Source organism: Malus domestica, chromosome 09 (genome assembly GCF_042453785.1).
Source record: "Malus domestica chromosome 09, GDT2T_hap1".
Lineage (NCBI taxonomy): Eukaryota > Viridiplantae > Streptophyta > Magnoliopsida > Rosales > Rosaceae > Malus > Malus domestica.
The window spans coordinates 14,250,011-14,322,099 of NC_091669.1; the positions used below are offsets into that span (position 1 = coordinate 14,250,011).

Consider the following 72,089-nt stretch of genomic DNA (forward strand, 5'->3'; position numbering starts at 1 on the left):
AGATTTATAATTGATCAGCGTGTGACTTTAAACAATAATAAAATATGTATAGCTTTGGTTTAGGTCTGATTCTGGTTTTGATCATCGGCTATGGTTTTGGTCTTGGTTTTGGTTTTGGTTTTGAGCTTTGTTTTAGCGTACCAAATACTTTGGACGCGAGAAAGAAAAAAGAAACGGACAAGTTGTAGTTTGTCATTCATCTAATAAGACTAATAATTCATCTCTTATTGAAATTGGTACCATGTGAAATATTCTGCAATTAAAATTTTAACTTTGCAAAGTAGATTAGTCAAATAAGCTAGTCAGCTAGTTACAAGTTTGTCAGTAACAGAAGGTACAGTTGCAAGAACTAAATTTAATTAACTAGTACGTCTAATTAGTTAGAGACTGCTTAGGTTTGTCTCACAACAACAAATTCCAAATTTGAACACATTTACATATCTGTTCATTATGCAAAGAACAATGAGAAAACAATTGTGAATTAAAGTATGTTGGATTGATTAGTCAAACTCATCAGTCAACTAAGTACAGATTCATTAGTTAACCAATCACAAATCTATCAATCAAACTTAGTTTCCTACAAGTTATTTGAATGAATAAGAATTCAGTTCATTACTCATAATATGCAGTGTAAATTTAGTCTTAAACACATATCAAATAACAATCCATATGATGCATGTAACACATGCAATAAATATGATATGTGGACAACTGTAAGTAACAAAGAACACAAAGAAATTAAACTCTGAAAGGTTGACTTGTTATAGAACCAGTCAACTAGATATGAGTTTCCCAGTTACGAGAAACACAACTCCAATAAAATGAACTTACTTGACTAGTACGTCTGACAGGTCAAAATCTACCCATATATCTCTCACAATACAAAATCTCAAGCAAATGCATTATCACACAACTGTTTAGTTATCAAACAACAATTGAAGCTTGTGATATAAAATACGAGATATGTAGGCAAGTTATAAAGAAGTGAACACAACAAGTTTTGACCGAAAAAAAAAAACCCATCTTTGGGTTACAAAACCGGGGGCCTCTCCACTAAGTCCAATCCACTAATGCAAATAAGGTTCTTACAAAGTACCAAGCAAAAATCAATTCTTAAACCTAGTCTACGAAGCAATTTTAACTTTGTCCAACCTTGCTTCGCATGAGATGAGAATCCCTTCGGTTTTCACGAGGTGACAACTCCTCTTGAACTCTTCACCTTGTGCATTGGAACCAAATCAACCCATGTAGAAGATGTTATGATGATGATGATATGCAAGTCTGGATCAATGGCCAGTCAGTTTCTCCAGTCAAACTGTTGAAAGAAGAAACTAACGAGAATCCAAAAAGGGGTCAATAAACAGATTTAAAACTTGAAGAACTTGACCACGAATTTAATGTAAAACCATGAAGACAATTCAACCCTATTATGAAATAATTAGGTGTTTAATGCATGAAGATGGTTTTGTGGCTAGGTTTTAATGAAGCACACAAGAGGCAGCTCAAAGCTATAAACACTCTTGAGAAAAATATAAACTTCCTAGCTAAAAACACATGAGCTTTTAATAAGATTTAAGCAACCATTTTCATGGATAGTTTTATAAATATTCAATGAAAAACATTACCCAGAAAATCCTTGATGCTCCTAGAGAGATCTGAGATAGAGAGGAAAAACAAAGACCCTCTAAATTATAAACCTTCTCTTTGCTCCAAAATGAACTCTAGAGCCACATTTTTATGGAAGGCTTGAATGTTTTAGACAAAAATGACCAACGGACACGTGCTAAGTGCAAAAGCAATCTACAAAGATCTCGGGTGAAAAATTCACTCTCAGGAAAAAGGTGTTAGTTGACCCATGTGAGCTGTCTTAAAGTGTGTGCCCATCAATTTGGAAAGCAGCGAGAAATTTTGACGAGACAAAACCACTAGACAGAATGAAATGCATATGCATGAACAAACCTTTGAGGTGAGAAGATAAACTCTTGAGAGATTATTTCCAGCAATATGATCTCGTAGTGACATTGCACCATAGATCTAACTACAACATGTGTGGTACCATTTACAATTTTTGACAAAGAAAGCCAAACACAAAATCTAGACGTCACACTTACCAATTTCTAAATCTACAAACTCCATAGGGCCTTGCTTTGACTTTGGACCGGTGACAACCTCTCTCCCAAATTTCAAGCCTTTTTCTTCATCTTCTCACGGATTGTTGCATATCAATTTTTCGTCTTAATATCTCCGTCAATTAGTGCTTGAAGTTATTTATCAGTCTTTTAAGTTTATTTTGGTTTGTTATCGACTCCTTCTGAGTCTACTTTGCTGAAATTGATACCTTTGTTGATTATGTTGCACACGAGTATGCAATTCTCTGTCTTCGTTTGTGATCATGTTGGGTGAAAGGTAGTTGTAGAGGAGTGGCTGTGAAACGGTAGCTCCCCCAAATGTTAGTAGGGACACTAGTTAGTTTGTTGTCAGTTTATATTCTGAGTGAGCATTGCTCATTCTCAAATAGTGTCCTCTTGTTTGTTATATTCATAGTTTAGTGCGTAGAAGTTCTCAAATTCTAATTCATGAAGTACTTGACTTTTTCATCAAGAATAAAGTTCCTTTGGTTTTGGAGTGTCATCTTAGTCATTTGAGTTTGTGTGTAAATGATATCAAGACTTGGATCGTTCCTTTGTTTATTCTAGGGGTATCTCGCCCTCAAATCCATTAGTATAGTACGGTGACAACTAGTTTTGCCAAGTTAGCCTTTTATATTTTGTTAAAGTTTGTTTGAACTGATGACCTCTTGGATGTTATAGTGAATGTTTTCTTTAATATTTGTATGAGTTATTAATTTTATCATAAAACCACTGACATTTTGTCTATAAAAAAAAGGGTAAATTACATAATACCCCCTCAAGTTTGAGGTCTATTACAATCTCATACAATATCTTTAAAACATTTCACTTACATACCTCACCTACTATTATATTTCAACATAGTACATCTGTTACATTTTCCATCCATTGATCCATTAAGAACTGACGTGGCTGCCACATTTGTACCACATAGCTACCACTTGTGTGCCACGTGGCAAAAAAAAAATTATTTTAAAAACTTGAATCTTTTGGAAAAAAAAAACCAAAAATCCCCTTATTCTTCCCCACTCGAGCCCATCCTCTTCTCCCAACCACATCACCCACCCTTACCCTGAGCCCACCCCCATCTCCCATCTCTCATCACCCATCACCCATCACCCATCACCCATCACCCATCACCCATCACCCACCCTTACCCGAGCCCACCCCCTTTTCCCATCTCCCATCACCCATCACCCATCTCTCATCCCCTATCACCCATCACCTATCACCCATCACCCATCATCCATCACCCACCCTTACCCGAGCCCACCCCCTTTTCCCATCTCCCATCACCCATCACCCACCTATTCACCTTACTGACACCAGCTGTAGTGGGCGTGAAGCCGCCGGAACCCACCTAGAGTGAGCACCACAGATCTTAACTGCTGGCTGCCGTAGCCGGTGTTAGTGGTGGTTGGGGTTTGAGGGTAACCACCTCAATCTCCTCATTCTTTTTCCATTTAAACCACCCATTCAAACTTCAAACAAATTTAAAAATGACCCCTAGCTAATTTGGGGATTCTAGGGATTTGGGGTTTTGGTGGTGGTTGGAAACCAATTTGCAGGAAGTGGGTTGGGGTCCTGCCATAGCCTCAAATTTCATCAACACCACTACTGGTTCGTCATTTTTTGGTTATGGGGGCGAAGGTAACCATATGGATGCGATGGGTGGGGGATGAAGGTGGTTGCAATGGGAAGATGAGATTGTTGGCTAGGATAGGGTGGAGGTAGTTGCTCAAAGATTGTTGGCTATGGTCAAAGTCTAGATCTTGGAGTTGGAGCTGCAAAGATGATGGTTTTGAATTTTGGGAAATAAAATTTCAAAATCCATGAAATTTTGGGGGTTTTTTTTTTCGAATTGAGAGCTCATTTTGATTTGTGGGTTCTGGAAGAAGTGCATAAATTTATGGGGGTTTGGAGGGAGAAGGAATGGGAGGTGAAGTGGGAGGAGATGGAGAAAAGTGGGTTGGGAGGGGGGGTTTCTGGGTATGTTTGGTTTTTTTTTTTTTTCCAGAAGATTCAGGTTAAAAAAAAAAATTGGCCATGTGGCACAAAGGTGGCAGCCACGTCTGCTCTTAACGGATCAATGGATGAAAAATGTAATGGATGTACTATATTAAAATAAAATAGTAGATGATGTATGAAAGTGAAATGTTTTAAAGATGTTATATGAGGTTGTAATAGACTTCAAACCTGAGAGGGTATTATGTAATTTACCCAAAAAAATAACTAATAATTCTTGAATTTATGTTAACTAAAGGCTCTGCGATGTTTATAGATTGAATTTAACAAGTTAGTTAATTTAATATATTCTTTTTGTCAATTTACTATAATCTTTGACACTGATGTACTGAGACCAAGAAATTGATTGATTTGTCCAAACTTAAGAATTAGAACATTATACTACTGGCTTATCAATATATTGTTAAAGCTTTATGACATAAAATGAAAAGTACTTATCAAATAAATTTTTAAATAAAAAAAAAAAAACAAACTGCACGTAATTGTGATTAAAAAAACAAACACTTCTGCAAATTGCTTCGTATCGGAGACAGCTAATAGGTTTATGGATAACTCTAATCCAAAAAATAGAAAACTAAAATTCTCTGATCAAAAAAATAAAATAAAAATAAAAAACTAAAATCCACTTGCCAACTTATTTAGAGTCTATCCATATACTATATGGAATTAATTTGGTTTCTCAATGGTTTTGGAGGAATTCCTCTTCAATTTATTTTGTAGCTTATGCATTAAACATCAGTTTTATGAATGGATCGTTAATATTATAAATCACTCTATAAAGAAATCTTTGCAAAAGATCGGTCTTATGATTGGATCGTTAATATTATAAATCACTCTATAAAGATCATCTCTGCAAAAGATCAATAACATATGAGATCTTTTAGTCACCAATTTATATAAAAGAAATCCCTAGAATACATCTTGCAATCGTTTTCATCCCTCTATCAATAAAAGAAAACCCTAGATCTGGAACCAAGCTGAACCGTTGACACCTTGCTCCAGCTTGGGGCCGGTATCAACCTTTGCCTGCATCCTCCTCGCCCTCATCATAAACCCTATCCACACATGTTCATCCTACACCTCGCTTCCTCTTTAACCTGACCAGTTCTCCAGTGACCCATCCTTTTCTTTTCTTTTTTCTTTATTTTTTCTTTCCATTTCTCCCCCTCAATGAGTGTTACCCAACACAGTCATTTTTTTTCGTGGCTTTATTGGAACTACTCTTCTTGTCAGAATCGTGGTGCCGTTACCTTACCTGGACATATCGTGGCGGCTCCCCTTACTTAGCTTGTGGTAGTGGCTGATCTCACAGAAGCGGTAAAGCCGCCAATGGAGACGAGCCAACCAGTGGAGATAAGTCAATAGGTGGATTTCATTTTCGAATTAGTATAAGTTTTGTTTGTATTGTGTCTAGCGGGTAATGTCTTGCTTAGCGAGTGATGTGGCCTCACTTATTAGTGAAGGTTTAATATGGTCTCTCGTTTTGGCGGTGACATTACGTGTGCCTAGTTTAGGTTCGTTATGGCATTATGGCAGATCTAAACCTATACGCTTGTGCTAGTACCGGTAATGTTTGTAGTAGCCAATTAGGGTTATATTTATACTTGTTTGCTTACAAAATTCATGTCAATATGGGCACTAGTTGTTTCGTTGACAGTTTCTGTTCAAAGTCAGCGTTGCTCGTTCTCAAACAATGTTATCTTGTTCGTTATATTTTGTGCATAGAAGTTTTCAAAGCTAACTCGGGAAGTGCTTGACCTTTTCATCATGAATAGAGCTCCTTGGTTAGATTGTCATCTTAGTCCTCTGAGTTTGTGTGTGAATAATTTCAAAACTTGGATGCGTTCCTTTGCTTATTCTTGGGCCCATCTCGCCCACAGATCCACCAGCATGGTATCAACTAGTTTTGGCAAGTTCGCCTTTGAAGTTTTGTTATAGTTACTCTTGATTGAGAACTTCTCGGATATTATCTCGAATGTTTTATTTGATATTTGTATGAGTTATCGATTCTTATTGTTTCATCTATTAAAAAAAAAGACTAGTGATTCTTGAGTTTATGTTAACTAAAAGGCTCTTCGATGTTATATATTAAGGGGTGGTTTGGGAATGAGGTGCTTAAAAAAAAAGCACCCATGAAAAAAAGCTGTGAGGGTTTTAGGTGTTTGGTAAACTAAAAAAAATGGCTTATTTTGGAAGCTGCTATGAGAATAAGCTGAAATCAAAGGAAAAAGCTGAAGCTGCTATTTGCAGCTTTGGAAAACTGGCTTTTTTTCAAAGCACACGGAGCTACAGTGCTCCTTTAAGGAAAAGACCCACTATCAAGCTGCTTTTTTTTTTTTCCAAAAGCACTTTTACAAACAAGTTTACCAAACACTCTGCTGATTTATTTCACAGCCGCTTATTCTCACAACAACTTTTTTTCAAAGCACAGCAATACCAAACCAGCCCTAAATATAAGGGTTAATCTTAATTTACTATTATCAAGTTTCGTGGTTTTCAACATTTAGTACATGAAGTTTTCTTTTCATCCCAAAGTCATACCTAAAGTGTTAATTTTGGGACAGTCTCATATATCTATTAGTATGGTCGTTAAGTCTCCCGTTAACTGATGACGTGGCGCCCACGTGGATAATGACTGAATGCCACGTGTCAATAAGGGTCCCATGTGGATATTAAAAATAAATTAATTAATTAAACATAAAAAAAATAATTAAAAATTTTGAGCAGATTAAACACAATAATGGTTGATCAGCTCGAGGCAACGACGGCGAGCCCATAATCCATGCCAAGAATGATAGCCTTCATGTCCTCCGTCCTCGAGCGGGTTTCCAAGTCCAACAACCTGAACCGGCGATTCCACCCGACCGATAAGCTATTAGTCTTCCACTCCCTGACCACGCCCACTATCTCAATCCACAGCTACTTCTAAAAGATCTTCAAGTACGCCGATTGCAGCCCATCTTGCTTCATCGTTGCCTATGTCTACCTCGACTGGTTCACTCATATGCAGCCATTACTGCCGATCGATTCCTTCAATGTTCATCGCTTGCTCATCACCAACGTCTTGGTCTTTGCAAAGTTCATGGAAGATGGTCGTCTCTAATCCGGTCATGAACCTCTTACACCTCTCAAATCCAGTTAAGGTCGAGCTCTATTGGCTTAAGAATGAAGTCAGAGATGCGAATGCCACTTGATCCCCTGTTTTTCTCCAGATTTATGGTCAATTTTTCGAGATTTGCCTTCAAATCTGGTAGGTGGGGCACACTCATTTGAGCTCATGGGGCTGTCGAAAAGGATGAGGGTTGAGTGGGTGGAGTCGAAACGGGAGGGGAAAGGACGGATGTGCAGAGGTTGGGTAGGTGCAGAGGAGAGAATGGAGGGGGGGTCAGGGGTCGAGGGTTTGAGGAAGAAGACACCTTTTTTTTTGTAATTTTGTAATGTTTAAATTTTAAATCCACGTGGGACCTTTATTGACACGTGGGCCCGTAGTCATTGTCCATGTGGATGCCACGTCATCAGTTAATTGGAGACTTAACACCCAGACTAACGGATATACAAGACTGTCCCAAAATTAACACTTTAGGTATGACTCTGGGATGAAAAAAAACTTCATGTACTAAATGTTGAAAACCACGAAAATTGAGGGTAGTAAACTGAGATTTACCCTAAATTTAATAAATTAGTTAATTTAATATAATCATTTTTGTAAATTTAATATTATCTTTAACACTGATGAGGAATGAGACTAAGAACAAGAAATGGATTGATTAGTCCAAACTTAAGAATTAGAACATTATATTGGCTTATCAATATGTTTTTTTCTTGAACAAACAATATTTATCTACACTAAGGGAGTGAGGGAGTGGGCTAAGCCTCAAAATGGACTAACAATAATGTGGTTCAAATTAGCCTTCGGGAGAATCGAACCTAATACCTCTCACTTACAAGTCAAGAGAAATATCATTAGACCATAATACCAAGTGGCGGCTTATCAAATATGTTATTATAGCTTTTTAACATAAAATAAAAAGTATCATTGGGTAACACAAGTTGGCCTTTGCCATGCTCCTATGAATTTAAGTCAAGTCAAATAACAAGTTTTCCAAGGTAAACTTTATTAACGTAAATTATTCAAGAACAAAAATTCCAAAAGATACAAAACATAACCATAAGGGCGTGTTTGTTTGGATTCCTGAAGTTTCATTGGATTAGACTACTTAGCTAGGATTATTAGTCCATGTTTGGTGCAAGTATGGACTAACTTTAGTGGGACTAAGTCGGACTCGTGTAGACTAAAACCATCGCTAGCTAGGCTTAGCGAGTCGCCCCAAAACAGATATGATTTTTAATCCCATCTCTCTGCTTTGCTACGCCCCACGCTTAAGTCTCCTAACGAAGATAACCCTCCCACTCTCTCTCTCTCTCTCTCTCGGCCTCCGTTTCTCCATTTCAAAAGAGTCTCCAAGTTTGCAAGATTGGGTTAGACCTCCCATATACATCGCAAATCAAGTTGGTTCAAAGGCGATACAGGGAGTCCCCTGATGAGGAGCAGTGTCGTGGGGTTGAGTAACAGATAAGACGACTTTGTCCGGTGCACTTCCAATGCCTGATTCCACCAACAACCTTCGGTTATGATTGCGGTCAACAACATCGTCAAGTGCACGACAAGTGCCTAATGATCAGTTCAACCACAGCAGAAGCAAAGATTCGGCTTATTCTTTGGTTCAGGATGACTGGCCTTATCATTGTTGTTCTTAGACTTCTTGCGAGGTTGGGACCCTTAGTTCGAACCTTGATTGCCTTTCCCCTTGTTTTTCATTGAACTTTGAGACGATTGACCCTTCTCATTAACACATTTCATTTTTCTTCTCTTGGAGCATTCACATTGACTTCTCGCAATAAAACAACATTAGAACCAGTGGGTTGAGAATGATGGTTTTGCATTAGCAAGTTATTGTCCTTCTCAACTAGAAAGATAATTGTTTTAAGGTCCGAGAACCTTTGATAGCTCCACTCTCTGCACTGCTGTTGTAGCACAATGTTTAAGTAGTTCAAGGTGGAATAGGTCATCTCTAGCAAGTTGAAATTAGTGAGTTTTGACCATATAACTTCATAATGGACCAAATTCAATAGACTTTGGAGACATACTCATCGACAGCTTAAATCCTAGAAGCAAAGATTGTGCCAATCGTTTCTTATTTAAGGCGAGAAAATTTGCTTCTGGGATCAAAGCGGTCTACTAGGGCTTCCTATAAAACCATCTCTAACCCATGGGATAAAACTTAAAATATAAGCTTAAACATCCCCCCTTCCAAACCATCTCCAACCATTGGGCTAAAGTAAGCCTTGGGAAGAAAATATATCTTTGGGCTATATTTCCTTCAGGATTTAAGTCTGGCTTAAATTATTCTGGACCCACCAAACTATCATATTTCAAACATTTTTTTTGTTTTTTTATCAAATCCAATGGTAAAAAAAAAAAAAAAAAGATTTGACGGCCCAAAATTAAATCTAACGTCTGAAATAATTTAATAAAACTATTTAAACCAAATTTCACTTAAAACTTTATACATACCTATGTGTTTGTATGATTTTTAATTACTTATCGGAATTTAAATATTTTTAGATTAAAATTTTCATAAAAATAAATTAGGATAATCTACATAAATTTTATTTTCAAAAAAGTTACCGAAAAAAAAATAAGGCTAAAATCATTATTTAATAACCTTGAGCTAAAATTTTAAGCTATAATAAGAATTGGAGGAGAAAAGCAGTTTCTGGGTTATGGCTTAAAAAAAATTTGCATAAATTTTTAAGCTTTATCCTCAAGGTTTGGAGATGGTCTAAGGACTTCTGGTGATCAAATGAAAACAACAACCTTAGCTTTTTATGACTCATTGGCAGCATTATCGATGATGGCGTCTAACAACTTCCACGCCCTTGAGATGCATCTTGACATCTTGGGCTCACTTGATTTAGTTGTTGCCAGAGATATCGAAAGCGGTGAAGTCCAACTTGTTCAAGTTTGACATCTTTTTTCAAAATACAAAGATGATCCTACATTCAAAATTCAGAGGAAATGCAATTTGTTGCCAAAAGGTTAGAAAATCCTAATTGTATGTTTTGATTCCGTTAAGAGTAAAAGAGCTGATAACATGTTGTAGAGGAAAATAATTTGAGATGGAATGAGAGAATTTTGTTAAAGAATTTCTTAGTGTGTTACAATATGAGACACAACCACTTTTATATAGTGTGTGGTTATCTTGTCAAATTACACAAATACCCTTAATTTAATAGAGAAAATCAATTACCTAATCAATTGAATAATGAATGACCTATTCATATGATGAATCAACGGTGTACAGACATATATGTCCTGCAACAAGAAGTTATATAATATTTTTATCCAAAAAAAATTAAATCTTTTCACTAGCAAAAGAAAAAACACTTCATCTTTTCAACAACAAAAATGTGACGATTAAAGGTTTTATTTTATTGGTTTTATTAAGTTGGTAAGAGTTAAAATCTAACGTCACTTAGGGCTGGTTTGGTATTGCTGTGCTTTAAAAAAAAACTGATGTGAGAATAAGCGGTTGTGCTGTGAGAATAAGCGGCTGTGAAATAAATCGGCAAAGTGTTTGGTAAATTTTTTTGTAAAAGTGCTTTTGGAAGAAAAAAAGCAGTCTGATAGTGGGTATTTTCATTAAAGGAGCACTGTAGCTTCGTGTGCTTTGAAAAAAAGCCAGTTTTCCAAAGTTGCAAATAGCAGCTTCAGCTTTTTCCTTTGATTTCAGCTTATTCTTACAGCAGCTTCCAAAATAAGCCTTTTTTTTTTAGTTTACCAAACACCTAAAACCCTGACAGCTTTTTTTCATAGGTGCTTTTTTTTTAAGCACCTCACTCCCAAATCACCCCTTAGTACTGCGGTCTAGTGATATTTCTCTTCACTTGTAAGTGAGAGGTCTTAGGTTTGATTCTTGCCAAATGTGAATTTGAATCATATTATTGTTAATTTATTGTGAGGTTAAGTTCACTCTCTCCTCTTAGCGTAAATATATTGTTTATTAAAAAAATAAAAAATAAAAAATAAATAAAAAAGCTAAAATCTAACAAACAACAATTACTTTAGAGAGACCCTTTCCCAAATTAACATGGGTCGGATCATATCATATGGTGGCAACTACAAGTCTATTTATGGAGTCCCTCCTTGTCATATGGATAAAGCCGAATAATTTCAATTCACTATTGTATTTAACAAATCGGAATAATATTGAAAGGACAATTCGAAATATATATAATAGTTCAACAAGTTGTCTTCAACTTCAAGTGGTGCCAATATGAAGAAATAAAATAAACAAATAAAAGGGATTATGCCAAGTTGGCCAAAAACTAATCATCTGATTATGTGTTAAATTTGTCATTTGATCAAAGTTGTGACTTTAAATTATAAAATAATCCGTATATAAGGGTTCGATTGGTTTTCATCATCGGTTTTGGTTTTGGTTTTGGTTTTGGTTTTGCGCTTTTGATTTTGGATTAGCATACCAAATAATTTGGACGCAAAAAGAAAAAGGAAACGTACAATTTGTAGTTTGTCATCAACTAATAAGACTAATAATTCATCTCGTATCAAATTCTAAATCTACAAACTCCATAGCCGTGGGACCCTTGTTCTGACTTTGGACCGTTGACAACCCCACTCCCAATTTTTGTAGCCTTCCTCCCTCATCTTCTCATGGATTGTTGCATATCATATCTATTTTTCATCTAAGTATTTCTGTCAATAGAAAACAAAAGTCCACTTGCCAACTTGATTTAGAGTATGTCCATATACCATACTGTATTAACTTGCTTCTTGATAGTTGGGAAGGAGTTCATTTTTTATTTATTTTGTGGCTGATTCACAGAATCAGGTTTATGATCAGAACAGTTAATATTGTAAATCACTCTATAGAGATATATCTATAAAAAAATGAATAAAATATGAGATTATATATAGTTTTAATTATTTATTTGTTATCATTGATTGAGCATAAGTTTTAATTATTTTTTTTGTAGAAACGAACTTTACAAAGTAATTCGTAATATAAATGATTTCGATTTTAAACACGAAATATATGTAAATCAAATATGAAATAAAATGAAGAGAAACTCTTTTTGAATCTTAAGCAGCCAATCTGCTCTCTATTTATATGATGAATGAATGACCTATTCATATGATGAATCAACGATGTACAGACATATATGTCTTGCAACAAGAAGTTAATTAATATTTTAATCTAAAAAAGTTAAATCTTTTCACTAGCAAAAGGAAAAACACTTTATCTTTTCAACAACAAAAATGTGACGATTAAAGGTTTTATTTTATTGGTTTTATTAAGTTGGTAAGAGTTAAAATCTAATGCCACTTAGTATTGCGGTCTAGTGATATTTCTCTTCACTTGTAAGTAAGAGATCTTAGGTTTGATTATTACCAAATGTGAATTTGAACCATATTATTGTTAGCCTATTATGAGGTTAAGTTCATTCTCTTCTCTTAGTGTAAATAATATCGTTTGTTAAAAAAATAAATAAATAAAATCTAACAAACAACAGTTACTTTAGAGAGACCCTTTCCCAAATTAACAAGAGTCGGATCATATCATATGGTGGCAACTACAAGTCTATTTATGGAGTCCCTCCTTGACATATGGATAAAGCCGAAGAATTTCAATTCACTATTGTATTTAACAAATCGGAATAATATTGAAAGGACAATTCGAAATATATATAATAATTCAACAAGTTGTCTTCAACTTCAAGTGGTGCCAATATGAAGAAATAAAATAAACAAATAAAAGGGATTATGCCAAGCTGGCCAAAAACTAATCATCTGATTATGTGTTAAATTTGTCATTTGATCAAAGTTGTGACTTTAAATTATAATATAATACATATATAAGGGTTCGATTGGTTTTCATCGGTTTTGGTTTTGCGATTTTGGTTTTGGATTAGCATACCAAATAATTTGGACGAAAAAAGAAAAAGGAAACGTACAATTTCTAGTTTGTCATTCAACTGATAAGACTAATAATTCATCTCGTATCAAATTCTAAATCTACAAACTCCATAGCCGTGGGGCCCTTGTTCTGAATTTGGACCGGTGACAACCCCACTCCCAATTTTCTAGGCTTTCACCCTCGTATTCTCATGGATTGTTGCATATCTATTTTTCATCTAAGTATTTCTGTCAATAGAAAACAAAAGTTCACTTGCCAACTTGATTTAGAGTGTCCATATACCATACTGTATATGGACACACTCTTTTCGAATCTTAAGCAGCCAAGCTGCTCTCTATTTATATGGTGTGGTGACTACCTAGTTCTGCCTAGTAATTATTTTATACGTGTCAAAGGATTATAAATAAAAAGAAGCAGCTATGCCAATGTCCATTGTGAAGCGTGTTGGAAGTGCACGAGCTCATCTACCTCCTCCAAGTTCCAACCCTGGGAGGCTAGCATTCAGTGTACCTTCAGGGATCCATCCTCCCACATATTAATATATTATTAAAATGAATTACGAATATGCATTTTGTTTCCATTCCACGTTGGAGGAATTTGCAGTTAAGTAATCTTGTAAATTAAATTTTGTGTTAATTTGATATAAGAGCAATAGTGACAAAACTGAAACATAATATTATGCTGCAATTGCGTTTGTCTAGTGACAGTTAGCATGTGACAAAACATACATTTGAGAGAACGGATAAAGAACATCCGAAGGGAAATACCTACTTTAAACTAAATTATTTTTCAAACGTTTTGTTGTTTGATCAAACTAAAAGCCAGTTGGATACATTGTGAAGTAAAATGAAAATAGATTTCTGTATTTGAACTAAGGAATATTTTGGATGCGGTCCCTAATTCTTAATATTCTTTGACTAAAATCTTAATGATATTCAAAGTTTGATCAAATTCTCTTGACTTTGTACACTTCATTATATTACAATTAATATTTATATTTTTATAGTTTTGACATTAATTGTTTGATAATTTATGAGATTTATAATCCTATAAATTTAAAATCCCTCATTATAATACTATTAGAAACGGTTACAATAAAAAAATTCAAACATTTTGATTGAATAAATGGATAAAAACTATGTAAAAATAAGAAATAATAAATGGCAAAAGAATGTATCCATAGTGTTAAAAAAACTGGTACATTTTACACAAAAATTGGTACATTTCATATATAACAAAGTGGTACATTAATAAAGAAGAATGGGTACATTATAAATAAATTAGGGTACAGATAAAAAATTTAAAAATTATGAGTACAAATGAATTTTTAAAAAAAATAGGCGCTAAAAGAAATTAATACATGGGTACAAAATAAAACTAAAAAGGAAATACTACAAATTTAAAAAAAATGTTGCAAATTAAAAGTGGGTACAAACTAAAAATATAAATATATGATACAAAGTTTAGGCATAAAACATAAATATACCATATGTAATTTTTCTATCATTGATTAAATATACAATGTCACGTGACGGTATACACATGGGTACAAATACAAATAAAACTTTAAAAGATATGGGTACAAAAAGAAACTAATATATGGGTACAAATTAAAAATGAAAAAAAAATTGGTACAAATTAAAAATAGGTACAAACTAAAAATAAAAATATATGATAAAAATTTAGCCATAAATATAAATATACTAATTGTAACATTTTTAACACTAAAGGAATATATTTAAAAATAAAAATATTTTATTATTCAAATAATTGATGATGTTATTAATACCAAGGACCTTGATCAAAAATTGAAAATAAATAGGATTTTAATCAATGAAGTAACAAAAAGAAGGATGTGAAACTTATTTCCCCTCGGACTAATTAGGGTGAGTTATGAGAGGTTTTTAATACAGGAAATGCTTTTTCTTGCACCGTTACATCTACATACGTTTATTTCTAAATTTTAAACTAATAAAATTATAATTAAAAGATGAAAATAAAAGAGTTGTGTAGAAAGAAAAACATTGATGTCCTTATCCTTTTGTAATGCTCATGTGGTTTTTCTAATTCTTTTTATTTAACTTTTTGTGATTTATTTTTCCATCATTTAACCAAAGTTCATTGGAATTTTGAAATTCCTCACCCGACATTTACTAATCTTAGAGAATTAAGGACCGAGTTAATAAAGAATGAGCCCTAAAATTATAGATAGATTAGATTACAAATGCACTCTATGTCCCATGAGCATTGAAAACCTGTAAATGTATTTGCAAATTCCTATTTTGAATAAGTCATTTAAAAATTTCAATGCTCATAGAGAACATTTTTATCTAACATCTTGTTATCTATTCCTTATTATTTGACTTCAATCACTAAAGAGAGTAATGCTTAGGAAACTTTTAAAAGTGAGATTTTCTATTAACTCTTTGTCATCTCATATTTTTTGCACAACGTTTTATAATGTTGGCATGAGAATTGACGTTAAACTGTGAAATAATAAAGTCATAAAGAATCCCGCTTTAAAAAAATCTTTTTAGCATTGCTCAGTTTAAGAAGTCCGACACTTAAACACAACATAATGATTGCCTGAACAAGGTGTTTCTTTCATGCCATGTGATATTTCTATTGAACCATAGTCATACGATAAGGTTACAAGTTCTATGAGTCAGATAATCAAATCTTAATCATAATAACAATATCCAACCAAAAATCCGGTAGAAGCGTGGGCAGGATGGCACATATATCCCACATGGTAGGAAAGGGGTTTAACATACACCCCACGTAATAATAAGCGCCCAAGTAAGTTGGTCGAAGGAAAACACTTCCTAAAATGGCAAAATAAGAAAACTGCACGTCAACGAAGTCATAGAAAACGTTTATCTTCCGTTATTCCGTTATTCGCAAAACAACAAAAATTATCTCCAAATCAATGTACTAATCAGTAAAAAAAATTATAGAATGTACGGTCAAGCATATGTTTTTTTCTTTATACAAGTACATTTGAGTACGTTAAAATTCATCAGAACTTATAAAAAGAAAATGATATCAACATGCCCTACATTTTTTTTTTTTTTTACTTCTACACACTTTTGTTTTGTTTATTTTTGTTCATTAGTTCTCATTTGATTCATTCAATTCGAATGCAGAATTGAATGATGTATGTGCAATAGAGGAAAAAATCTTTCGAATTGGAGATTATTTAGTCATTGTTGATCGGAACGTTCAATTTATTAATCTTCATTTCCAAATTGTTCATGCAAAACACTTTCCAATTGGAGATTGTTTAATCATTCAAACGCATCAAATAAATGAGACAGTTCATCATGAATATGCTACTTGGTACTCACACAGTCGACTTGTTCTATACATTTGAATGATAAAATGATTTCTGATTGAAATGATTTTTTGTGGGAGTGATCTTCATATGAAGACTAAAAAGTGAAACGCTTTCGATTATAAAATTTGTACGGCTAAGATACGTTATTCACAAGAAAGGAATGAGCTCATCCTAGAAATGGAGCAGTTTTGCTTACCATCATAAACTATGGTGTATGTTCACCATATACCTAATCATCTATTATGTGTCATTTCACTTAACCTTGGTTAATTATTTTAAAAATGGAAAAAGTAACATTTCATGTGAAAGTTAACTAGAGTTACGTGAAAAGACACATGACAGATGATTAGGTGCATAGTGGGCATACATCATAGTTATGATGGTGAGCAAAAATGCAACGGAGTGCAAGTAGTATACTTGATTTTATTCTTCTATTACTTCCACTATTTTGTATAAATAATGGTAAATATTTCTATCAAATATCACATGGAAAATTTTAGCAATTTACATGAAAATGAATTTACTGCTGCTATACCGGCTCGGTTCAGAAATACTAGCATATGCATGTGAATATTTTTTATTTTGTTTTTAAAATGGGAAGGAGAGAGTGGGAGAGAGTGGGATTGGAGAGAGATGTTTTTATTTATTAATATTATATATAATGCTAAAATTACATGCAGTGAGGCTTAATTACAAAATTACAAAATTTGGTTTTGTGAAATTACATTATTATTATTTTTTAATTTAATTTTATTTAATTTTTATAATAGAAGACTAAATAATATTTTCACATCTTTTAATTGACAAAGAGAATTCTATTAATATATAGTTTAGATATTCATAATAATAAAAAGTAAATTTACACATAAGATTTCGTTGAATATAAATTTATAAATCCAAAATTTTATTCATCTAAATTCATTTTCGAAAAAGCTTTGCCTTGGACTACAAACCAGCTCAATCCCATTCATAATCAATTTATTATTTTTTAAATAATGTTAAGAAGATCAAAATTTTAAATTAAATAATATAAATATTAATAACATATACATTATTTGATTTGCAAATTTAATTTAAAAATTTACTCGGCTATCGCATCCAAATCCGTGTATAGGCAAGTCCACACCTAGGGGTCCCACACCCACGTCTTTATAAAAGACACTTTTGTAGATTTGTCGTTTAGTTTTTCCGATGTTTGATTCTTCATATTTCATGTTCTGGCTACAGGATTAGTGCTGGTACATGAACGAACCTCCTTCCCTTGTAATTAAAATTATACATTATATTATTGATCTTTATCTTTAACCCATTTAAGCGCATATTGAGGCAAACTTTATATGGGTTCATTATTTTTCTAAGGACCCCGTTTGTTGATTATTTTATAGTCGATTGAAAACAACTGTCTTTGACAACTTCACCATATGCTCTTTATCTATGCATACATGATACATATATATCGAAAAAGCAATCAAGCCGTAGATTCTTTAGTTTCATCTGGGAAATAAAGTTATGCATCAGTTAATGGTGATCTATAATATTTCTCCTTCAATTTCAAACCTTACACATCCACAATGGTAAATTATGAGTTTCGGAAATTTTCCCTTATACCTGGCTAGGATTTGAATTCTTTTGGTTGACTGGGCTGTTTATATATAGGTAAAACAAATGATACACGTTAGTTTTATTACCATGGCTGACGGCTGGTCGCAGCTTATGAAGGTTATTTTCTTTAGAAGTCAACAAAGGCTTCGCAGGACGTGTGTTCTTCACACTCTTTCTTCTGATTAAATTTGACCAACACAAACACAATGTTGCTTTTGTTGAGTTATGAAATTCACCCCAGCAGAAGCATGGACGTGATCAATTCTGCATGCACGCATGAATATAATAGAAAAATTAGATTAAATTTAACAACAGCTCAAATTTTAATTAAATAAAAAATCTAAAAACAATAAAATAAAATAAAATAGAGAAACTGGACTAAATCCCACAGTAGCTCAAAATTTTGAAACTAGATCAAAATACGCCATATATTTTAACCTTCCACCCCTCTCAAATTCCCCAAGGGATAGGGGATTAAATCCCCCAAAACCCCTCCACCCCATTCCAATACATTGGACTCTGGAGGAGCTTAGGCTAAAATCGACTAACCTAGTCCCTAGGCTATGTGATGCAAGACTGACATCAACTACAATTACAAATTAATAAAAAATCATAAAAATTAATTAAAACACACAAAAATATAAAATAAAAAATATATATAAATATTTAACTATATTCTTTCACCTTACACCACATTTTAATATTTCCAAATACTTTTAACCAATCTTTTATTATCATCAGAAATTAAAAATAAAATTAGCTTCTATTATTTTATAAAAAAAATAATATTTTAATAAGAATTGTCTGGGCTATTCAATTTAGGGGTGGATATGCACTTGGATAGTTACTGTTCAATAAAGACAATTACCGTTTGTTTGGGGGGATTGAATTGTCTATTGCCCGAGGGCTTTGTAGGGGTGGAAATGCTCTTAGAGATAAGAGTTTGTCAAAGATGATTTTTAGAATATAACCTGGAAGGTTTTCAATATCTGAAAAAGATTTTTCATTTTAATGCACCATGACATGTCACTTATAATAAACCCACAGGTTCTACCACTATTTACAAGAATGCCATCTTTATTGTCTATAGTGTAATCTCCACCATCAAAGTTTTAAAAATGTAACTGTAGATTCATTATCATCCATAAAGTAACCTCCATATTCATTGTCTAAAAATGCCGTCTTTATTGTCTATAACTACCTAGTTTTTGTTTTTAGATTTTTTTTATAATATTTATTCAAATTTGATATTGTGTACAAAATGCCCTAATTTAGGTCCGATAGTTTCGGTACAGTTAATATATTTGGTATGGTCAATTTGGTATGATTTGTATTTTTTACATTTCATTTCACTAGGTTTGATAAATTAGGTCCGATAGATTAGGTCTAATAAATTTGGTATGTTATATAGTCTAGGTAAGATCAATTTGGTGTGATCAATTTGGTACGATTTGTATTTTCTATATTTAATTTACTAGGTTCGATAGATTCGATGTCACATCCCAGTCCCGGCTCTGCCATAGCACGATATTGTCCGCTTTGAGCCCCGATCACGCCCTCACGGTTTTGTTTATGGGAACTTAGACAAGAACTTCTCAGTAGGTCACCCATCTTAGGAATGCTCTCGCCCGAACTCGCTTAACTTCGGAGTTCCGATGGAATTCGAAGCTAGTGAGTTCCCAAAATGCCTCATGCTATAAGGAGGGGAACATGCACATATAAGGCACATCACCCCCTCTCCATTGGTCGATGTGGGATCTCACAATCAACCCCACTTAAGGGAAATCCGGCATCCTTACCGACACATCCGCACTGAACGGCAGAGTGGCTCTAATACCATTTTGTCACATCCAAGTCCTGGTTCCGCTATAGCACGATATTGTCTGCTTTGGGCCTCGACCACGCCCTCACGATTTTGTTTCTGGGAACTCAAGCGAGAACTTCCCAGTGGGTCACCCATCCTAAGAATGCTCTCGCCCGTACTTGCTTAACTTCGGAATTCCGATGGAATCTGAAGTCAGTGAGTGAGTTCCCAAAAACCCTCGTGCTATAGGGATGGGAGAATGCACATATAAGACACATCACCCTCTCTCTGTTGGTCGATATGAGATCTCACATTTGGTACGATCAATTTGGTACAGTTTGTATTTTTGATGTTTTAGTTATTAGGTCCGATATATTCGATAAGGTCAATTTGGTACAATTTGTATTTTTAATGTTTTAGTTCATTAGGTCCCATTGGTATTTTTTATGTTTTAGATTATTAGGTCTGATAATTTTTGCATTATTGATTCGTTAGGCTTTATAATTAATTATGATTTACAAAATGCTTTTTTTTTGGTGTTTGAATTTCTTTAAAGGGTAATATAGGTAAACTAAAATAAAAAAATTTAAATCTGACATGAAATATATAAACTAACGTGGAATACGAGTCAAAAGACTATTTTTAATTTTTCTTCTTACACACGGTATTAATAAAAACATAATATTTTTTTTAGGTTAAAATGAAATTTTCTAAAGAATTTATGTATTTATTTACCAAAATTGCTTCGTGAATCGAAACATGCATGCACTTGATTTGTGAAACTCGTGCGTTGAAGGAAAGGTCATTGAAACATACCTATTGTCCAGTCAAGAAAAGTTAGGTTAAGCCTTATATACATGCATGTGTTTCTAAACTTTTTTTTTTCTTTTTTTTTTTTTAAATTTTTTTTAAGAGAAAGAACTAGTGGCAAGCTACGATTATTCACTTCTTTTGGGTCCGGAAAGGTTATGGGAAATTTCACTCTGCCCGTATTCACAATCAAGCATCGGAGCATCGAACCCGAAACCTTCCACATTTTTTTGTTTCTAATTTAATGTAAAAGGACGGTGAAGGTAATAATCATGCAAAGTTTTGGTACCTATAGGCTATAATCTTGAAAATCCACCATCCCTACAGAAATAATTAAGTAAATTACCTCTAATATATGAATTAATAATTAAATCCAAATATAAATTGAGACCTCAGTGTCATCCCTTAAATATCAATCTCACTTATGAAACTGCAAAAGTTGTGGCTTTTACATGTACAAGAAAACTTTAGGAGTACAGCGACTGAATCATTATTTAGCCTTTTCCCCTCAAATTTTGTAAATCCTACCAATTAGCAATATCCTCTTGAAATTTAGAGTCAATCAAGTATTTGTTGTTGTTTATGAAATATTGTTTGATTTCTCACATGTAACGAGTCATTCGTCGTTACATGCGAATTTTACATTTGGTTGCATATAAAAACAAGCTCATAAAATCAGAACATAATCTGTTTTTTCTATAGACATGTCAAATTATAATTTCTACAGAATGAATAACGCCTTACATACCAAGTCAAAAATGTATGTTTGACAAATAATATATATATACTATCAGGTATTCTGTGTCAATAAGTTGGGAAAATACTTTGATTAAAATTTACAGAATTGTTATTGGCACTCAAAAATTTTCATTCAACACTCCAAACTTTCTACATTTAGAAAGAAAAATACACTTGTGAGAAGTGCAAACTGAAAATTTTGGAGTGCTAATAACAATTTCTAAAATTTATATACACAACTGTCTGTGGGGAGTTCAACCCCCCTCCCCCCGCCGAGATTACCAAAAAAAAAAAAAAAAACAAAAGAGAAAATTGAAAATTGTAGCAATGATCCTTTACCTTTAACCCAATTAGGGGAATGATCCATCAAAATAAAAATTCATGACCATTGGTCCCTTAACTCATCAAAACGTATAGCTATGGTCTTTTTTGTCAATTTTACTGGAATTTCGTCAAAATAACTCATGTTGAAAAGATCATTGCTACAATTGAGTTAAAATTGAGAGATCATTGCTCCAATTGAGTTAAAGTTGAGGGATATTTCTCTAATTGGGTTAAAGATGAGGGACCATTGTTACAATTTTTTTTTTCATTTGGTTTTTTATATTTGCCCCTTGATTCAGTCTCACGTGCATGACACGCGACTCATTTTGATTGAAGTTTTAACAGAGTTGATGAAAAAGACCATAGTTGCACGTTTTAATGAGTTAATGAACCAATGATCATGAAATTTTAGTTGATGGACTATTGTTCTAATTGAACTAAAGTTGATGAATCATTGCTGCAATTTCTTCAAAAATAAAATAAAATAAAATTATATACAGAATGCCCAAATTCCTCCACATTCCACAAGTAGGTGTGACATCATCTGAGGTTCTTAATGGCCAAATTTTAATTTGTCAATAGAAAACTGAAAAAGGTGAAAAGTGGCAATAACTAATGCCAATTAGCTAGACATTTTTGCCAAGTTCCGGACTATCCATATCTGCATTTTGCAATATTTCCTAACCACCAATATGCATTAAAGCATCATTTGCGCTCTCATTAGTACATTCTTAAGAGTTAAGATACACTCACACCTACTACCTATAAGAGTTTCAACCCTAATCCTTCATTACCTCTAAATATCAAGTAACAAATAAAGAATACGCACTCCATTTCTCTGCATCTACTTTTTGTGCATATTATTATCTGTCATTTACACTCTTTTATGAATAACTTTAAACGATGACTTAGGTATGTAACTAATAAGGGTTATCAATTCATATACAATGGTGTGCGAATTATTGACATAAAAAAACTTTCAGTTTATTTAGAAATTATGTACATATAACTCATGTAATTAGGATAAGATCATTTTGAAAATGTGCGGTAGGATAATCGCACAAGTGATTAGCTACAACTTGTGATGTCAAGTCATAAAATAAATGATTATTTTCATGATTTATCATTACCTAGTACATTTGTTAATGTAGTTGAATGTGACTGAAAATACTTGAAGATACCACAAGTTGAATGTGAGTAAATGTCATAGAATGAAATCATTTTTCATTCTTTACGAACGAATTAAACACTTCTTATGAAATTGTTTTATCCTATTACCTTAATTAATACAATGTCGAAATTATGCTTTCGATAAAAAATATGCGTCAACGACTAATACAAACGCACAAATAATACATTCACCTCTCCCAGACCCTGCGTCAAGCGGGAGCCTTGTGCACTGGGTACGACCTTTATACAATGCACAAATAATACACCATTAGTTATGATCATTTTTTTCACCTTCATAACCTGCAATTCATCATAAATCTCAATAGTTCATCTGCCTCTCTTGTTTCTTATTTTTGTATTATCTTGGACGGCCAAAGAAAGCAGTAAATTCAACCACCACAGAAGGGCATTCTGGGCAACAAAAGCAGCAGTATCTGCAAATCTCCGAATTAACCAAGGACAAAATGGTAAAACCATCACCGTCGTTAGCCGTTTCCCGCAAGGAAAAATATATATAAAACCTTAATCCCCTCATTTCATTCAGCAGAACTAACGAAAGCTTTTCTATATATATATATCTCTCTCTCTCTCTCTCTCTCGATTCTCTTTCAAAGCACTAAAACCAGTCGAATCAAACTTTTTTCTGTGAAAATCCCTTTTCCGATACCCTTTTCTGCTGCAAGTCCGCTGTGAAACAGCAAAATGTGTGGAGGTGCTATTATTTCCGATTTCATAGCGCCGGTACGGTCCCGCCGGCTCACGGCCGACTACCTCTGGCCGGATCTCAAAAAACCCAGTTCTGGGAAGCGGCTCTCGAAGCCTCTGAAGTCCGAAATCGTTGACTTGGACGACGACTTCGAGGCTGATTTCCAGGAGTTCAAGGACGAGTCCGATGTGGACGAGGACGATGAAATGGTTGATTCCAAGCCCTCTGCTTTCTCTGCCGGAAACCCCTCTTTTGCTCGTGGTAAAAATCTCCTATTTTCTCCCCTTTTGTTGTATTTTGTGTGTGTATATGCATGTCTTTGTTTTCATTTATTTATTTAAGGAGTGGATTTAAGTTAGAATGGTTATTTGTAAATTGTAATTGTTGCTTTATTTTATCTACTTGGAAATTTTGTGGTTTTAGATTGAATAGATATTCTGGGTGAGCACTTTTTCGTAGATAAATTATAAAGTTTTAATCTTGCTTATTAATTATATGTGCGCGCGATATTGATTTGATTTAGTTCTTGTGTGTTTTAATCTGAGGAAAATCTTGCTTATTAATTATATCTGCGCGCGATATTGATTTGATTTAGTTTTTGTGTGTTTTAATCTGAGGAATTTGTTGAAGTTGGTAGAAAGATCTTGGTAAATTCTTAAGTTCTTGTCTGTTTTAATCTGAGGAATTTGCGAGATTGATTTAATATTGTATGAGTTTCCTCAGTTAAATTCTTAATTAATTTTGGAATCATCAATCTAGTTTTTCATTGTTCTTTAATTAATTTTTATAGAAAGTTTATAAAACTTTGATAGTTTTCTCTATGGTAATAATGGATTCATTGTAATTTATGAAAGACCAAGCTCAGATCCAGAGCGAAATGAAATTTCTAAGCAAGTTGAGAATATGAATTTATTGATCAATAATAATAATTTTTTTCTTCAATATAATTTTTGTGTTAACATCTACTTGTTTCTTAATATGTTCTTTAATTTGCTACCTATCTCGTGTGATGATCATGCTTGTAACGACATGGAGATCAAAGTTTTTCGCTCCGTGTCTTTAGGATATTTTAGAGATCACATCTACGAGTTTCTGCTATTTGATAAATTATTATGCTATAAAACTTGATTACTATGGAGCTCGTCGTAGACTATTGTGGTATTGAACTCAGCTTTATGTTTATGTTAATTCCTGTTAGTTTTTCTCACCATATTTTAAACAGATTTGTGATGTTTTCTTGATGCACGTTTTTGCTTGTGTTTAATATTTTTTCTCTTTTCAATCTTGAAGGTTCTACCGCTGTGAAATCTGTGGAGTTTGATGGGCAAGCTGAGAAATCTGCAAAGAGAAAAAGGAAGAACCAGTACAGGGGAATTCGCCAGCGCCCATGGGGTAAGTGGGCTGCAGAGATCCGAGACCCAAGGAAAGGGGTTCGGGTTTGGCTTGGAACATTCAACACTGCAGAAGAAGCTGCAAGGGCGTATGATGCCGAGGCACGTAGAATTCGCGGCAAGAAAGCGAAGGTTAATTTCCCTGAAGAAACTCCTTGTGCTTCTGCAAAGCGTTCCATCAAGGAAAATCCTCAGAAATTGATAGCCAAGACAAACTTGAATGGCACTCAGTCTAATCCGAACCAGAATTTCAATTTTGTGAACGACTCAAGTGAGGACTACTACAGTGCTCTGGGTTTTCTGGATGAAAAGCCAACAATGAATAACTTTCGATATATGTCCACCTTCCCTGCCAATGAAGATGTTGCACTGAAATCCTCTGTTCCATCAGAAAATGCCCCTTTTTATTTCAGTTCCGATCAGGGAAGCAACTCCTTTGATTGTTCTGACTTTGGCTGGGGAGAACAAGGCTCGAAGACTCCAGAAATCTCATCCGTTATTTCATCTGTTATGGAAGAAAGTGATAACTCACCGTTTCTGGAGGATTCTAACCCAACAAAGAAGATGAAGCCTAACTCACAGGATCTGGAGCCTCCTGAGGATAATTCGGGAAAGACACTGTCTGATGAGCTCTCAGCTTTTGAGATGAAGTACTTTCAGACCCCATATCTCGATGAGAGCTGGGATGCTTCAGTGGACGCGTTCCTCAACGGTGACGCTACTCAGGATGGTGGTAATCCAATGGACCTTTGGAGCTTTGATGATCTGCCCGCAATTGTTGGGGGAGTTTTTTAAGCGATGAACCTTTCCCCACCTTTCTAGTTTATGTAAATAAAGCTACATGTTAGTGAGTTTTTCAGTCCTCTGTGAGCTTCTACATTGTTTCATTATTGGTCTCGTGTTCGCTCCCATTTTATCCAGAAAGAGTTGTCGGGTTGGAGTGCAACTGTGTAGGCTGTTGAACATGCATAAGGCCTGTGCGGGGAGTATTTTAAGCCGTAGCTAATGTCATATGGAGAGCGTGTAGGTATTAGGTTTACTTTCACCTCCAAAGAGCTTGAACTTGTGGTTTCTCAACTTTGATGTTTGTATTGATGAAATTGTGTGAGCTATGATGGAATGCTGAAACCTCATAAATCTGTACTTGTTTAAATTTATTCAGGTCTTTCATTTTACAAGAGGCCGTCAGATTTTGCATTGCTTATTTATTAGCCGTGGTATTTAGTTCAATGTATTATTGACTTTGTCTTTGGAGAGAGAGAGAGAGAGAGAGAGATCTTTATGTCGTTTTTTTCAAAGATGTATGTATCTGGTGCAGATGACATTAGCTTATTGCAAGTGGCATGGAATTGGTTGTACCGTCCAGGTTTTATGGTTTAACAAATGCATGCATGTCTGCCACTTGTTTCTCTCTATCGTGATGGGTAAATTGACCGTCACGTGGTGGTGCCATAGTCACGTAATTTGTAAGGTAGTCGGGTCTAACTGTTTTATTACCACATTCCGTTTGTCTTTCTCATCACATGAGCTATATCATTCTTTCACTACCTTCGTCTTTGCTATCTTTCTCATCACGATAATTTTTCACTGTTTGATTACCTCCCTCTCTTTGTTGTAACTGATTCATTACCTCTCTCTCTCTCCTCCCTGTCATCATGCGACCACTCACATGATTAGAGATATTGAGGAGATATTGAGACGGTTACACACAAGATTTTGCCGCTTGTAGGGCTCTCCAGACCCAAAATGTGCCTCGGAAGCTGGACCCTCAGCCTGCCTCATCCATTAGCAGCAAAGAAATAGACAAATCCATAGGGTACTGGGGGAAGGGAGGGTCCTTATTGCAGGGGCAGCTGTGATTGTTCTTGTTCTCTCATTTGCTAAAGGTGGAAGCAAAAGCATGGCAGAACAGAAGCATCATTGCAGCACCTTTCCTCCTGTGCTCACAAGGGCGACTTTAGCCATTACTCACATGTTTATGTGCAGAAGAACCTACAACCAGGGCAAGAACCAATGGGGATTAGGTGGAGGGACCAATGGGGGCTGCTTGTGCCTTCAATTTTGACCACAAAAATGTGGGTTTGTATTAGTGTTATTGTAATAAGGGATGTTTAGGGGGTTTTCTAATTGTTAGCTAGAATACAAGGGAAGTTGAACCTAACACACCTACCTCATTTGCCCTGTGAAGCTTTGATGATAAACCAAGTGCAATTCACCTAACCTTATGAGTGTTCCAGAGCCATCACAATCTCATATCAAATAAACATTAATTGAAGAGAAAGATTGTTCCAATGTTTCATGCAGGAGATTCGACCTTATCAACGGGATACATTATTATGTGAGTATCTTATTTATCACATAATCGGATTAACTACATATTGATTTAATGTCACATTTACGAGAGATTTTATCTTATCCATTCTTATTTGAATGTCTCACTCATCATAGGATCAGGTTAATCTTTGTATACTGATAAGCGAGCTCACTAGTGAGACACTTAGCTAGGGATATATTCTAGTGATACTCAAGATTTCCCTACATTGACATTTGGTGGATTTCAAAATTCTACCCTAACCCTAACTAGCGAGACTGAGAAGCTAAAAATGTTGAGACTATAAAGATTGATGGGCTAAGTACAGAAACCCAAGGAAAAACGATTATCTTTGAATCACGTAACCAATGTTACCACTTACGCATGAAGTGCGGGTCAAGCTAATGCTGAGTGTGGAATAAGGCATTGTTAGACTACATGTTTGTCTCTCCATTTCCCATGGGGAGGGAAAAGGTGAAACGGATCATCACTATATAAGCAATCAATCAACTTGAGTAAAGGTACAAAAACATAACCTCTTATTGACGTAAGCTGTTCTGCAAACACTAACTTGAGCGTTAGAGTGTCTTTTTCGTAGGTAAAACCCACCCTCCTCTTTTCCCTTTTTAAATTCACATTCAAAAAGCTAATACATGAACTATAAGAACCTTGTCAATAACCTGTAAAAGCATTTCTTTTTGTAAGAAATCCTGCTCCAACATAGATGATATTTCCTATACACTGTTTGGTGGGAGGAAAATGTTTGGAGCCATGGTATTTGACCAAAGAAGGGAGGCAAAAAAAAGACACCAAATTCCTCCTTCATGTACAAGTAGTACCATTTAACAATCATAAAACAAACACAAAATAGTGCAGTCAATTAGCCTAAGCTAACATCATGATCTTCCATGGATGTTTCACAAAAAAAAATTCGGACTATTTATGTTTCCAAAAACTGTGCCGCGCATATTCTTTCAAAAGTTCCCACTTTTTCTCCTCCTCGATGGTATGACTATCAAATTATTAGATAGATGGGTCAAAAACTCCATTCTTATTAACTACCACATGCACAAACAGATGTGGAGTTTTATCATAAAGGTCGTCTTGGTGATATTAAGGATGGAAACTCTCGTATATTAATTGTATATTATTGTCTATGACTGATGTGAAATCCTATTCTCCAACAATGATATGGTTTCTTTTACTTTGTAAAATTTGGTATGATATTTATGTGCATCAAATTGTGTTTTTTTGTTCAATCGTAAATTCGAATTTGAATCATCTTTGAATATTTGGAAGAGTAGTTTCATTAGAATCAATCAGAACTAGTTTGAATACAAATTGCTTGCACAAACAGGTAGGAATATTCCTATTGAGTTTGACATTAATTCATTTACGGTGGTGCTGTCTACACATATATTTTTACCTCTGACACATCTCTCTTAATTTTCGACCATCGGATTTGAATGAATTGCAGAAGATAATGGACAAAAATTAACAAGATGTGTAAGAAGTAAAAAGGAACGTGTGAATAGCACTACCTTGGTTTACTGTATATGTTGTTGGAACTTTGCCTATGTGGGTTTGGTAAGCATTCACATGTCCCATCAAACTGCATCATCTCATTCTATGGTCTTTACATCTTTTGGTCCTTCTCAAACATAGGGATCACCTAACCTAATCAACTATTCTTTAAAACCAATCAAAGACCGAGATTGATGTTGTTTGATGGGTTTGTTCACCAATTAGGTAATACGTACTCATTCTTTTGTGGCTGGCTTTTTGCAAAACTCACATGGCACATTCACCTTTGTTTCTTGTCCCTTTGGAGACATTGATGTCTACTTTATGAAATTTGAATATTTCTTATGGATGCATAATCTTCAAAAGAGTAATGTTCATTTGCAAACCTATTTTGTTAGATGAATAATCTTACCGCGGACAACTATAAATTAAAATTCACACATTACGACAAAAGAACATTGTTCAGCATGAAGATATTCAACTTTTTGTTTGGGCCAAGAAAATATTCAACAATTAATCATGCATATTTTACATTATTAGCTAATACCCAAATTGAATTTGGGGTGACAATCTCAAAATCTCACTCCTCTCCGGTTATTTGCCTTTTGCCAAAACGCAAGGATGATTAGGTCCTCCTCCGTCTGTGAAAACCCACATTTGTAATTAGATGCTATGATATTAGGGCGCATCTTTACATAAACAACCAAATGATAGTAAGTAGCTAGCTAGCTTACTGATTATATATAACAAGGTGAATTAGGAAATCGAGATCAGGGTCACAATTTTAAATTAAGCAGACTTTTGACCAACTCTTTAGAGATAATTTGGGAATTCTATATACGTGTAAAATGTATTTTTATTTATTTATTATGATTCTTTTTAAGACAAAGTCAAATGTACATGTGTGCTTTATTTAAAAGAAGTTTTAACAAAACACTCTCGATACTGTTCACTTTTAACTAAAAATCACATTTTTACCTTTAACTGACACTATTCACTATACCTTTAAAAAAAAGTTTTTCGTTAAAAAAGAAGTTTTTTTAGACTTTTCGTTAGTTTTCCTTTATTTATTTAAATACATGCCCTAATTTTTATATTATATTTAATATAGCAGTTAAAATAAATACAATCGAAGACTTGATCTTAGAACAATCTGATCTACCAATCACTCAGTTTTTTTATTCCAAACTGAAAATTGAATCATAATTTATATATTAGGCCAATGATTTTTATTTTTTTTTGGGTCAACAGTCAAATTTATATATATAATGCGGACTTTTAGTTTCTTTTCCTCTCACCTCACAAAAATTAGGCAGTTTAATTACTTCATGTTGATCGTAGATGACACTTTATTACAATGGTAAAAACAATTATATTTATACAGGCCCTTTAAAGGAAGGGATCTTCAATTTTTTTTAAAAAAATAAGGACACTCTCTTGACCATTAGATTTGGCTTTAATGAAATTATGTGATTGAGATTAAATCATAGGTCATATAATCTCAACCACAGAATTTCATAAAAGCCAAATCTAACAGTCAAGAAGATGTTCCTATTAAAAAAAAATGGAAATCCCTCCCCTTAAAGACTTTCTATATTCATATATTCTAGTGCAGGTTTAATTATCACCGATGTCTTTTCTTAACAATTAACAAGTTAACCCTACCATTTGTTATAAAAAATAAAAAAAAGTAAAAAATAAAAAAAAACTTCCATGGCATTCATTCATTCATGGCTTAATGATGACACGCAAGATTCTCATTACAGATTATCTCTAAAGGTGACAGGGGCACGTGTAAGTTTAACACATCCCGGCCCCTTATGCCAAAAATTATAGAAAATTTATGTCATGGTCAAGGATATATATGGTCATTGACCTAATATCGCCTAACTTCTCTGAAACCATGCAAACCACATATTACATATATGGCTTTACATGTGAAAGTTGGTTTAGTTCATAATGCTACATCTCACTTAGTAACATGAAATTTATATAAAATTTAATTGTTGTAAAGATGTATTAAATTTCTATATGCAAGATCTAATCGTTAATTTTTTGCATTATTCAATGATACATAATATGACTGAAAAATTGATGAAAATTTAGTATATATTGTTTGCTAATTCTCTAACTTTGGTAAAGTTTTTTTGGACCATAATACAATTTGGTTGTACTTATATACTTGTCTCTTTGCAGTCTATCGACTCTATCCATATGTCTATATTTATGCGTCTTCGTATATAAGCGAGAGGATTGTAGCAATCTAACATTAGCAATCACCCATGTTTGCTTAGAATCAAAGTTTGATTTTTTTTTTTTTGGGAAATGTTTCTAACATATTTGCCATAAAGAGCAACAGACTTCTAGAATCTGTATGGGACAAAAAGTACAACTCAACACGTTCATACCCGCAATTTGATAAAATTATAGCAGAATATTAGGGTTTGAATTGTTATATGTATTCTTCTTTCAAGGAGGCACTATATGTACGAATTACATAGTTGACTAGGATTATAAAGGAATCCCCAACAACAAAGAAATTATAATAAAAATTACAACAAGGAAATTCTTGACTCACACCTACACTCACTCTTAAGTTGGTGTATAGATATGTTTTAAACCAAACTTGTCAAGGTGAGTCATTAAAAACCTTTGTGTACACCGCATGTTAACACATCTGCAAACAGCATCTCTAATCTTACATATGGAATATCAACAATCTTGATTTCCAACTTCTCCTTGATAAAATGTCTATCCACTTCAACATTTTTGTTTGGTCATGTTGAACTGAATTATTGGCAATCTCCCAAGCCGCTTTATTATCACAATAAAGTTGCATAAGACCCTTCAGTTTATAATCAATTTTGGCGAGCAAAATTTGAATTCACAAAAGCTAAAAATACCATGAAACATCCCCTGAACTTAGCCTCTGCAGTAGACCGAGTTTTGCTTCTTGCTACGCCAAGTAACTAGATTCCACAAACAAAGTAAAAAAACAAAAAACACCCAAATGTCGAACACTAATCAATTATGTTACCAACCCTATCGGCATAAGTGTACCCTTTAACCTCCAAATGCCTAATCTTCAAGAAAATTAAACCTCTTCCAGGTAAAGACTTCAAGTAACTCAAAATCCTCATCACAGCCACCATATGATCTTCACAACATATGCAATATCACAATGAGTAAGAGACAAATAAACCAACCGACCAACCAACCTTTGTTATCTCCCTTTATCCATTGGAATTTGTCTGGAAATATAGCTAGATGATGATTCTGAAAAAATGGGAGTTTTTGCAGACTCACACGCTTAACATCCTAGTTTCGGAGATCAAATCTAGCAAATACTTACGTTGGGACAAATAAAATTGTAGTAGAATTGAGACAGGCAAGGGGGTTTTTGGGGAATTGAGACAGGCAAAAACTTGTTCTAAGACTAAGATAAATTTGTAGTAGAATATTAGGGTTTGGATTGGTGTATGTATTCTTCTCTCAATGAGGCAATATATATACAAACTACATAGTTCACTAGGGTTCCAAGGAAATCCCAACTAATAAGGAAATTACAATTGTTTATACCATATTTAGGGCCTCGTATTTAGACCTCGTATAAATACTTGAGGAACTTAAATGTAATTATGTAATAAAGGAATGGGCAAATATGTAATTAGGGGAGGAGCCCTTATTCTATAAAAGGGCCTCCTCACCCTCACAAACCCTAAGCCTCTCCTATCTAGAGCAAAGCTCTCACACTCTCTCCCTCACAAATATTCTCAGAGAAATATAATCAGTGTGGACGTAGCCCAAACCTTGAGGTGAACCATGATGCATCTTGTGTTATTTACATTTCTTGCAGTTTCACGGTCGGATTTACGTTGTTTCAAAACCTCCGGTTTTGTGCATCAATAACAATAAATGATTACAATCAAGGAAATACCTGACTCACGCCAACATAATCCACCAAGAAAATAATCCATTACTCTTTTTTTATTTGGGCATTGCTGGTTGAAAATTTTAAATCGCTTATAAAATATAAGGAAAATGTTAGGGAGACTATCTTTTCAATTTTTTTTTAAATCATATGATGTAACAATAAAGTAAGACTTCATAATTTAAAAAATTTTAAAAAGAAGGCCAACCGTCAACAACCACGTGATTTACAAAATGTAATTTAAAAATATGGTTTATCTAGCATTACCCAAAATATATCTAAAAAAAAAAACAAAACAATATCTGTTCAAAGTTCAACGCCTAGTATTAGTTCTGAGCCACGTTTTTCTTTACTTTTTGGACAAATATTTTCAATTTCTCAAATTTATTCTGACTTCTGCAACTCGTGTTGGCGAGAAGTCTTTTCTTATTCATCACCCAGATGTATTAATTCCCATGATTTATATATAGTCATCTAATTTCAAACTAAATAGAAACAAAGTTTCTATATTTGTTTGACATTGATATAACTTCAAGAACTTAATTATCAGCCATGGAAAAGCAAAGCTCTGTTTCCGTCGTTTTGTTTCTTCATGCAGCACTACTGATCTCAACTTGTTTTGGAAGCAAATCCTGGCCTTCAAAAAAACAAGTTGCCTTGTTCATCTTCGGAGACTCTTACTTAGATTCTGGCAACAACAACTACATCAACACTACAACTCTCGACCAAGCAAATTTCTGGCCATATGGAGAAACCTACTTCAAGTTCCCAACTGGAAGATTCTCCGACGGACGTTTGATGTCAGACTTTATTGGTAAGATTTACAAATCTTTTATAATGTCGTCCTTGGTTGTACATGTCCACTTTTGTTAGCTAGCTAGCTAACCCAATACAAAATTTTTTGTCTGCTTATACTTTATCGTGATCTAATCTAATTTGGATCTTATCCAATATACTATGCAGCTGAGTACGCTCACCTGCCATTTGTTCCACCCTTTCTTCAACCCGGATTTCGCCAATATTATGGTGGCGCGAATTTCGCATCTGCCGGAGCTGGAGCTCTGGTGGAGACTTTTCAAGGCGAGGTATGTATTCTTTACATTTGAGAGTGATATTATGATATGGCCAGCTATTAATACAATTTGGTATACATATTACTCTGCTGCGCTACATAATTAGGTGAGGAAATGAAACATATATCACTTGGTGACGTTCATGATGTTTCCCAATTATTTGGTAAGGTGAAGCACTAATGTTTAGCTTGTATTACATTGTTAAAAAAAAAAAAAAAACAAGAAAATCGAGAAAATTAGGTGTAATGGTTTTATATATTGCCTCATTATCTGACATAAATAGCGTAAAAAATCAATAGTAAAACAACACGTAATATTTAAATGTTGGTGAGTTATTAACCCATATCATATAAACCCTCAAGGTAGAAATTCTTGTGTGGGAACTTAGATTGGGGTTAAGTGTGAGAGAGAGGCTGGGAACACAGTAAGATAAGTGTAGGCCTCAAAATTTGGGGGTGGTGGGGGTAAGGGGGTGTTTTTTTAAGTTTTGGCTCATAGGGTACACGTGGTCTGATCTGCGTGCCTTAAAATGTCTCATGTAGGCCATAGTAGGACGCTTCATAAATAATAATTAAATGATTCTATTATTAATTTATTTTACCACAAGTATAATTTCTACGCATGAGATAACCATTGCATCTAGGTTTTTCTAAATATGGAAAACATTACATGAATGTTACATCTACTTGTCACTCACAAATTGCAGCTAAATAGTTATGGAACCTTCATATTCCGTCTTATTTCAGGTCATTAACCTTAAAACACAACTGAAGTATTACAAGAAGGTAGAGACCTGGTTCAGACACAAGTTAGGCGATGTTGAAGCCAAAGTGACACTTTCAAGAGGCGTCTACTTGTTCAACATTGGAACCAACGATTACATAAGCCCTTTCCTAACCAACTCTCCCATGTTAAAGTCCTACTCTCACTCACGATACGTCGAAATGGTTATCGGCAACTTGACGAGCGTCATCCAAGTATGCATTAAGCAATTTACAGAGTCTGAAATGTTATGTTTTGAAATTGTCGGTCAAAACCACACATTTTATATTCGACCTGACCCTACCTAATCAAACAAGTTTGAATTTTTTATATGGTTTGATTGGGTGTAAAATTGGCAGGAAATTTATTCAGGAGGGGGTAGGAAATTTGGGGTCATCAATTTGCTGGACTCGGGTTGTCTTCCGGGGGTCAGAATAATCAAGCCTGAAAATAATGGTAGCTGCTTAAAAGAGGTTTCGTCACTTGCCAAATTGCATAACAAAGCTCTCTCCAAACTTCTCATTCAACTTGGAAACCAGTTGGAGGGTTTCAAATATTCACTCTACGACTTGAACAGCAATCTTAGAAAGAGAATCAGGCATCCCTCTAAATATGGTACGTACTCAATGCACACAAGCAAATTAGTTGTCTTAATTCCGTGCTTAGGTAAACATTATGGCCGAACTGGCTAGCCCTTGTGCCTTACGCGCGAACCAACAAGCTCAACACAACACGTTGGGAACTTCTTATATATGGGGTTACTAAATGCACCCTATAATTTGATGAGTACACCCACTTCATATTTATGTGCAATTTTGTTCTGTTCCTAAAGAGGGCTGAAGCCACTGGGGTAGCCTAGTGAGGAGGGTGGGCAGGGTGATAGGTAGGAGTACGTTATGGTCAGGGTTTAAAACCGCCAATGTATCTAAAAAACATTAGTGACAGTCCAAATCTACACATAACGTCTAAGCACAAAAACATAATCATATTCCGTATCTTTTATGCAAATGTGTAATACATTACAAGTTACAAGTAGATATTGAATTGTGTAATTGTGTGTGATGAAATTAAGGTTTTAAGGAAGGGAAAACAGCATGTTGCGGAACAGGTCAGTTTAAAGGAGTATTTAGCTGTGGAGGGAAAAGAACAGTGAATAAGTTTGAGTTGTGTGAGGATCCAAATGAATATGTGTTTTGGGACTCTTTGCATCTCACTGAGAAGGTCTACAAGCAATTTGCTAATGAAATGTGGAGTGGCCGGCCATTGAACTCCAAGTCCACGACAGGTCTATACAGTCTCAAGGATCTCTTCCAAGACTTGTAAGTCTTTTGCATCAAATGTAACATGCAGCCCAAATTGGACACATTAACTATTAAGTTATGGTAAACATGTGCCTTAGAAACTTCAAATTTTCAATCTTTGGTTATACATGAAAAAAAAATTATTTTATGATTCCTCTACGCAATAATGTAAGTAAATGAATGATAAATTTACTTACGAAAAATGATAATGTAAGGTATGAGTCTCATTTTTAGAATTGAATAAAGAAGTCGGTCCCACGTTGAGTATATGTGTTTCATGAAGAAAGTTGAGGTTCCACCGTAAAACCAATTGGCAATATGGGGAGTAGCCCAACTTCTTATAAGTTCATACAAGGTCTCTCCTCTCATCAATGTGAGACTCATCTCAACACGCCCCCTCACGTGTGGCGAATTTTCAAGTCTAACACGTGAACAACACAACGGGATGACGTGGAGTACGTGTGGCCGTTTAGCTTCACACATGAGACAACCTGCTCTGATATCATGAAAAAAGCTGAATTTCCACCATAAAACCAATTGGCAATATGGGGAGTAGCCAAACCTCTTATAAGTCTATGTAAGATCCCTCTTCCCATCATTGTGAGACTTATCTCAACATTTCATTCTCAATGTTTAATGAGATATCCTAAAAAATATGTTTATCCCATACATGAACAATTTAGGTATCATTCTCCGATCAAACCATATAACTCATATTCCCAAAACTGTAAATAAACATGCCCAAAGATAAGACCAGGTCACAAAATTTTCAATTTGATGAAGAATGAATCAAGCGTTAATAATTTGACAACACTCATGTATCTTTTGGTACTTCGGTTAAGCAACGCAGGCGAACACCTAATAAGTCTTTGCTTCTGGAAGAACTATAATCGGAATGGTAAAGGCCTTTGCGGCGCCAAATTTTAGGTTATATCTGGTACACGTTTTTCGTTATGTAAAGTCTTTGTGTATGTATTCTTTCTTCCAAATCTTTGGATAACATGTTCACATCTTCACCACAGATAACCAAATTTAAATGTCCAGACGTGACACATTATCTATATACTAAGATCCGGTAGAAAAGCACTGTTCATGAGCAGTGTAATGGCTAAAATGCCCCTTTGTGTCTTCTTTGTTTCCCGCGGTTGGTACAGTGAAATGACGCTTTTGCCTGTGTTTGCCAAGCGTCGGTCATCGTTCAATCGTATCCTTATGCGTATGCGCGTTGTGTTTTGTAAAAAAGATGCTGGAAGCAAGCTTTAGTTGGTTTTGGTTTACATTATGCCAGGTGTTGTTTATCCCTTTCCATTTGAGAGAGAGGTCTAATGGTAGTGACAAAAGCTCACTTCTCAAAAAAGAGATAATAAATGCAAGTGGCAGAAATATATATATATATATATATATATATATATATGGAATTGCTTAAGGGGAGGGATCCCTATTTTAAAAAAAAAATGGGGATACGCTCCCTACCGTTGGATTTGACTTTAATGAAATCATGTGGTTGAGATTCTGTGGCCTGTGTTTTAATCTCAACCACACAATTTCATTAAAGTCAATCTAACGGTGGGGAGCGTGTCCCTATTTTTTTTGAAAAAATGGAGATCCCTCCCCTTAAGCTCTCTGATATATATATAGATGGCTGTGGTAGTAAATTAGTAATGACGGAATCTATATATTTATTTATATTTATATATTTAACGTTTTCTTTTCCTTATATATATATATATATATTGGTCAGGGCAGAAAAGATGGGAAAGTGATAGGTCACGATTGAATACTGTTCTTGAACAGTTTTTTTTTTTTTTTTTTTTTTTTTTTTTTTTTTTTCTGGGAAACTCAGTCGCCTTCCTGTTTAAAGCTTTTTTTATTTTTTTTTTGTACTTTCGGGTTTTTTTCCAAGTAATGAGGGAGAAGAAATTTATGCAAGATTTTGACCAGTTCCAATCAAGTTGTTGAAAAAAAAATTATCCCCAACTAGCTTAAAAACAGACCCTTCTTTCCAGAACAAGAACTAGGTAACTTTATTGTATTCTTATTTTTTCAGCAGTGTAAATCCATTCATATGCAAAACTTATTCCATATCTCTTAACATTCCTATTTTTTTTTCACCAATAACACAAACTTTGTTGTCTACAGCTGCTGCTCCAAGAAAAAAACATTTGGATATGTACTGAACAATATTCTCATCCATTGTACAAGTAAGAACAGTGCTCCTTCATATTTTTTGCATGTGAATAGCCCATCGTAACCTCAATTCCCCAATTTTTTTGTGTATATAAACAATCTCATGTTTTAAAATGTTTCATCTATAACTGGCAGTGTGAATGAAAACTAGGATATTTGCCAATGGGGAAGAGCAGGCTGACCACTTTTGTATGTAAATAGCAAGACATTTGATTATGTTGTTAAATTGTATAAATTTAGACATTGCTCTCGCTCTACAGTCTCCATTTTGATTTCTATGTGTTTAAATATGTGTGTGTTTGTGTTTACAGAATAATTTAAAGTTGAATTTTCGACCCGCAATAACGTGCGGGTAAAATCTTCTAGTATGTTTCTAAAAATCCATATGTCAAACTAATCATAATAAAAAATCATTTGAGATTTGTCAAAGAGTAGTTAATTAGATGATTGTGTCCGGCTATACACAGCCAATTTCATATAGAAAAAATAATAGTTGGATCCTTCCACCCAAAAAAAAAAAAAAATGCACATATCCCTTACAAAAAACGTATCTTCATGTTATAAGTTTTTCTTGATCTTCATTTGAAGATTAACCAACAAAAGATCTTTCAAATCAGAAACCATGTAGTCATCCAAATATATAGAACAAATGGATGATGTGAGTACCAAGTAAAATATTGTGATGAATTGTTCATTTATACACTTTATTTAAAGCAAATTACTATATTATACTTATTTGAAGTTCCCGACTGGAACCAAATATTGGAAGTTGACGTACTTATAGGTTTGAAGAATTTCAAAGAATGGAACCCTTTCTAAAATTAGTTCTCATAAAAAATGAACATATAAAATGAAAACAATGATGTTTATAATGTTCGAGATGAGAGACTGACGGGAAATGTTGTTTGCTTACGTACCTTTCCTTCTGGATTGTTTTAATTTGGAATTTTGATCGATTGTTTGATTTTTTCTAGAGACCAGGTCATTGGTTTTTATGCATAAATTGATAGGTCACTGATCAGCTGACCAAAACACATTAGGTCACGGTGAATTGCCCCCTATAAATCGCTATATAAATCATGTAAGTTGAACATTCGAATTATCTAGCAAACAAATTAATATGGCAAATTCAAGCTTCCATGTCTCTTGTGTCTTTGTTTTTTGTACATGCCTTGGCCTTCTCGTCACAGCACAAAGCCGCGGCCAATTTGTGTTTGAAAAACCTGTACCCGTTTTCTTCTTTGGGGATTCATTTTTTGATGCTGGAAATAATAACTACGTCAACACTACTTTTCGGGCAAATTACTGGCCATATGGTGAAACCTTCTTCAAGAACCCAACCGGAAGATTTTCTGATGGTCGACTAATTTCAGATTTTATTGGTAAGATATAAACTTTACAATTTTGTGAATATTTTCGTATAGAAACGTGAAATATTGTTAGTATATGTAATCAATAGTTTAAGTATATAAATCTATTTTGCTGTTACAGCTGAGTATGCAGAGTTGCCATTTATTCCACCGTATCTACAACCTGGAAATGATCAATTTACATATGGTGCAAACTTTGCATCTGCAGGAGCTGGTGCTTTGGTCGAAACAAGCCAAGGTTTGGTACGTATGTAACATCATTTTGCATATGAGTTCAATTGGGTTACTTCACTAATTTGGTTTTTATAATTATAAGCATATACTATACAAGAAAAGTCACGCACGTTTATCAGAGATATACTATAATGTAAATTACTGGCATATACTATACTGTAAATTAGGTCAACCATTGTTCACCACAATTTTTTTATACATTTGGGTTCCATGCACCTTGACCAGAGATATATAATATATATTTGGGGTGTGTGGAACCTTGACCAGAGATATATAATATATATTTGGGGTGTGCTATCCACACACTCCTTTTTACTTCTCACACATTCTTGTTAATTTATGTCCGTTGATCTTCTTCAATTCATCCGATCCGACGGCCGAAAACTAAAAAGATGTGGGAGAAGTAAAAAGGGGTGTGTGAATATCACACCCCTATATATTTATATACCAACCAATGTAATATAAGAAATGTAGTACATCATTATAAAACTGCTTATACTTGCTACCTACTCATGGCGGATAGGGATAAGTTCACCTCCTCATACAAACAAATCACTCTAAAGACTTGCCTATTATTAATCTGTTCAAATTAGGGATAAGTTCAAATTAATCTTACGAGCAGTAGTTGTTGACAAAGAAACACTTACGGCAACAACCCGTTGAATGCATGTAACTAGTCAACAACCAACAATAGCAAAGCCTTTTTCCATTAAGTATTGATTACAAGGTCTTCTGTTAGATCTAAATATTTTAAGTCTTTTCTTATAATCTCTTCCAAAGTCTTCTAAGGTCTTCCTCTACTCTTTCGGCCTTGAGCCTCTGTCCTGTAACCGCTTCTTCTAACTGGAGAGTCAGTAGGTCGTCGTTTCATATGTCCAAACCATCGTAACCGATTTCTCTCATATTTCCTTCAATTTCGATTACTCCTACTTTATCTCAGATATCCTCATTCCCAAAAAAATGTAACTAGTCAACAACCAATTTAGTATAAAGAAATGTTGCCAAGAACACATTTGATTTGGGCTCAAAGCCTCAAACATTGTAACTAACTTCTTTAAATTTACATATTTATCATCCTCCATTACTATAATCAAACACGTCCCTTAAGATTTTGACAAAAAAAAAAAAAAAAAAGTCCTTTAAGGTGCAACTAATTGATGTCTGAACCTTCCTCAGGTGATAGATCTTCATTCTCAACTTTCATATTTCAAGAGCGTTAGGAAGTCGTTGAACCGGACACTAGGGAATGAACAAACCAAGACCCTGCTATCAAGAGCTGTTTACTTGTTTAGCGTCGGAGGCAACGATTACACTTTCCCTTTCGAGAAAAACTCCAGTGTGCTCGGACCCCACCCTCACGAGGAATTTGTTGGCCTTGTGATAGGAAATATCACTGCAGTGATCAAAGTAAATTCCTAGCTAGTACGTACTTGAAAAACAAGAGATTTTCCCACTGATATATATGCCAAGTTTTCAGTAATATTAATGTCGATGTGTCAGGAAATATATAGAGAAGGAGGAAGGAATTTTGGGTTTCTTGGTCTTGATCCTCTTGCTTGTTTACCATATTCAAGAGCAGTTGTTGAGGGACAAAATGGTGGTGGCTGCTTTGACAAAATCACACCATACGTAAAACTACACAACAAATTACTTCCCAAACTCCTACAGAAGCTAGAGAGAGAATTCAAGGGATTCAGATTCTCACTTTCCCAAATCTATGAGTTTCTGACAGAAAGAATAAGTCACCCCTCTAAATATGGTATGTACATTTCCTCGATTTTCTTATGAGTAACTTTCTCTTGCACTACTAGAAATTTCAACTTTACTGATTTTTTTTATGAGTAATTGCCACGCTAATATATCTTTGTTGCTAGATTATGAATCTCGACCATACATTCTAGAGATGCTTTGATTACTTAATCTATGAGAAAGAACTAAGTGATGTTGTTTTTGTTTTGGGATGCTATTGTTTGGCAAAGGTTTTGAGGAAGGGAAAGTGGCATGCTGTGGAAGTGGTCCGTATCGAGGAATTTATAGCTGTGGAGGCAAGAGAGGAACCAAAGAGTATGACCTGTGTAAGAACGTCAGTGAATATGTCTACTTTGATTCTGGTCATCCAACTGAAAGGGTCTTTCAACAGATTGCCGACCAATTCTGGAATGGAACTCCCAACTCTACCGTGTCTTACAATTTGAAAACACTATTTGAAACTAAGTATTAAGTAAATCAAATATTCTAATTGGGTGTTAGAATATAAGGAAAACTAATGAAAAATGCTTGAAAACTTTGAGTTTTAACAATAAGTGTTGAGTAAACCAAAGTCTGTCATCAGTCCCTTGATTTAAGGAGTCCATTTCCTTGATTATTGTACAGTCATCTCAGATTGCTTTTCATCTACTTAGGAGTCTAACTCACGTAATAGCTTGTATAGGCCTTAATTTCAGGATCATGATTGATCCATGTATCTGTATAAGTCTCTCTTTGTACCATTACATTAAACTCAATTAATGAAAACAAGTTACATAGCAGGTTTTCACATGGTATCAGAGCACAGCCTCTTTGATAACTTGATAACCTAAAACCCTTGGCGTTCAAACACACCAAGAAGTTATAGCATTCCGCTCCTCGTCGACATGGCAACCGACTCTTCCAGCAAACACACCAAATACGAAGATCCCAGCGATCCTCTTTATCTTCATCACTCCGATCAGCCTGGAGCGATTCTCGTCACACATTCGTTGAATGATGAAAATTACTCCACTTGGAGCCGAGCCATGGCCATGGCCCTCAATGCCAAGAACAAGGAAGGATTCATCAATGGAACCATTAAAAAGCCTGAGTCGGCATCCACAATTGAATCCCAACAGTGGACTCGTTGCAATGACCTCATGAAATCCTGGCTGCTTAACTTTGTCTCGAAAGATATTAGAGCAAGTATCATCTACAACAATGTTGCAGCTGATATTTGGAATGAGTTGAAGGAACGTTTCTCTCACACAAACAGTGTACATCTTTTCCACATCGAACAAGAGATACATGGAAGTGTTCAAGGAAATTTGACCATTGGTGCATATTATACCAAACTAAAAAGCTTTTGGGATGAACGTGATGCCCTGTGTGCTCTCCCAACCTATGCATGTGGAGCTGCGAAAGAATTGATGTAGTTTCAGCAAAGTTAGAAAACCATGAAGTTTCTCATGGGTCTCAATGAATCCTACATTGCAGTTCGTGGGCAACTTTTACTTATGGATCCCCTCCCTGCTGTCAACAAAGCTTTCTCACTCATTATTCAAGATGAGAAGAAGAGAACAATTTCAACACATGCTCTTGGAAGGTCTTCAGTCACCGATGCCATAACTTTCGCCATGCGGGACAACATGCGAAACTCTGGTAGGAATTTTTCTCCTAGAAATCCCCATCTAAAATGTGATTGTTGTGATGCAACCGAACACACTTCAGATACCTATCGTGCACATCTCAAGTGCGACTACTGTAATTGGAGAGGTCATATCATTGATCAATGCCGCAAACTAAAAAAGACAAAGGACAACAACGATAGGGGAGATTATCAAGATCGCAAGGGTTCCAACTCTAAGGCTAATCATGTTGACATCAAGCCAATGCCTCCAACAACATCTCATTCGTCCTACAGCCTCACTTCCGAGCAATATCATAACCTGCTTGCACTCCTTGATAAGAGCCAATCCAACTCCACAGCTAATCATGTCGGTACCACCTCTACTATGAATGATTTCTCAGGTAGAGTTTTTTGTGCTTCTGCTCTCAATAAGGAAAAGAACTGGATTTTTGATACCGGTGCCACATACCACATGGTCTGCTCACCAAGTTTAATGACAAGCGTTCCATTATACAATCGACAAGTGCACCTACCCAATCATGCACTTGCCGATGTCACACATATTGGCACAGTTCATCTCTCGAATGATCTCGTCCTTCACAACGTGCTTTGTGTTCCATCATTTAAACTGAATTTAATTTCTGTCAGCAAAGCCACTAAATACCTCATCTTGCTTTCTCATCTTCACTGATAAAATGTGTCTACTTCAAGGCCAACGATTGGGGAAGATGATTGGGACGGAAACTGAACGAGAAAGACCCTACTATCTTGATAATGTGACAAAAACCAGGTGTAATTCAACATCAGTTGTTGCTCATTCTTCTTCTCAGCTTTGGCATCAACGCCTTGGCCATCTTTCCAACAAAACCTTACGGGCTATCTCTCCTTGCATTAAAAATTTGAATTTTTGCAGCATTGATGATTGTTTAATCTGTCCATTAGCCAAACAAACACGTGCTCCTTACGAGTTATCTCTCATTGCATTAAAAATTTGAATTTTTGCAGCATTGAATTTTTTATGACACAATTTTTTTTTTCAAATAAGGGAATTCTATGTCAAACAAGTTGTGTCTCTACTCCCCAACAAAGCAGGGTAGCAGAACGCAAACACCACCACTTACTCAATGTTGCTAGAGCCTTACTTTTTCAATCTCATCTTCCCAAGAAATTTTGGGGTGATGCAATCCTCATTGCCACTTATCTCATAAATAGGACTCCAACTCCTCTTCTTTATGGCAAATCACCCTATGAAATACTTTATCACAAACAACCAGCTTATGCACATTTGCGAGTGTTTGGTTGTTTATGTTTCCCTTCCACACACCACCATCGTCCTACCAAATTTGATGCAAGAGCCACACGTTTTCTTTTTCTTGGCTATCCATATGGCACAAGGGGATATCAAGTTTACAAACTTCAAACGGGTAAAATCTTTATTTCACGTAATGTTATTTTCCATGAAAATGCGTTTCCTTTTCCATCTTCCACTGCAGTTCACCTGTTGTGTTTCCTCATACTTAAGATACTGATTGTGATGACACCATCATTCATTCGTACAGTCCATTAGAGCAGGATTCAGTCGACCCATCATCTTCTTTGCCGGTAAGTCCTATTTCGGTTCCCTCTCATTCTATTCCCACATCACCACCCCGTCTTAAACGACCCACTCATGCACCTGGTTATCTTCAACAATATCATGTTGACATCAACCTTCCTTCTCGGTCCATCCCTTCATCTGACTCGGCGTTGACCAAAATGGCAGGTACTTCTTACCCTTTGTCTGATGTACTCACATATGATTGTTTATCTGCTCAACATCGTGCTTTCGCCACTTCCATTTTGGCTGCCATAGAACCTAGTTCATTCTCACAGGCCATATGCGACCCCCAATGATGTTTAGCCATGGAACAAGAACTGGCAGCCCTTGCTGCGAATATGACATGGTCTCTTCAACTGTTGCCTTCTGGAAAGAAGTCGGTTGGATGTAAGCGGGTATACAAAATCAAATTTCAATCCAATGGATCCATTGAGCGATATAAAGCACACTTGGTTGCCAAAAGTTATAGCCAAATTGAGGGCTTAGATTATCGCAAAACTTTTGCTCTGGTTGCAAAACTGACTACAGTCTGCCTTCTCCTTGCCGTTGCCTCAGTCCAACAATGGCACCTCTACCAACTTGACATTAGCAACGTCTTTCTCCATGGTGATATTGAAGAAGATGTCTACATGTCCTTGTCTCCTGGTTTCAGACGAAAGGGGAGACACGAGTTTGTAAACTTCATAAATCTTTGTATGGGCTTAAGCAAGCCTCTCGTCAATGGTTTATCAAACTCTCTTGTGCTCATAGAAATGTCGGTTATCAACAATCCAAGGTAGACTATTCATTGTTCGTCCAAAACCATGATGGTAAATTCACTGCCCTCCTTGTCTATGTTGATGATATTATCTTGGGAGGGAATAACATACAAGTAATTGAGGATACTAAGTCTTTTCTTATGAAGCAATTCAAGTTGAAAGACCTTGGCCACTTAAAATATTTTTTGGGCATTGAAATTGCTCGCTCTAGCAAGGGGATCACTCTCTCACAGCGAAAATATGCCCTTGAAATACTTAAGGATGCAGGTTACCTTGGCGTAAAACCAGCCACCTCTCATATGGAGCAAAACTTATCACTCAAAACGAACGAAAGACAATGCATTACTGATCATTCTTCTTATCGACGGCTTGTTGGGAGACTAATCTACCTGACCATCACGCGCCCTGATTTGGTCTAGGCTGTCCACATTCTTAGTCAATTTATGGAGAAGCCTCGAACTCCATATTTGGAGGTAGCCCACCTAGTCTTACGATAAGTTAAGCATACACTAGGGCAAGGTATTTTTCTCTTTGCAAGAAGTCTAATTCAACTGAATGCTTTTTGTGATGTGGATTGGGCCAGATGTTGTGACACATGTCATTCTACCATCGGATACTGTGTATTTCTTGGAGAATCTTTGATCTCCTGGAAAAGCAAGAAACAAAACACCGTGTCACATTCTAGTGCAGATGCGGAGTAGCATTCAATGGCGACAACTTGTTATGAAGTCACTTGGCTGAAATATGTTTTACAAGACTTGGGTATCAAACATAAACATCCAGTTAAGTTATATTGCGATAATCAAGTGGCACTTCACATCGCTTCGAATCCGGTCTTTCACGAAATAACCAAACACATAGAAATTGACTGCAACCTTGTACGAGAAGGGGTTCAAAGTGGAATGATCAGGACATCTCACATTTCAACCATGAAGCAACCAGCCGACATCTTCACAAAGCCACTGAGCTTACATCAGTTTACAACTTTGCTTTGCAAGTTAGGAATAATAAACATCCATTCTAACTTGGGGGGAGTGTTGAGTAAACCAAAGTCTGTCTTCAGTCCCTTGAACCAAAGTCTGTCTTCAGTCCCTTTATTTAAAGAGTCCATTTCCTTGATTACTGTACAGTCATCTCAGATTGCTTTTCATCTACTTAGTAGTCTAACTCACATAATAGCTTGTATAGGCCTTAATTTCAGGATCTTGATTGATCCATGTATCTATATAAGTCTCTCTTTGTACCAATTATTTTTAACTCAATTAATGAAAACAAGTTACATAGCAGGTTTTCACAATAAGGACAAAATAAATAGTAAAGTGAATAGTACAAGGATTAACTTTTTAGTGTAAAAATATGGTTTTTCGCTAAAATGAACAATACCGAGAGCTTTTCATTAAAGTTCCCTATAATATAATCATTTTTTAATTTTTTTTATATTTTATTTTAGGGTAAATCGCCAAAATGGTCATTGAGATTTGCATAACTCATCACTTTGGTCCCTGAGATTCCAAATCGATAAAAGTGGTCCCTGAGATTGTCCACCATCCATCATTTTGGTCATTCTGTTAAAAACTCCGTTAAGTGTCCCGGAGCTCTTGGCCGGAAGTTTGGGCAATTTTCAAAGCTTCGTAACTCAATCGTTTCTTAATCAAATTCGACCCATAATATATCAAAATGAAGATAGGAAAGTGTAGAATAAGATTATACCAAAACGGAGATATAGTATAGCTTCGAAATAGGTATAATCTTATTCTACACTTTCCTATCTTCATTTTGATATATTATGGGTCGAATTTGGTTAAGAAACGATTGAGTTACGAAGCTTTAAAAATTGCCCAAACTTTTGGCCAAAGGCTTTGGGACACTTAACGGAGTTTTTAACGGAATAACCAAAATGATGGATGGTGGACAATCTCAAGAACCACTTTTATCGATTTGGAATCTCAGGGACCAAAGTGATGAGTTATGCAAATCTCAGGGACCATTTTGGCGATTTACCCTTTTATTTTATAGTTCAATTTTTACTTTTAGACCTGAGCCATGAATTTTTGTCCACAATGTAATGAGAAATGTTGGCTCACATATAATGTAATCGCATCGGTGTTTACTGTTTAGTATTGTAACTTCGTAACTTTTTTGTATGTGATGAGACATGCAATAATGTTATTTATGAGTTAAATATACTAAACCACACAAAAACCACCAAGCCTTTTAGTCCAACTAGTGATACTTTATGTGAAATAATTGCCAATTTTCCAAGCAAACAAAGAACCGTTTCTTCATCAAGGACTACCTTGAGTAGTCCATTCAGATGGCTTCAAAAATTGCCTCTTCTGCTAGTTATAAACATTTTATAATTTTTGTTGGTGTTTGGTCACCTGCTACTTGGTTGTATCTGATGAATGTGCTAATGGAGGTTCTTATTTGATTAACAGGTTGTCTAGCTTCTTGGGTTCAAGTCCTTCATAGAAGTACTTAAATATAAAACAACCAACTTATAACACTTGCAACAGTAATTTTGTCCATGTTTAAGCTCAAAATCAAGATAAACATGATCCAAATGTCATCAAGTGTATCTTCTTTCCTTATCCTTCCACATAAAAGGCTACAAGTATTATTGAACAAACACTAATCGGGCATGGCTCTCAGAAAGAGCTATTTTGAATTTGTTGTTAGATTCTGTTGGTGTGTCTCCTCCATCAAATGATTAAACTCTTGAAACAGGCAACAAGTTTTCTTCCCTTAAATCATAGGAATCATCTCCAAGAGGAGCATCAAATCTTCCTGCTTCTCCGTCTCAACCTTCAGTTTGGAAGGTCAACTAGAAATAGACTATTGAAACTGATGGGTGGCCATCACTTTGTGTTAAAGTGTTATTCCTTAATTTTAGGGTTTATGTCTTCTAGGAGATTTCTTGTAAGTTGTATCTAGGGCTACCCTTTTTCTCTCTAGCTTCTAGGAGATTTCTTGTAAGTTGTATCTAGGGCTAGCCTTTTTCTCTCTAGCTACTACTTTGTAGCTGTTTGCATTTGTTTATTGGGTAGATTTTTCCTTCCTTGCTTTGTCTCCTTTTTATGAGACTCTCCCTTGTAATTCTTTTTCATGAATGCATACACACTTTGTTGAACTTAAATCTCAACATGGTATCAGAGCAAGAACCATAGGTCCTGCCTCTGTTGTTCAATCCATTCCATTAAAAAAATATTTCTTTCTTTCTTGGTGTCTTCTGCTCTTCGTTCACTGTCATGGCAGAAGACCAGACTTAAAGCCGAAGGCAGCAAGCTCGTCAAACACTTTATCTTCTAGTGTGATTCATGGTGAAATCAATCCAAATCTGCGCATGTGCTCAATGTTATTAAACGAGTTTAATTACCTACCATGGTCTCGCACCATCTCTCTTGCCCTAGGTGGAAGATCGAAGCTAGGATATGCCAATGGAAGCATTAAAGCACCTGAACCATCCTCTACATTGTATGGTGCATGGCATGCAAACAATCAGCTTGTTATGTCCTGGATACTTAACTCTATGGAACCTAAGCTGTCTGAACTCTTCAGTTACTTAGAATCCTCTCATGTTTTATGGGAATCTATCAAAAAGATGTATGGCAGCCAAAACAATGCTGCTCGTATATTTCAACTTAAGAAGGATCTCACTGGGCTAAGGCAAGGTGATCAATCCTTCGTGCAACACCTTGGGAGCATGAAGTCCATGTGGAACGAACTTGACATGTATCGTCCACATACAATAGATTTCGCTGCACTCCTCAAAAGAGCTGATGAAGACAAAGTGTTTCAACTTCTGGCAAGTCTTGGAGCAGAATATGAAGACCTTCGAAGTCACTTGCTGATGACTGCAGATCTGCCCTCGTTTAATAGTGTTTGTCAAGCTGTCCAACTGGTGGAAACTCAAAGAAAAGTCATGCACATTGAATCCAAGTCCAACTCTGAGGCAAGGGTTTTCACCAGCAATCATAAACATACTGGTGAAAAAAAATTTACTGGAAAGAAGGCAGATTGGAAATGTACCTATTGCAACATGAAATGGCACATAAGGGAAAAATGTTGGATCCTACATCCGGAGTTAAAGCCAAAGTTTGATAAGGAAGGAAGAATGATCAAAGAAGGCAAGGGAATTTTTCCAAAGGCTCTCAATTCAACTAGCTCGTTGACTGGTGGTTTACCAAACTTCACTGCAAATCCCATAGATTTGATAAATGAATTTGCAAGCTTTCTTCATAGGAGAGAAGGCACCACTGAGGAAGAGGAAGTGATCTTTAAAAATCCTACTACCATGCTTGGAAAATTTGCAGGCTTTTTGAATGAGACCACAACCCAAGACAATGTTTCAGGTATTATCTCTGCCCTTTCCACCGCTCTCAATGAAATTATGCATGATTGTTGGTTCATAGACTCAGGTGCCACATATCATATAACAAATAAGTCATCTTGCTTAGATAAGTTTCAAAATATGCCTGAGTCTTCACTTGTGTCTGTAGCAAATGGGAAAGTAGAACCTATTATGGGAAAAGGTAAACTAAACTGTTAAGTGATGAGATTGAGTCAACAGCTTTGTATGTGCCTTCATTTCCCTTCCAGCTTTTGTCCATAGGAAAACTCACAAACACACTAAATTGCCTTGCCATATTCTTTCCTCACAATGTTGTATTTCAGGATCGAGTCACCCAGAAGAAGATTGGTGAAGGGTTTCTATTGAATGGACTCTACTATCCATCAAAGAAGCTCAAGCCTTTTAAGCATCATTTTGCCAGCCTAAGTCTTCCTTAAGAGTACCAACTTTGGCACCTTCGATTAGCCCATCCCTCAAAACCTGTGATTAACAAACTATTTCCAAAATTTTGTAAAGCCACACATGAATGTGAAGTCTGTCAAATGTCCAAAGCTACTAGGCTTCCTTTTGTTTCTTCCAAGTCTAGAACCAGTAAACTGTTTGAGGTTGTTCATTCAGATATTTGGGGTCCTTCTCGTGTAGAATCATTTGATGGATATAAATATTATGCCACCTTTATTGATGACTATTCTTGTTGCACTTGGATTTACCTCTTGAAATTCAAAAGTGAATTCCTTGATGCTGTCAAAGACTTTCATCAATTAATCTTAAACCAATTCTCCTCTAAGTTAAACATTTTACAGTCGGATAATGGCACTGAGTATACATCCAACAATATGTCTAATTATTTGGGCAATCATGGGATTTTACATCAAACCAGCTGTGTTGGTACACCACAATAGAATGGTGTAGCCGAGAGAAAAAACCTTGACTTATTAGAGAAATCCAGATCTCTTAGGCTTCAAATGCATATTCCTAGAAAGTTTTGGTCTCAGGCTCTCCTCACTGCAGCCTACATCATCAACAGGTTACCTACCCGTGTATTGAATTCAAAATCACTTGTTGAAGTAATAAAGGGAAGAACTATTGACATCTCACACCTGAGAACTTTTGGATGCACATGTTATGTCCATATTCAAGCTGCACATCGAGACAAGCTCGATCCCAGAGCTGTCAAGAGTGCCTTCATGGGATACTCGAGCACTAAAAAAGGATACAAATATTACAATCCTCTTAATGGAAAGATTGGTGTCTCAAGGGATGTTCGATTTGATGAGAATGCTTTATTCTTTCACAAAAATAGCAGTGAAGAACCTCAGGGGGAGAACCTACTGGACATTTTTCCTCTGCCCACTCCAGCAAATCTACATGAATTCAATGTTTATCTCGATCACCACTTAAAACAACATGATGATGAGGAAATATCTCCTGATCAAGGAAGCTCAGGCACTACTCATCAACCTGTCTTGGCACCACGAAGAAACCCTACTCGTGACAGGCATCCTCCTCTAAGGCTGCAAGAGTATGTTACGTACACGGCAAGACATCCCATCTCCAAAGCCTTAACCTATAAAAAACTGTCACCATCCCATGTAGCCTTTCTACATCAGCTGTCCACTAATGATGAACCAAGAAATGTTAATGAAGCTGCTCACATTCCAGTATGGCAGAAAGTTATGAAAGAAGAGCTTCAAGCACTAAACAACAACCAAATATGGAGTGTGGTTGATCTTCCAAAAGGAAAAATGGCAGTAGGGAGTCGGTGGATATAGAAGACCAAGTTTCATTCAAATGGCAATATTAAAAGACATAAGGCTCATTTAGTAGCCCGTGGCTTTACTCAAACTTATGGCATTGACTACAAGGAGACATTTGCTCCCGTAACCAAAATGAGTACTGTACGAGTGTTGTTATTTGTGGCAGTTAATCTCGATTGGTCCTTATTTCAAATGGATGTGAAGAATGCATTTCTTCATGGTGACCTCGAAGAGGAGGTGTACATGAAGCTTCCTCCCGGACATCCACAAGAGCATGAAACTAACAAAGTTTGCAAGCTCCATAAGGCCATATATGGACTGAAGCAATCTCCCCGAGCCTGGTATTCGAAGTTAAGTTCAGTCCTTGAAGCTGCAGGATTCATAAGGAGCCATGCCGATTCCTCGTTATTTGTTCGTACTGGTATAAGTGGCAAACTAGTTGTTCTTATATATGTTGATGATCTTATTATAACAAGTGATAACATAGAAGAAATCGATGCCCTCAAATCCTCTCTTCATCAACAATTTGCCATTAAGGATTTGGGAATCTTAAAGTACTTTCTTGGCATTTAAATGGCCACTTCCTCCAAGGGTTTATTCTTAAATCAAAGGAGGTATGTTCTTGATCTATTGGATGAAGCTGGCATGTTGAATTGCAAGCCCGCTTCTACTCCTCTGGTGAGTAGACTTCAAGTAGATGCACCCAGTGAACCACTACCAATCCCTAGGGTTTATCAACGCGTGGTAGGAAAACTAATCTACCTCACTATCACCAGACCTGACATTGCTTATTCTGTAAGTTTTGTCAGTCAATTTATGCACTCTCCCTCGATGATTCACTTGGAGAGTGTCAAAAGGATACTCATATACTTGAAGGGATCCATTGGTAGAGGTTTACTCATGCAAAAACATGGTTCAAATCATATCATAGCATACACTGATGCTGACTGGGTGGGTAATGCCCTCGATTGCAAGTCTACCACTGGTTTCTGTACTTTTGTTGGTGGCAATCTTGTGACATGGAAGAGTAAAAAACAAACCGTGGTTGCAAGATCAAGTGCTAAGGATGAATATAAAGCCATGGCAGCCACGACTTGTGAATTAATTTGGTTAAAAAGTCTCCTAAAGGATCTTGGCTGCGTCAACAAGGAACCTATGTCCTTGTTTTGTGACAACCAAGCTACCATGCATATAGCTTCAAATCCGGTATTCCACGAAAGAACAAAGCACATTGAAGTTGATTGCTATTACATCCGAGCACAAGTCCAATCCAAAGTCATTAACACCGTGTACACTTGAAGTTATGATCAACTTGCTGACTTGTTTACAAAAGCTCTCGACTCTACTCATTTCCAAAGATCGCTGAGCAAGTTGGGATCAATCAACCCCCTTGATCCAGCTTGATGGGGAGTATTGAAACTGATGGGTGGCCATCACTTTGTGTTAAAGTGTTATTCCTTAATTTTAGGGTTTATGTCTTCTAGGAGATTTCTTGTAAGTTGTATCTAGGGCTAGCCTTTTTCTCTCTAGCTACTACTTTGTAGCTGTTTGCATTTGTTTATTGGGTAGGTTTTTCCTTCCTTGCTTCGTCTCCTTTTTATGAGACCTCTCCCTTGTAATTCTTTTTCATGAATACATACACACTTTGTTGAACTTAAATCTCAACATAGACAAATACCAGAAAATATTGTGATTGTTTGAGCTATCATACCACAAAATATCCAATTAAGAATTCATTGGATTATGGAAATTTATCTCATCCTTATTCAACTTTTTTCTAAGAAAAGTCTGCAAAATCTCCGAACCTGAGGAAGCAAGGTTGCAAGATGTTTGGAGAGACGCAATGGAGGAGTTTCAAGCTCTTGAGGAGAATAAGACATAAACTATTGTGAAGTTAGAAGGGGAAAAAATACATGTTGGATCCATGTAAAAGAATTTACAAGGTTAAACTTGTGATGGGTTAATTGAAAGGTACCAAGAAAAACTAATTGCTAAAGGTTATACTTGAACCTAACTAGTATATTTGTCTTGTGCAGTCAAAGTGAGTTGTTTCTTCTTTCTAAATCAAGTGTATGACTTAGTCGTGTGAGTAAATTCACGATTATCAACATTTGGTGAGCTCACTTTCCCTTGATTGAGTAATTCCCATGGTATATTCTTGTTCTCCTTGAGACCTTTGACTTGTCTTGCATTAGAAATTTTTATATATTTATGGAATTCTATTCTCCAACATGTCAATCATGATTCTGGCTTCATGGGAATAAAGAAAGCATTTCGCGGTACTACCAAAAAGTCTCATGCTTACGTTACTGATATTGATGGTTTTATTATCTTGGACAACGAAGACCCCCGTCGGATTCTCGAGGAGGCTATGGAAGATCCATATCAAAAGGGGCGTTGAGGGGAAGTGAAAGGTGCAGTCGCATAAGCACCAAATTTGAAGGGGCCCTTAAATTTTTGTCATCTAACATCATGTAATAATGTTCTATATTCAAAAATTGATTTTGTTAGCACTTTAAAACCGCATTGTGCATTCCTTATAAGAGTATTTTTTTTTCTTTGTAAATATAAAAAATTGGAGTACAATGATATATTTTGAGTGTCAATAATAACATCCTAAAAAATGATAGTTTCTTAATTTTATTATATAACAATGTTATATATTCAAGTGAAACTTTGAAGTTAGGGGTTTGAATTTTTTTTTTTCATGTTTGGTTGTTTAAGATAAAACTGCTTTTGATTATTTAGTGAATGTTATGTTTATAGCTCCTTTTACTTATCATTAAGGACATTTGTAAACATGCAATCAGTGAGTATTAAAGTTTGTTTTTATTTTCTTTTTTTTGAAAAAACAATAGTATCTACACTAAGGGGGTGGGAGAGTAGGCTAAGCCTCAAAATTGGCTAACAATAATGTAGTTCAAATTCGCCTTTGGCGAGAATTTAACCTAAGACCTCTCACTTACAAGTGAAGAGGAATACAACTAGATTGTAGTACTAAGTGTCTTTGTTTTGATTTAAGTGAATGTTTTTTAGTATCAATACATTGTCACAATTTTTTAAAAACTTTAAACTATCTTAAGGGAGGCCTCCTTTACAAATTTAGCACAGGGGCCCTAAAATCTCAGAGATGACCCTGATCCATATGGCTTTACATTGCCTAAATTTGAGCCAGGGTGGGTGATGCAATAAAAGTCTTGTTGAGTAGGGGCTTAGCCCGTGAAGGATGGCTCCTTTTGTTTTTTTGTTTTTTTTAGCCGCTTTCGGGATCTTTGACGGAAGGATAATGAATATAACGGGAGAAAACAAGACAGTTAACCAAGGGCTGCAAGCGCTGCTAATGAGGCTACTAAGCTATTTCTTTGGAAAGCTCCTACTAATGTGGGAAATTCCCCAATAAGCTGAGAAATCAACAATTTATTGACAGTCGATGGCGCGGCGATTTATTGATGGTCTATGACCTCGAAGAAGACGCTCAATACATAGTTGAAGAGTTCTCTTCCTCTTTGTCCACACAATTCAGAATCGATGTGTTTATTCTTGTCAATCGGAGAACCTAGTTATTTGCAAAACTCAATTCGTAATTTGATCGAATTATTCTAAAAGATGCTAAATTGGGGTTTATGACAGCCACTTAGGCATACAACGGAGTAATTAACTGAAATTCTAATAGAAGTATGAAATTGAAATGAAATAATAGTAAACGTATGAGATTGAAAATGTTTTAAAAATATTGTATAAGGTTGCATTTGACCATAAACTTAAGGAGGTAGAATGTGATAACAGTTCACAGAGAACCGAAGAAAAGCAAAACACTTAGAGAGAAAGAAAGAGAATTGCAAAGAGATGAGTTTCTGTATATTGCTCAAATGAATATTACAAGATTCTTACACACTTATATAGCACAGTGGCTACCTTATCTCTTAAGCTACTAGCACTAACAGTTTTAACTAATCTTCCCACCAATTCTAACTAACTACCAAATATACCAACTACCTTACTTAACAGTTTGCCTTATCAGCACCATTTTACCTTTGGACCATACTACCCTTCTTATACTAGTCAATATCCCCCCGTAATCTTAACTTGGGTTACCAAGTTTAAGATTGTAACAAATTGATCTTTAGTTAAGATATCGGCACATTGATTAGTGCCCTCCCTTGTAGCAGAAGGTGATCTCAATACGATACTAGCATGGCTTCCAAGCCTCGACACACTCCTTCCACCTTTAGGAGTAGTAAACCCTGGACTTGAACCTCGGTAACTGGCATGAAGAGTTTCATCAATAGAAGATGAGGACTTGCCCATTGCATTTCTTACAAACTTCTAAGCAGCAGGGGAGAGTGTCCGCACACTTGGACTGGCACTGCCACCTCTAGAAGGCGACAGCAGAGGTGGCTTGTGAAACAATTTTGACCTTTCCCTCAATTTGCGTGTAGCTTCCCTTGACAGTAAGTGAGCCTTTTTCATTATTAACAGAAATCAAGAAACACACCCCTCTTTGGCAATCGGCCTTCAATGAAGAAAGGGAACAAGAACTGCACTCCGGCAATCGGCCTTAATGGAGTTGCACACAATAACAACAAACAAAACTTTTCAAGAACGTTACTCCGGCTATCGGCCTTTAAGGAGTAACACACAATATCTGAGACAGAACTTTTCAATCCGGCTATCGGCCTTATGGAGGAAACAAATTGCATTCAACACACTCTTGGCAATCGGCCTTTTTCGAGTGCACAAATTTCAAATAACCAAGAAGTAATCAAGCAACAGAAAGGAATGGCTATCGGCCTTTGTATTCCTTCAACAATCTCGCAGAAAATGGCTATCGGCCTTAACAGAGAAACTTGCATACAAGAAACCATATCGAAGAAACAAATTTTCACTGCGGCATTTAAGCAAACAGATGGTGTGCACTGTGGAGTCAAAAAGAAAGAACATGATACAAATGGAAATATGGACCTTTGAGCAGAAAAACCCCAAGAAACTTCAACCACCATCAAACTTCAACCGATCGCAAGAAGTCGCACAGCGGAATTGAGTCCAAGAATCGGCCTCGCTCTTGATACCATGATAACAGTTCACAGAGAACCGAAGAAAAGCAGAACACTTAGAGAGAAAGAAAGAGAATTGCAAAGAGATGAGTTTCTGTATATTGCTCGAATGAATATTACAAGATTCTTACACACTTATATAGCACAGTGGCTGCCTTATCTCTTAAGCTACTAGCACTAACAGTTTTAACTAATCTTCCCACCAATTCTAACTAACTACCAAATATACCAACTGCCTTACTTAACAGTTTGCCATATCAGCACCATTTTACCTTTAGACCATACTACCCTTCTTATACTAGTCAATATTGTTAACTACATTGTAATATTTGGGAATTGAAAGAAAATCAAGAAGAAAGATGAAGAGAAGAAAGATCAATACAGAGAGTTTGAGAAAGAGAGAGATTTAGAGAGAGAAATATGCTTTTGTATTGATTGATAGAATGAAGGTTACACAACTGTTTTTATAAGAGAAAGCCTAACTACTCTAACCAACTTACTAACTGTATTGCTAACTGTATTGCTGACTTGTATGCTTAATACTCCTCCTCAATCTCAACTGGGGTATCCCAGTTTGAGATTGCAGCAAAGTCCTCAAATAGCAAACACTGAAATATGGACAAATGGATGCACTGCAGAGTGTTCTTGTTTCAGGTTGACTTTGGTGATGCTTTCTGATTGAAAAAGGTTTTGTTGCCCTGAGATTTCCCTAAGATTGCAGTAATGTGAGCTCGCGCTGCTCCTCAGTTGTCTATCAAAACATAGAGACTTGAGGAATTGGCAATCAATCAATCAAGGCAATTAATTCCAGTGACACTTTCAATGCCCAAAGCTTCTGTTCTTAATTCTTCTGACAAATCAAAGCCACAAAGTTCTGCTCACTAATAACACTTGTTGGTAAAATGAACAGATGCTACTTGCTCATATAAAAATCCAATATTCCCATCCAAAACATCCAATATTTCACTGCCTCTCACAGGAGCTTCAATCAAAGAACAGCTCTTATAAAATTGTAACACACCCTCACGCCGGTTATAACAATTTCTTACGGGATTACCCTTCGTGGGATTTACCGTCAACAACTTCATTTAACATTGGCTTTGGCCTTTAAAAACAGACAAATAACAAACTATAGTGTGGCATCAGCCTTAACTATAACACCACGGGATCGCCCTTTGTAGATTTTACCAAAAAAAAAAAAAACAACTTCATTGAACAATGGCATCGGCCTTCACAATTTCAACAACTGAAAATCAACATCTATGTAGGATTACCCTTCGTGGGATTTACACGGGATTACCCTTTGTGGGATTTACCGTTAACAACTTCTTTACACTTCATCTATAACCGGACTTATTGTAGATTCATGCTAACAATTGAGTTGGTTAGACTCGACATTATAGGCTGTGAAAAGAAATATACTGCACAAACTCCTGCATCTGGACAAGAATTATCCCCAGGTTTCTTGGCCATATCCATTGACGAGGATACTGAAGCAAAATTCTTAATTGATTCGATCATACCAGAGCAACTCAACAAATTCAACAAATGCTACTTAATATACGTAACAAATTCACCAACTTTCTGACCTCGACCATCTTCAATTATCAACTTCAATGAATACTATATAATCAAACATTTTTGGCATCGACCTTATCAATTCTCAATTCATAAAACTCATAAACTTCAACAATTTACAACTCTCTGAACAAGCAACTTCATAAATTTCTTCAACTACCAACATTTCTTGCAATCAGCCTTAATCATATACGCAAACCCCGAAACAGATCATATAAAATTCACACCAACACTGCATAAAATTTCATTGACCCAAAAACACAAACACCTTATGTGAAGAATTGAAGAACCAAAGAAATGTAACGACCTGATTCCAACAGTGCCACCAGAAAAGATTACAGCAAGAGCACCAATCCAAGAACAACAACTAGACTCCAAGAACTTCAAGAACCATACCCAAATCCAGTGCAAATTCAGTGAAACATTATGAAAGGAAGAAGCAAAGAACCATACCATAATCTGCAGAAATAGCAGAGAGTGAGACCTTTTTCTTCTCAAACTAAAACTCTGAAAGCTGAATCGTTTCTTCCCCAAGAGAGACGGAGAGGTTTTGATTAGGGACCCGTATCTTGTTCTTGCCCACAAACTCTACAAAACCCAAAAGTACTTTTTCTCCAATCACTTTCGGAAAAAAAAACACAACAGTTTTTCGTCTCTGATCTTGGGCTCTGTTTCTTTAAGTTCACCAATGCAGTGACAGATTCACGATCTGCTTGATATTGGTCTGCATGTCGCGGAATGCTTTCGACTCTCCTTCTCGTTTGTGAGAGCCTCTCTTTCTTCAATTTCTTCAATTTCTTCGGTTTTGTTTCGCGGTTTCGATCGGCAAAGATGAGGGAGTGCATTTCGATCCACATCGGATTGGAGCAGGGAGCGAGTGATCTCGTTGATTCACCCGTTCAGGACCTTCTCGTCGATTACGGTCGCATTGCTCATCTACTGGATAGCAGAAGCATCGAAGAACTTGACGGAAATTTCAAGAAAATTTGAAGAGAAAACCTAATGAAAATAAAAACGATGAAAATGATGAAATCTAATTAAAACCGGAACCACCAGAATCAAAGGCGTGAGCCTGGTGGCTCTGATACCATGTTAAGTACATTGTAATATTTGGGAATTGAAAGAAAATCAAGAAGAAAGATCAATACAGAGAGTTTGAGAGAGAGAGAGATTTAGAGAGAGAAATATGCTTTTGTATTGATTGATAGAATGAAGGTTACACAACTGTTTTTATAAGAGAAAGCCTAACTACTCTAACCAACTTACTAACTGTATTGCTAACTGTATTGTTGCTAAGAAGTTTGTAAGAAATGCAATGGGCAAGTCCTCATCTTCTATTGATGAAACTCTTCGTGCCAGTTACCGAGGTTCAAGTCCAGGGTTTACTACTCCTAAAGGTGGAAGGAGTGTGTCGAGGCTTGGAAGCCATGCTAGTATCGCATTGAGATCACCTTCTGCTGCAAGGGAGGGCACTAATCAATATGCCAATATCTTAACTAAAGATCAATTTGTTACAATCTTAAACTTGGTAACCCAAGTTAAGATTGCGGGGGGATATTGACTAGTATAAGAAGGGTAGTATGGTCCAAAGGTAAAATGGTGCTGATATGGCAAACTGTTAAGTAAGGCAGTTGGTATATTTGGTAGTTAGTTAGAATTGGTGGGAAGATTAGTTAAAACTGTTAGTGCTAGTAGCTTAAGAGATAAGGCAGCCACTGTGCTATATAAGTGTGTAATAATCTTGTAATAATCATGTTATTTACCCTCATAAATAAAACATATGTCCCAAATGGACTTTTGCTCCCAGCCACAACTATTTAAATTTTTCTGACTACTTAGTTATCTTGTGATGCTCTAATAACTTAACTATTTCTCATGGTTCCGATACGTTTGAGACTCTTAATAGGCTCCAGTACATGCACGAAAACCTTGATTGTTCAATCATTCTCCCTTTTCTAAAAGAAAGAAAAAACTCGTCCTCGAGTTTCATTTGGATGCTTTTCCACATTTCGTCGACCGCCCAATCAATTGCCGCCCAAAACAACAATTTTAACATTATCCACAATAGCCACTTTGAAAAGATGAGATGTGCCCCCGTCGACCCTTGGCTTGTTCACATCTGAAAAATGACTTCCTTTCCCACATTTCGTCGGCTGCCTAATCAACCCTTGGCTTGTGCATCAATTTCAACATCTATTATTACAGAGACCCTTTATGAAAAAATTCCTATATTTAGAGATAGGTGATTAAATTGGTGACCAGACGAGCCTACAAAGTTTTTTTTTATGGTATCAGAGTAAGCTATTCTCGCGACACATCATCAATTCAAGTTACTCAACTTGAACTTGCTTCCTTATGTGTTGCCTCTAGTGATGGACTACTAAATATAGACCGGGCTCTTGAAAAGATTGGCATAGCTGTAGTATAATGGCCAGCTCCCATTGTGGGAATTGGTTCCCATTGTGACCCATGTGTGGCCACTTGTGAGAGCGCATCTAGGAAAATAGGATCTACATCGGTTATATGATAAAATGAAATACAATTAATATATGAGAGTATCCACTCTTAATATCAGCAAGCCCTTTTATGATAAAACCACACAACTAATGGTTCAGTTTGAGACAATATTGATAATGTTAGTGGTGGACCTGTATGAGCCTACAAAGTTTATCATGGCATTTGTTAAATGGACATGAAAAAATCTTTAGTGCATAATATCAATTAATTTTATGGTGAAACTTCATTTTCCTTCATTTCTAACATCATCTTTGAGACTATTTATGATCTAATTATATGATCATAATTTGACACGTGTGTACAAGACATTAAAAAAATCTGAAAACATCTTATCCATTAGATAATAAGGCCAAAAATATATAATGCTAAAGATTCTGCTCTCAGTTTTCAAAGATTTTCTATTAAATTGATAATAATACAAAGTAACACAGAAACAGATATACTTCAATGGCAGCCTTGAGGTTAAGAATTTTTATCCTGGCTTTCTGTGCTTGCCGAGTTATTCAGTGCAACTGATATGGTCATTCGGTGCTTCAGAAAAGCATGCAACCTTATTCATCTTTTGTGATTCACTTTATGATCCTGGAAATAATAACTACATAAATACCACCACTGTTTTTTAAGGCCAATTGCTTTCCATATGGTGAGACCTTCTTTAAGTATCCAACTGGCAGATTTTGCGATGGACGTTTAATCACAGATTTTATTGGTAAAAATATTACTTTTTAATGTTAATTTCTGCAGTATCGTTTTTTTCAGGCATTTCTTCAAGTATCCAACTCACATCAATTGGTAATACAAAAACATAAGATAAATTGATTATTAATTAGCCTTGCATTGATGTTGCAGCTGAGTATGCCATGGAACACTTAAAAGGCCACGAAAGGTCTATACAATCTCGGGAATCTCTTCCAAGACTTGTAAGTCTTTTGCATCCATGTAACATGCAGCCCAAATTGTGCACATTAACTATTAATTTGATGTAAACTTGTGCCTTTCAAACTTTCAGCCTTTGGTTATACATTAAAATAAATTCTCCTAATGTATTTTCGTTATCTTGTATTTTCTTTTTCAAGAGAGGCAATATCTATGTCTCTCCCTCTTTTTTCTTGTATTTTCTTTTTCAAAAGGGGTAGGGTGTATGTTGCCCCCTCTTTTCTTGTATTTTGTTTTTTCTTGCTCTATTAGGGATGAGTTTTATGTTTCTCTGACTAGGTGTAACTTCTTTTTTCATATTAATAAATTGGGTTTTTGTTACAAATGGTCCCTAAAATAGATTCACCCCATCAAGGTGGTTCCTGAAATTGAAAATCAATCAATATAGTCCCTAAAAGTGAGTGTCACAAATCAATGTGGTCCTTCCATCACAATTCCGTTAAAAATTATGTTAAGTGTTAATGTGGCACTTAAATGGGTCCCACAAATTTAATAAAATATTATTTTGTGAATTAAAAATATTTAAATATAAAAAATAAAATAAATATATTTAAATTTAAAAAAAAAGATGATTGAACACTGTTCATCATCTTCTTCCTGTGAGAATAAGTTTTTTTAAGTTTTTATGTTTTAAATTCTTGACATTTCTTGTTCTTAATTTCTTGAAATTTCCTCGTTTAGCTTAATTTAGTGTTTTTTCATCTGTGTTCTTGAAATTTTCTGAGATTATTGGTTCCGGCAGATTTTTGTGAAGAAAATGGAGTTTAGGTGAAGAAAATGGGTTAGATTTCTAGGTTCTTGAAAATTTCCTGAGATTCTTGAACCTTGTCCATGGGATTGTTCCGGTACCCGTTTCTATGACGGCGAAACCGGCTAAGAGGCCGTCGAAGGTTTGCCACATGAAGGTGGAGGAACGGGGTGGGAAAATCCAATGGCCACCATGTGTGCGGCCAAGATCTTTCAACTGACCTGGGAACCCGGCCACAGTTCTGACAGCAGCACTCTACCCAGAAAATGGGAGGGGGGTGTGGGGTGGGGGCTGTAGTGGGAGATTGGGATGGGAAGAAGATGATGAACAGTGTTCAATCATCACCTTTTTCTTATAATATTTTAATAAATTTGTGGGACTCATTTAAGTGCCACGTCAGCACTTAACATAATTTTTAACGGAATTGTGACGGAAAGATCACATTGATTTGCGACACTCATTTTCAGGGACTACATTGATTGATTTTCAATTTCAGGGACCATTTGTGACAAAAACCCTAATAAATTTCTCTCGTACAATCCAGGTTTTAAAAAAAAAAAATTTAAAAAAAAATTCTTTTACGATTCCTCGTTCCATAATGTCAGTAAATGAATGACAAATTTACTTAAAAAAAATGATAATGTAAGATATGAGTCTCATTTTTGGAGTGAATAAAGAAGTCGTTTCCATGTTGAAAATATGTTTCATTCTCAATGTTGAACGAGGTATCCTAAAACATATGTTTATCGCATATCTGAACAATTTTGGTATCATTCCCAAATCATTCCATATGACCTTTATTTTTCTTTTGTCAAACGATAAATTTATTAAATTAGATGTTAAATTAAGAAGTCAACGGAGTTTACATCCACGTCGTGATGCAAAGACAACGGTATCATAAGCCCAAAGATTAGACCAGCTCGCAAAATCATTCCATATGACACATTCCAAAAATGTAGATAAACATAATCCCAAAGATTAGACCAGCTCGCAAAATTTTCTAAAAACTCGTCGTCGAGTTTCATTTGAATGCTTTTCTACATTTGCTTTTCCATATTTCGTCGGCTGCCCAATCAATTGCTATCCAAAGAGAAAGTGGTGGTGTTGGAAACACCCGGTGTAAACATCGGAACTCTACACACGATCTCTTCAATAAACATGGCTGATGATAGGATCAAGGAAGAGCATGGAAGAGGTATACCCTCAGGAGTAGAGGAAATGAGCGGATCAGAGAGAAAATTGGGAAGAGACAACAGTAGATGCAGGGAGAAAAGAAGGAAAAGAGAAAAAAGAAAACACTGCAACTGACCCTGGCTGAAGCTAGGGCTGGTGTCACCGGAAAATCCTAAGTTTGAAGGACTCACAAGCAATGAGAAGTACTCTCAAGTTAGAGAGTCATACTGGTTGTCGGCTTTTTTCGCTTTGTAGCCAATTATCCCTTGTTTACGGCTGTGCTCTGGAAGCAAATTGGAGTTGGAGGTGGTATCTGCAGAGGAGATGCTAAACGGGGAACAAGGAATCGGGCGATGAACTGAAAAGTTATATGTGGGTGGAGATACAGTGGAAGGTTCTGGCGGAAGTTGTGTTGTGTTTTTGGGCCATACGTCTGTTTGGGCCTTTCTGCTTTACTTTTGTTTTAGGGCTTTTTTGTTTGTAGTATACGTGTCTGTTGGGCCTCTGTTGTATATTTGTGCTTGTTGTGTAATGAAATTCCCCTTTGACCGAAAAAAAAGAAAAAATCAATTGCTATCCAAAGCAACAATCTTCACAATATCCACCACTTTGATAAGATGATTTGTCCCCGTCAACCCTTGGCTTTTCCATATTTGATTAGATGATATTTCCTTTCCCACATTGTTGGCTGCCCAATCAAACCCTTGGCTTGTCCTACGTCAGTTTCAACCTCTTAAATCACTAAAACTTTTTATAAATAAACCTCACACTTAGAGATAGGAGGTTAAGTTGGAAATAATATGTACCTACAAAGTTTATTATGGTAGAGCACGTTATTTTCTCGATCTGTCCTGAGCCTAAATTACTGGGCTCGAACTTGCTTCCTAAAACTGATTGATAACTATGATTTTGAAAAGTTACGTGCTGGGTCCAGTGATGGATTACTAAATAGTAAATACTCGTGGATGCAAATTTCCGCCATTTTCTCCTTCGACGAAAATGCACCTGTAAAATAATAACACCTAAGATTAAGGCCAAAAGCCTTACATGCCCACGATGAATGGGGATGGGTTTTGGCCGAAGAATCTCTGATGCCAAAGTTATAATTCTGAAAAGAATGTGTTTAGGAGTTTGTGGGTTGCAAATGACGTAGCTTTTTAGTAGGATAATAGGACTATTTATAGAGAAGTGGCCGGTCCTATTTGGAGAATAGTGGCTAGTCATATACGGTGTAATTGGAGAATAATTGCAAGATATTATATGAAATAATATCTTGCAATTAACATGGTAATTAATCCTAAATTAAATAGGAAGTTTTAGGAGTTACCTTTTGAATAAGGATTTGATAAGGAGTGATGAGAGAGATTTGAATAAATACCATTTTGATCACCTCTGACTCTTCCTTGATTAAACCATTATTGTCCGTTGCATGCGCATGGGAATCCTGGTGTGCTTCGAGGGTAATTTTGTCCTTTTAACCCAAAAGTCCACGTGTCACCTCCATAATTTTCTTGATTATTTTTGGCTCCACAAATGCCCTCACACCTGCTGGGCTGCTCGCAGGAAAAGGCATCGGGTGTAGAGATCTCCAACTTTGATGCAGATTCCCACTTGGACTTGGAATTAGATTCTTCTAGGAAAGGGAAATAAATCGCATCCAAAGCCTATTTAAGCTTACCTTAAGTAACAGATTAAATCAACTTCGGAGGGTAATTACTTATCCTTACAAGAAAAAGAGAAAGCTAGAGGATATTTGTTTCCCCTCATCTAACACTCTTCTTTGCTTGCCCGTGCAAAGAACCGTCTTCTGTTGATTTCTTTGTCTTATATGTGCTGCACCAATGCAAGAAAAACTTAATTTTCTTTGTCTTCTTCTTGGGTGGTGTTGTCATGGGGCAATCGTTTGGGTGGTGCGGCACGTCGGTTGGCAGGTGCAAGAAGTTGGCTCGGCATGGGTCGAGGAAGTGGTATGGCAAGGGCCACAGCTTGTGCAACTTGGCTTGAATGGTGCCAAGGGCTGGCTCGACATGGGCCAAGGAAGTGGCGTGGCATGGGCCAAAGTTTACGCTGCTACGTCTGGGTTGCTTGCTAAGAATGAGGAAACTGCTTGAGTTTGATTTCTTAGCTGCCATAGATAGAGCAATCAAGGATAGAGTTGCTAAAGATGAAGTGTCGGATGAGCGAACTGTTGAGTGCAAAGTGGCTGCTGCCATCTGACCATTTACTGCTTAGCTGGTCTTCGAGTATTCGATCTTTTGAGTTATGTGACCTACATCACAACATGATAAAGATCCATGGAATATGAAAATTGTTAACTAATCACATCAAAATGAGTAGTTATGTGGAAATTCATTGGCAGTTTGTCCCCTTCCGTTGAAGAGTAGACTCAGATAGGCATCAGAGAATTAGTTTATATGGAGAGCTTACCCATATGGGTGTTAGGTAATTGGTTTACCCTTTAGCACTAGAGAGTAATTAGTTTACCTTCTCACACTGAAGAGCTTACCCAGATGGGTGTCAAGGGATTGGTTTACCCTCTTGCACTAGAGAGCTTGGAAATCGTTATGAGTGCAGCTGAGAAAATTTAGACTGTTAGACAACTAAAATAATCCTCATCTTGCTCGACGATATGCTTGAGACTTTGAACTACTTGTAGAATCCGGGTGTACGTGGGAGCGTAATGAACTGCTATCAGACCTTATTGTGCCATCCTTGGATGTTTCGTCGCATGCTATCTTGAGGCTTGGTTGGTGATCAGCTGAGAATTTGAATGTATTGCGCTTCATCACTGCTAATTATTTCGCTAGTAGAGGCTGCTAGTCAAGCCTTGTAATCTACTCCGTTGTTGGATGCTTTGATGTTTGAAGTGTCGTGGCCTTAGTCGACGAAGATATAAGCCATATGGCAAGATCGGCATGATTAGGAGCTGTGATACAAGATCGGTACGGCTGGGAGTCGTGGTGCAAGATCGGCACGGCTGGGAGCCATGGTGATAGATCTAGGGCAGCGGAGAACCAACAAGCAGGTATGAACAGCGATGAACTATTCGATCATTGGATCAGTGGTGCTCGGCTACTGGTGATGTGTTGCTCTAGTAACGAATCGTCTAGAGTGACGAAATCAAGACCTACCTCCTGATTCTTTGTGGTTGGGATGGTGTGTCCTTTTGGTACCCATGTGCACTCGATGATCCATTAGGTTGAGTTGCTGCATTTGTCTGAACATAAGTAATCTTTGTATCCGTCAGTGTATGTGGGATTGTTCCCTCGGAGCACCTCGTTAGTAGCTTCGTTGCACTGGAATTGTTCGGTCAAGAGCCTTTCAACTTCTTTCTCAATTTGCCTCTAGTGGGGCAGTGGAGCTTTCGACTGCCCTTAGTCGTGACCTGTTAGTCTAGGCTGCTCTTTCATATGCTCGACTCGTCTATGTTGTAGCTGCGGTGCATGTGGTATATTTCTAGTAGGCGAACAAGTTACTCGCAGGTTACCGGTTGAACTTGAGTTGGATTGAGTGACTGCTTCACTCTATCCATCGTGCTACTTACTCCGATGTCAGGTAGATGAGGCTCATTACGGGCTTAGCCGTAAATGAACACTTCGTTTAGAAGGTTGCTTATGTTGATTATCAAAATATGGCCCCAACCGTGAATGTATGCTGGTCTGTAGGCCTAATCGAGAGTGCATGCTCCTCCACGAGCTAATACACTATCTCGGGGCCCAGTCAAAAGTGTACACTGCTAGAACGCTTGATTCATGTTTGGTCAAATGGCTGCTTACCGAGATGCTGTTGGAGAGGTTTGTCATCTACCCTTGTCTTACTTCGGGACACCTCGCCAATGGCACACTGCATCTCAGTACACAATAAGAGTTGATTCACTAAGGTCATCTATTACGCGATGGTGCTTGCTAATTCTATGACTTGTCGAGACAAGTGTTGTTTGCCATTTGGGATGGAAAAGCTTGGACGGTTTTTGTCTCCTTAAGTAGTGGAAGGGCAATGGACTTTGGGTACGAGATTTGAGTTGAGATATATCAAATATGCAGAAAATCGAGGTGAAAATACCCCCGGTTCAATCGTCAGTCCAGAAATCTAAAGCTGGGATGGTTGAACTAGCCTTGGACTAGTCGGGATCACTAGGTGGACTGCGAGAGCAGGTTGGGCCGTGGAAGTGGGCTGAGCCATGTACGGGGTGCATGGGTGAGGTGTGTTCTGGCTTGCTTGGCACTGGGCCCGCTAGTGTTGGTTTGCTTCATTTGTTGCAGCCATAACTGCTTGGGCTATGCTTTGGGCCTCTGCTGCTATGGTAGCGTTATGGGCCTACTGGATCTAGGCTGCCTCGCGCTGAGTTAGCTGTCTTGTGGTAAGGGCTTGGGCTTGATACTGCAAGGTGGCAGTTATTGTTTCTTCGTGGCTTTGCTGCTATGAAGTTGTCCTACTTCCCACTGCCACGGTGGTTGTCATGACTGCCGTGGTGGTGGTACTCCGTGGTGGTAAAGTTACTCCTTTTGTCGCCGTGTTGAGCTTTATGGATCGTCGTGTGGGGTTACATCGCAATCTCCATCATTTGATCCGGATCTTTGAACGTAGAAAGTTTCTTTCGTTGTGGTTTCCGAACTTCTTGCCATTGTATTTTTCTCCTACGTCTATTCAAAGAATTAAAAACTTCTAAGAATAAAAACGAATGAAAAATTTACTTATGAATGAGAAATGAGAAATTTTGAATGCGAGAGTCTTCTTCGAGCGTGTGAATCAAACTCTCAATCAAAGTGCCAATTTGTGGATGCAAATTTCTGCCATCTTCTCCTTTGACGAAAATACACCTGCAAAATAATAACACCTAAGATTAAGGCCAAAAGCCTCACACACCCACAATGAATGGTGAGGCGCTTTGGCCGAAGAATCTCTGATGCCAAATTTAGAATTATGAAAAGAATGTGTTTAGGAGTTTGTGGGTAGCAAATGGGTTAGCTTTTTAGTGGGATAATAAGGCTATTTATAGGGAAGTGGCCGACCCTATTTGGTGAATAGTGGCCAGCCATATATGGTGTAATTGGAGAATAAAATAATATCTTATAATTAACATGATAATTTATCCCAAATTAAATAGGAAGTGATGAGAGGGATTTAAATAAAAATCATTTTGATCACCGTTGACTCTTCCTTGATTGAGCCGTTATTGTCTATTGCATGCGCGCGGGAATCCGGTGTGCCTCGAGGGTAATTTTGTCCTTTTAACTCAAAAGTCCACGTGTCACCTCTATAAATTTTTTGATTATTTTAGGCTCCACAATACCGACCGAGGTCTTGAAAAGATTGGTGTTAGCTGTGGTATAATGACTTGATCCAGTTTCCGGTGTGCGAATTGGTTTCCCATATGACCTCGTGTGGGACCACTCATGACGGGGCGTGTTAGAGTATAGAATCTCACATTAGTCATATGACAAAATATTATACAATTAATATATGAGAGTTTCCAATCTAATATCACCGATCTATTTTATGATAAACCACACACCTAGCTAGATGATTAGGTTGAAGACAACATCGGTGATGTTGATAGTAGACTTGCATGACCCTACAAAGTTTATCATGACATTTATTGAATGGACGTAAAAATTCCTTTGTACCTAGTGAACTTGAAGAAGAGGTTTTATGGATCTTCTCCCTGGGCATCCTCAATAATCTCAAAAATGCTTAATTTGTTTCCTTGCAAACAAGAAAAGGATAAAAAGCAAATAGAATCGTGGCTGATTGTCTAGCTTTCTTTAACCTACAAAGACGCGATGTGAATCAAATTGATATAGAGATGTGTTATCTACATATTCCTTTTTACTTCTCACAGATTCATTCATTATTAATTTCTATCATTTGGTCTTCTTTTTCAATTTATCCGATCAGAGGGTCGAAAATTAAAAACGTGTGCGAGAAGTAAAAAATAGTGTGTAGATATCACACATTTTGATATGATATGGATTTTAAGTTATGAACAATTAGCTTAACAAACTACATCAACTAGCTGGATTACATTGACTTTGACTTCTAGAAGCTTTCCATTATGCCCATTACACGTCAAATTTTGAGATGAAGATTTTCAAGTAAGGAGGCTGGATTGCAAGTTTTCTTTTCATTGACTTTGACACTAGACATTTATTCTCAGCTTTGGCCGCTAATTTCGTGGATACAAGTATGCAGAACATAATTTCATGATCAATGAGTAGCTAGGGGGAAACATGTATCTAAATTACATAATAGGGAAACTGAACAACATGGAGTCCTCTACATTACTATCACAACAGTTCTATCTTTCACAATCATCAACTCACATTAATCTTTTCAAGAGCATCATCAATAGGAGTGCAAAAATGCTTTGGATTGTGGATTTTTACTTTTTTTTTTTTGGTTGGAAAATTTTCTAGTGGATGAGATGTAAAATATCCATGTTGGCTAGAAAATACATATAACAATGTAAATTTGCATAATTTTTATTTTCCATCTTTTATAGATGGACCCCGCTAGGCAAATAGAGAATACTAATTGAGATTTCAATAATTACATCTCTCTCATTAGAGTGGAAGAAATTTTTTAGTATGTCTAGAACATTGCCCGATACACAAAGTGTAATAAACAATTGGTTGAAAATTTGAAAAAAATAATTCAATTAATTATATTATGACACTTGGTATACCGAGTCATATTCCCAGCAAACTGAAAATTTTCTCAAAAAATAGGACACACATTTTCATTTCCAAAGACAAAGAGTGTAAGATAAGATGTAAATATGATTTTTATATCTCAAATTTGCAACTCTTCATTGAAGATACTGCCTTAACATTAATCATGAATGAACCCTTTAGATGCCAATAGATATTTTTATTAACTTCTTATTGAGAGTACACATCAAGAAAAAGATCGATCTTGCATGTACTTATAAAAGGCTGGACTACTCTCCACTGCGAATTAACCTCAAATTTCTTCATGGTTTCAAAATAGGTTGACCCAAGTGTGAAAATTCATGGTCACATGTGCTCCACGTCACCCAATTTGTATTGTCCATGTATTTGGTTTGAGAATTCGCCATGTGAGGGAGACGTGTGAGGATGTGAAAGTTAAAGAGTCCCACATTGTAGAAGGAGAAAACTTGCCATTGATCATAAGTAAGTTGGCAATCAGTTTTATGTTGGAACCTCTTCTTTGTGGTATCTGAGCATGTTGTCCTGAGTGTGAAGCTCACCAACTATACGTGCTTCACTTCACCCGATTTGTGTTGTCCATATGTTAGGCTTAAAAATTCACCACGCATGAGGGGACGGGTTGAGAGTATCAATCCTACATTAGGAAAAAGAAGACGTTGCATGTGCTTATAAGAGGTTTGGCAAGTCTCATATTACCAATTAATTTTAGGAAGTTTCAAAGAAACACTCCCGTTACTATTCACTTTTAACGAAAAACTACATTTTTACCTTTCCCTTATACTATTCACTACACCTTTATTTTTCATTTTTCATATTTTTTTAATTTTTCATTAAATTTCCTTAATTTTATGATGAAAGCTCAATTTCTTCACTTCTAATATCATCCTTGAAATTATTGCCATCACTAATTTTTCTTTTGTATTTATGATCTAATTATATTGTCATAATTTTAACGAGTGTGGACAAGACATTAAAAGATATGAAAACGTCTTTATCCATTAGATAATGAAGCCAAAAATTTATACACCTGCAAAATAATAACACCTAAAATTAAGGTCAAAAACCTCAGTCGCTTACGATGAATGGTGGGGGCTTTGGCCGAAGAATCTCCGATGCCAAATTTAGAATTCTAAAAAGAATGTGTCTAGGAGTTTGTGGGTAGCAAATGACATAGCTTTTTAGTGGGATAATAGGGCTATTTATAGGGAAGTAGCCAGCCCTATTTGGAGAATAGTGGCAAGCTATATATGGTGTAATTGAAGAATAATTGCAAGATATTATGTGAAATAATATCTTGTAATTAACATGGTAATTTATCCCAAATTAAATAAGAAGTTTTGGGAGTTACCCTTTGAATAAAGGATTTGATGAGGAGTGATGAGAGAGATTTGAATAAATACCATTTTGATCACCTTTGACTCTTCCTTGATTGAGTTGTTATTGTCCGTTGCATGCACGTGGGAATCTCAGTGTGTCTCGAGGGTAATTTTGTCCTTTTAACTCAAAAGTCCATGTGTCACTTCCATAATTTTCTTGATTATTTTTGGCTCCACAATGCCAACCAAGGTCTTGAAAAGATTGGTGTTAGCTGTGGTATAATGACTTGATCCAGTTCCCGATGTGGGAATTGGTTTCCCTTATGACCTCTTGTGGGACCACTCGTGACAAGGCATGTTGGAGTATAAAATCTCACATCAGTCATATGACAAAATATTATACAATTAATATATGAGAGTTTCCAATCTAATATCGCCGATCCATTTTATGATAAACCACACACCTAGCTAGGTGATTAAATTAAAGATAATATCGGTGATGTTGGTAATAGACTTGCATGACACT

The 72,089-nt window shown here is 36.1% G+C and overlaps 6 protein-coding genes across 8 annotated transcripts; all 6 read left to right on the forward strand.

The window, feature by feature from the left end:
• Positions 1 to 23,483: 23,483 nt before the first annotated feature.
• On the forward strand, positions 23,484 to 26,190 carry AP2D55 (ethylene-responsive transcription factor RAP2-12-like). The gene is given in 2 exon segments (NM_001294046.1): positions 23,484 to 23,905; positions 24,935 to 26,190. Coding segments are annotated over 2 exon segments (1,161 nt in total). The 5' UTR covers positions 23,484 to 23,640; the 3' UTR covers positions 25,831 to 26,190.
• Positions 26,191 to 33,075: 6,885 nt separating this feature from the next.
• Positions 33,076 to 36,204, forward strand: LOC103443636 (GDSL esterase/lipase 5-like). Its single transcript, XM_008382524.4, has 5 exons — positions 33,076 to 33,615; positions 33,765 to 33,886; positions 34,621 to 34,851; positions 34,996 to 35,251; positions 35,709 to 36,204. The coding sequence occupies exons 1-5, from the start codon at positions 33,354 to 33,356 to the stop codon at positions 35,957 to 35,959; spliced, it is 1,122 nt and encodes a 373-aa protein (XP_008380746.3). The 5' UTR covers positions 33,076 to 33,353; the 3' UTR covers positions 35,960 to 36,204.
• A 1,806-nt stretch (positions 36,205 to 38,010) lies between these two features.
• On the forward strand, positions 38,011 to 42,266 carry LOC103443700 (GDSL esterase/lipase 2-like). 3 transcript variants are annotated; one of them, XM_070805437.1, is made up of 7 exons: positions 38,011 to 38,138; positions 38,260 to 38,313; positions 39,099 to 39,506; positions 39,703 to 39,737; positions 40,905 to 41,135; positions 41,229 to 41,487; positions 41,708 to 42,266. In XM_070805437.1, the coding sequence occupies exons 3-7, from the start codon at positions 39,245 to 39,247 to the stop codon at positions 41,947 to 41,949; spliced, it is 1,029 nt and encodes a 342-aa protein (XP_070661538.1). In that variant the 5' UTR covers positions 38,011 to 38,138; positions 38,260 to 38,313; positions 39,099 to 39,244; the 3' UTR covers positions 41,950 to 42,266. The 3 variants fall into 3 exon arrangements, with proteins under 3 accessions (XP_070661538.1, XP_070661537.1, XP_008380811.3); XM_070805436.1 differs by having other exon boundaries at positions 38,021 to 38,138; positions 39,616 to 39,737; XM_008382589.4 differs by lacking the exons at positions 38,011 to 38,138; positions 38,260 to 38,313 and having other exon boundaries at positions 39,000 to 39,506; positions 39,616 to 39,737.
• Positions 42,267 to 42,361: 95 nt separating this feature from the next.
• Positions 42,362 to 42,892, forward strand: LOC139187785 (uncharacterized). Its single transcript, XM_070804379.1, has one exon. The coding sequence runs from the start codon at positions 42,362 to 42,364 to the stop codon at positions 42,890 to 42,892; it is 531 nt and encodes a 176-aa protein (XP_070660480.1).
• A 2,096-nt stretch (positions 42,893 to 44,988) lies between these two features.
• Positions 44,989 to 51,564, forward strand: LOC139187786 (uncharacterized). The gene is made up of 3 exons (XM_070804380.1): positions 44,989 to 45,458; positions 48,697 to 49,973; positions 50,933 to 51,564. Exons 1-3 carry the CDS (start codon positions 44,989 to 44,991, stop codon positions 51,562 to 51,564), a joined length of 2,379 nt encoding a protein of 792 aa, XP_070660481.1.
• Positions 51,565 to 52,122: 558 nt separating this feature from the next.
• Positions 52,123 to 52,848, forward strand: LOC139187787 (secreted RxLR effector protein 161-like). The gene has a single exon (XM_070804381.1). The coding sequence runs from the start codon at positions 52,123 to 52,125 to the stop codon at positions 52,846 to 52,848; it is 726 nt and encodes a 241-aa protein (XP_070660482.1).
• The last annotated feature ends 19,241 nt before the right edge of the window (positions 52,849 to 72,089 follow it).

Bases quoted from the DNA above. Each gene is read 5' to 3' on its own strand.
- LOC103443636 (XM_008382524.4), top strand. From the start codon at position 33,354: ATGGAAAAGCAAAGCTCTGTTTCCGTCGTTTTGTTTCTTCATGCAGCA. The intron at 34,852-34,995 runs GTATGCATTAAG...TAAAATTGGCAG, and splicing joins ACTTGACGAGCGTCATCCAA to GAAATTTATTCAGGAGGGGG. The intron at 35,252-35,708 runs GTACGTACTCAA...GATGAAATTAAG, and splicing joins CAGGCATCCCTCTAAATATG to GTTTTAAGGAAGGGAAAACA.
- LOC103443700 (XM_070805436.1), top strand. From the start codon at position 39,245: ATGGCAAATTCAAGCTTCCATGTCTCTTGTGTCTTTGTTTTTTGTACA. The intron at 39,507-39,615 runs GTAAGATATAAA...TTGCTGTTACAG, and splicing joins ACTAATTTCAGATTTTATTG to CTGAGTATGCAGAGTTGCCA. The intron at 41,488-41,707 runs GTATGTACATTT...TGTTTGGCAAAG, and splicing joins AAGTCACCCCTCTAAATATG to GTTTTGAGGAAGGGAAAGTG.
- LOC139187785 (XM_070804379.1), top strand. From the start codon at position 42,362: ATGGCAACCGACTCTTCCAGCAAACACACCAAATACGAAGATCCCAGC.
- LOC139187787 (XM_070804381.1), top strand. From the start codon at position 52,123: ATGGCCACTTCCTCCAAGGGTTTATTCTTAAATCAAAGGAGGTATGTT.
- LOC139187786 (XM_070804380.1), top strand. From the start codon at position 44,989: ATGGAACAAGAACTGGCAGCCCTTGCTGCGAATATGACATGGTCTCTT. The intron at 45,459-48,696 runs GTAGACTATTCA...CTGTCATGGCAG, and splicing joins TCGGTTATCAACAATCCAAG to AAGACCAGACTTAAAGCCGA. The intron at 49,974-50,932 runs GTAAACTAAACT...TCCATATTCAAG, and splicing joins AGAACCTATTATGGGAAAAG to CTGCACATCGAGACAAGCTC.